Genomic DNA, 72,089 nt, shown 5'->3' with positions numbered 1-72,089 from the left:
TGCACATTCACGAATAAATGACATAATAAGTGCAGACTATTAATTTTCAGCTAGCTGAACCTGCGCTCTCTACATAGGGCATCATTCACATATGAGCATGAATCTCCTTGTCATTCCTTATATCTGTACATGTCACTGCACAGAAACAAGTGAAGGACGCCTCCACAAAAATCGGCAAGGGATTTCATAAACGGGAATTTTTTTCGATTATTTTTTTTTTTCAATATATCACACCGTTTGCAAGATTTGAGCCCACTTGTAGTTGGAATTTCTAATTCATATATGACCAATGTTTCCTTTCCTTTTGCATGCATTATGTAATAAGTAAATAAATTGGGTTAAATTCCAAAGTTGGGCGTCCGTTTCCATGAAAATTTTTAAAATTTACAGGAAAGATATGGATAATTTAATCGTTTGTGTGCTTGAAAATATATAAGAGTCTCGAAAAATCTGTTTATTTGCTATATATAAGCGGTTATAAACATGGGACTATACGGCGTGCGGAGGGAACTACTTGGCGCAAGGTAACCGAACAGTTGCATTGTGGGAAAGAAACGAGCATTTATGTTAGCAACATGGCGAATGTACAAGGGCAATAAACTAACAGTTTTAACATTTGCGAAGCAATACGTTGATAACGAGCAAAATCTTTTAAAAGTTTGTGAAGAGCACGGATTAATAAACCTAATAACAAATTGCAGAAAGTGTGCAAAGGAGATAACAACGAAAAAACGTGGCGAAACGGACGCCCAACTTCGGAATAAATGCCAATAAATTACACATACAATTAATTATGTCAGTTATATACAGAGTTCATTAAAAAAAACTATCCAAACAATGAAGATTCATCTTAGACTGGAGAAAATCTTCGTTTTCTTATAATTTGGCCATGAAACAAACGTCTGAGAGATATACAATCCCTATATACAACTATGCGATGTTGGAATATATAACTCATAGGGTATGATGGTTTACTTTTTTCAAAAAAAAAAGTCAGTACTTCCACTGTACCCCTAAAAATGTAATAAAGAACTAATGGTTATGTTTTTTTTAATATTCAATTAGAACTTGACAATTTACACAAAATTTGGAATCGACCAATGAAAACTTATCGTTTCTAGCACTTGTGGGTTCAAGATCTCATTGTCGAAAGAACTGGAGACAAACATATACGCGTAAATCTAGTATTTTAATATATAGATAATGACTGTAATAGTTTTATTGTCGAGTGCTATTTTTTAATATTGGCAATATTGAAACATTTGAACTTATATTTTTCACGCGTTTGAAGAAAAAAGATATGATTACTAGTAAAATTAACCTAATACAAATATTTTTATTTTTTCAATTTTTCCAATTTTTCAAGAAAGAAATCGAAAAAAAAACGGTTTTTTACCAACATATTCAAAATTTCGGGAAATTTTACACTAGTTCAGACATACTTGTACTTTGCCCAGCATTAAACTCTGATGTTGGTTCCGACGCAGTTCGCTGCCTGTCCTGTTTTACCAGTCTGCCCAGCCTACGACGTCGGACAAATGTAATGAGGTGGGGTCGCCCAACCACTCGACATTTGGACGTCGTTTCCCCTTAGTTTCACCACTTGTTGAAGACACTCACCACAACACTCCTCGAACACCTTACAAGTCCTGCAGTTTCCGAAATTCTCATGCCGAGTGTTTCTGAATGAGTACTTTATTCAAAATAATATTAAAAGTTATAGAAAGATTTTCGAGACATTCGAGTCGAGTCGAGATTTTTAGGAGCTGTTTCGACTCGTCTCGAATTCTACAAAGTGTGTCTCGACTCGAATTCGAGTCGAGATTCGAGACATGTCTTGACTCGAGCGCATCCCTATGCACAGGCTCCACCTAAAGAGAAAGCAATGTTTAAAGTTTATATTTCATAAATTTAAAGCATTTTAAAACTTGTGCGTATGGAATGCGTAAGGGTATCTATTAATTAGTATTCGTGTTACATGTGACGAACAAAATAAGTCTTGAATACAATGTCCTGTAGTTGGCAACAATTACACATTTCTAGATCGGTTACAAATTATCGATTACTGTACATTTGAAGGGGATCTTCTCTATATGTCTTTGGATTATTTGTTTCGGTAATGGAACATCCCTTGATGGTAGGGGACTAAACATTTAACTTTATAAACATATGTAAAAGGAAATAGTCACGAGCGAAAATATCCAGGGATCGAGCCTGCCAAGACAAGTTACCATATTTTGAGATGATGTGATTGGAAACACTTCTGACACCGTCTGTGAATATTTAACCTCGTTTTGTTGAAACCAAATTTCTCCGCTAATTTTAGAGAAAAATACCTACTGTGACTTCAAGAATGTATTTAACATCGCTGTATAGTTTTCGTTGTTATCTTCAAAGACGAACAGACAATAGTTCCTAAGTAAGAAATAGGTAGAACATTACACTCTTACTTTTTCACTATATAAGGGTCCTTGATAATCTTGCACCAGTACCGAATATTTTGCTTATTCACGTATATCAATAAGTGAAAACGGCCTCTTGTTATGAATAGGATCTGTTCCTCCCCAACATTTGAAGTAATATTTGGCAAAATTTGACTCTGTTTACATAATTCTTGGTTAATGCATGCACCTGCATTCCATCCTTACACTTTATAGGGATGGGATTCCGTAATTACGAATGCGTCTTTCACTTGCGGCGGATATTTCAATGTATGTAGCTTGACGAGTTTGGGAGCATTGCAGACTGTGCTGATTGGCTTATCTCATTGCAATAATGTTCTTAGGTATCCTGAGGTTTTCCCAATGGTGCGAGCTCTATTTCTTTGATATCCGTTGTATGATCTGCAGAAACTGGATTGTCGTGGTGAAATGGGAACTATTGAGCTTGAGTTGAATTATCATTCCTGTGATATATATTAAAAACGAAAGCACGTAGTTTGCCTATCCCTTTCCGCATTCCGACTTCATGTTTTTGGATTATAATGTAATGCCAGTGGTGTAATCTTCCAACATACACACTTGTACAATACCTAACTACGATTGTGCCAATTTAGAAATCTCGACTGAACAACTCCAGAAATTATAAATAGATATTTTGAAATCCTGATTGAGAGCTTCTTTACGAATTGAGTTTCTTTTTGTACGATATATATGGTGAATATTGATAACAAATTTAAAGTAATTTTGCATGGATATGGTTAGTTAGTGGTGACATGGTAACTTAATGGTAGATACTCATCTCTGACGCTAGGAGTCCCTGGTTCATTCTAAGACCATAGGAGTTTGCGGTGGAAACCACTGTTCGTGGGTTTTCTGGCGATCCTTCTGTTTCTTCCAATATCCTCGTTTCACCAATTCTTTCATAATCATCCATTTTCATTGATCGTCTGTCTTCCTTAGCCTATAGAGCGTAACGCTGGACGTAAGACTAAAATCATACTTATTGTACTCACTTTTTATTTATAATGTAGTTAAATGATACTTAAAATTTATTTTACAAAATCCATAAAATTTAGTAAATAAGACGGTAATATTACACCTTATTTTATCATCTTACTAAACTTATAAAGGTAGCAAATATTCTTTAGCAATATGGTTAGAATTCCTTATGAGAACGAACTAAACGCAAGTATAATATAAGGTGTACATAAATGACTAGTTTTACTTCAACTGTACTAGTTCAGTTACCATACGGTACTGCTGCTGATTTCAGTACTAGCTACTATCACCTTCTTCTGAGCTAAGTACCTAGAAGTAGTGGAAGTTTTTTTTAGATATATTAGAAATATAAAGGATTTTCTATTAAAATGTATACATATACTCTTACTTTTATTCAAGCTATAGAATCTTGATGTCAGTTTATTGTGAATGCGCGTCCATGTGGACATTGAAGAAATTTAGAAATGTCATGTATTTTTCTTTGCTCCTTCCGGTACCAAATAATCACTGGTTAAGCGTAATACGTTGTGTGTAAAAACTCATAACTATGTTTAATACGTCAATTACTGGCTTTGTAAATTATAAAGAATTTAATTTCTTAGTTGAGATGATAAAAATAACGCTAATCACTTTTTTACATAGCACATGAAACATTTTGTTCCAAAAAGTGTAAAAGTGTTTATTTTTATTATTCCCAATGAATATATCAGATAGACTAGAAGTATGTTGTTAATTAACATTAAATAATTATTAGTGTAGTCACTCACGAATAAATGTACAAATTTTGTTTTACGCATTTCTTTTGATTATTTGTATATTTTGTCCCAATTTGTTGTGGAATTGTAAGTAGTATAGTATAGTGCAATTTGAATGAATTTGAAGACGTATAGCATACTTTTACTACTTTCCTTTATTTGACTGATAGCGTTCAAATTTGTGGTTGTAAACAGTAGACTAAATCAGTAAATAGCTTAACGCTCAACCAACTAATGCTTTAATGTGTAAATGCTTAGAAAAACAGCAGTGATTTATGATAATTTGTTGATTTATACGGAATATATATGTAATTCAAATCGACTCTTATGTCGAAGTGATGTAAATGTCAATTGTGGTTTTCACTGCTATCAGGCACGTAGCCAGGGGGGGTCCGGGCTTCCGGACCCCCCCCCTTCGAGGCCAGAAATGAAAAAATAAGGAAAGATGAAAAATGAAATGAGAAAAAGAAAGATCACTTTTAAAAAAGTTAAAAAATCAGGAAGCTTTTGGTTACTCTTTCTTATGAGGAGATTTGTATTGCTTGAAATATATAGTGGCAAGGTGAGCGAGATACCCTGGAAGAGTCAGAGAATTTGAAATTTCTATAAAAGTTACCGAATTCTCAGAATTTCTAGAAGAGTTACAGACTTCTCAGAATTTCTGTTACTAGTCAGGGGGAGTTCAAGGGAAATTTCAAACTTCCGAAAGTATAGTACCGTTGTGTAATAACGTGGATATTTTTTATCATAAATTTTCGTCATCACATCCTTGCAGTATCAAACATGTCATTTCAAAAAAAAAAAATCTACTGCTCCTTTAACCTGTCATTGGAACAGACAATAATTGACAGAATAATAAAAACAAAAATTTATATGGAACGAAAGTTCTGTTAACATTTGATTCAAAATAGAAAGAAAGATATTGTAAATTATTATACAAGATATTATTGAGTATGTACTTTTTATAATAGTTGGGGTCATAATGAAAGTAAAATTGTTATATTTGAATGAATAGAGGAAGGATGTAATTATTATAAAACCTTTTTCAGCACGTTTATTATTATTATTATTATTATTATACTCGAGATTTCTAATAGTTTATTAAAATACTTACCAACATATAATAATTTTATTGTCCTAACAACCCAAAATATGTTGATAGTAAACAGGGGTGCCCACAAGGGGGGCTATGACGCAAGCTGCGTCATTGAAATGTTTGGGGGTTAAAAATCTACAAATACATACGTTTGAGGGGTGTAAAATTAATTGAAAATATTTTTTTTCATGGAAGAACACCTACGGATAGACAGTTTAGGGGGGTGCGTCATGGACATGAGGGTGGGTGGGCACCACTGTAGTAAAGTAGTTTATATTGATAGAGCTCCTGGGCATTCAGAATTTCATGTCTCCCTCCCCCCTTCAGTTACGAAATTCTGGCTGAACGAACCAGTATATGTTCCAGTAAAATAGTTTAGAATGATCGAGGCACTGTTGTGATGACCACAATATTTCATGTCACGGATCCCCCCTTCACGAAATCCTGGCTATGTGCCTGCTGCTATTCCACAACGTAACAAGTATACGAATTTTCTTTTGTTATCATTTTTCATCATTTAATTCAATACTTTTCAGTAAATGATGTATTGTTGATAGAATGAATATTAACTATGAGTATTGCTAATTATGGATATAATAATAGGGAAGTCTGATATTAAAGTTTGTTAGGTTTCTGAATTTGTCCAGAAACTTCGCGTTAAAACAAAATTCCGAGATTGTTCCTTCATTCAGATTTTTCTATTCATTCAGTAGACCCTACAGTAGACTTCCGATAATCCGGCATGTTCGAGACCTGGTCAACATGCCGCGGTCACTACACACTAAATCCTAGACTGAAAACAGCTAGCTATTACATGATATTTGGCACCAAATATTGTTACCAGGTAAGATAGGATAATAATTTCAACTCAAATAACCAAAACCTAATTTTAATTCTACATTTTAAAAGACAGCGGACTGATACAGAATTACTGTAGGCCAGTAACTTGTATACTAACAAGATTTTCATTTAAAAGATTCTCTAGTGCCCTTCTTTTTACAATCAATTTCTATTTTTTTTTAGAAAACATATTCCTTATAATATAAAAATAAATGAGTTCGGCATAATTATTGATTATTCTGCAAACTGATTACTGTACCGTACTGATTCACAATAAATAACTAAGCATTCTAACGGTACGCGCCGAACATTTCTAATTAGTCTGGAATCACGTTGAACGCGAGAGTTTGAAGACGTGGTCGTTTGATGTGACTCGTGTACATGCATTTACATCTAAAGGTAAAAGCGAAAATCTCAATCATGCCGGTCGCGCACCATCGGGCATTCCGGACTAACGAAAGTCTATTGTAGTTAGTATTTATAGTATAAGTTAAAACTGAGTCCGGATTCCAAGCGAAAAAAAAATTGCAAGGCGAAACTACCAAGTTTGATTTTTCGTGTGCCTATGCAGTAGGGAATTGCGGATAACGGGGACTGAGGCCAATCTTAGGTTTTCTTTTGTTCTTATTACTTCATTCTTATCATGCCAGAACAGCGATTCTCAATCTTTAAATTACAAGTGATCAGTGAATCAAAAGCTCTCGTATCAATATGTACTCTTAGCTTTAACTTTTTGGATGACAGTAGCATCTGAACATGACATTTCAGATATAGCATTAGGTATTTAATTGTAATCTTTATATCCATGTTGTGTGTAAATACGCTTGGCATCAAACAAAAGCTATGTGCTTGTTCAATGTTAAAATGGATAGTGTTCTAGAGGTGAGTATGGAAAACCCAGATTCTGCTCCTAGGAGTACAAATTATTCTGACTTAATATATAAGCTATAGGTCCATGTCGTATGTTTCCTTGCTTGTCAATTAACACTCAAATTTTAAAAAGTGGATAATACTGATTTTGTTTTTGAAGTAACACCTACGCCTTTGTTTGTTTGTTTATTTCTAGTTCCTAAATCCGTGAAGTGTTAACATTCCTTGGTACCTTCCAGATAATATTGAAAAACATTGTACTATAATATTGGGTACATGCATTACTGTATTAAACTGTTGAGTAAAATGTTTAGAACTGTTCTTTCTGTCAAGTAAAGCTGTAATAATTTGCTTTATTTCTGTGGATTCTCTCTAATAAACTATTCTAACATTTTCTTTTTCTTTTGTGTTTATGTCCCTTTTCTATCTTCTCGCATAAAACATAAATATACACTTAAATTGTTGACATTCTGAATAAACATACAAGTTGACTCAAAAGTCCCGTAACATAGGGTAACTCTGTTATTATCAGACTTAAACAAGATGTAAGAGGGAAAACAGTCTCCAAATATGATGTTTTTAATCTAAAGCCAGCTCCCGCCAAGTGAACATTGTGGTGGACAAACACCGTGTGCATGGGTTTCCCCGGGGTTCTCCCGTTTCCTCCCTCTTTCTTTATTCCACCATTTCATTCATTTCTCATTATTACCGTCTCCTTTAGCCTAGCCGGCATAACCGTGGGAAGTAAAACTGAAAGATTGTTTTTTCAATCTACAGCCAAGGAAGTTTTTAAATCGGACCAGCCGCTTGTGCTGTACACTCTTTATGTGCCCAATGTTAAATGAAAACGCAACGTTGCAATTTACTTGGACTCACTACATATGTGAATGAAGTAACCATCTCATGTTAACGTAAAAGACTGTAACTAAATTCACTTCTGTTTTGGGTCCAGGTGAATAGCAACGTTGCATTTTCATTTAACATTGATCGCATAAAGGGTGTACATCCCAAACGGCTAGTCCAATTAAAAAAAATCCTTTACTTTAGATTGAAAACGTCATAGTTGGAGCCGATTTTCCCTCTTACATTTTATTGTACGAGTTACTCTATGTTCGGGGACTTTGGGACACCCTGTATATACTTATATGTGGATACACAAATTATCACAGTTGTTTATTTCTTTGGAATGATAATAATCAATGAGATCCAGCACTAGCAAATATGATTTTTCATTCTGTCTCTTTCAGCAACAAGCTTAACACAGAACAGCACAAAATAATATCATCATCCATGTTCACCGAAGAGTAAGTCAAAGCCCCAATTGTACATTAGTTTGGTCTTTATTGCAATTCCTACAATCACTTGTGTAGTAGTAGGCCCCGACGTATATTGAGCAGAGTCAGCAAAAAATTTTTGTGACGTCATAGGACAAAGGTCAATGCCCTTGGCCAGGAGTCAATGACCTAGGGGTACATAGGACCACCCTCTAAATTTTGGCAGGGGTACCATGGCCCACCCCCTAAATTTTGATAGGGGTACCTAGGACCCCCCTTAAATTTTGGAAATTGCCAAATCAAAAATTTGATATGGTAGCATAGGACCATAGTATGTACCTCTATCAGTATAGGGGGTCTATGTCGTTCCCTTTCATGGGTAAAGAATTGCCAAAAATTCAAATTTCGGAGGTTTTTGACCTAATTTATGCCCTTTGATGAGGTGTTATTGCCCTATATGGTTATATGGGCGTATACAGGGCTCCATTACCTTTCATAAGATATGGGTATGTCGGTGCACCCCTTTAAAAATTTGGGAGGGGTACCTTGGCCCACCCCTTCAATTTTGGAAATTGCCCAATTAAAACATTTGGTATTATAGTACTGGATCCTAATATGTATTATGATAAATCTGGGTGGTCCACCTCATTCCCTTTTAGGGGTACAAAATTGCCAAAAATATAAACGTAAGCAATACGTTGTACCACGTGTTTGGTTTTTGACCTAATTTATCTCCTTGGATGAGGTCCTATTACCTTATATAGTTATATGCTCATGTATAGGGATCCATTCCCTATCATAAGACATACGTAGATTTGTACACCCCTTTAAAATTTTGGGAGGAGTACCTTGGCCCACCCCTTAAATTTTGAAAATTGCCCAATTTAAACATTTGGTATAGGGATGGCCAAAATTTTCCGGAATCCGGATTCCGGAAATTTTGTTTTCCGGAATCGGAAAATTTACTTTCCGGAATTCGGAAAAATTCCGGATTTGGGAAAAATTCCGGATTTCGGAAAAATTCCGGAATTCAGAAAAATTCCGGAATTCGGAAAAATTCCGGAATTCAGAAAAATTCCGGATTTCGGAAAAAATCCGGATTTCGGAAAAATTCCGGAATTCAGAAAAATTCCGGAATTCAGAAAAAATCCGGAATTCAGAAAAATTCCGGATTTCGGAAAAATTCCGGAATTCGGAAAAATTCCGGATTTCGGAAAAATTCCGACATTCGGAAAAAATCCGGAATTTAGAAAAAATCGGAATTTTTCCGAGATCCGGAATTTTTCCGATTTTACTTTCCGGATTCCGGAAAGTAAAAATTCTGGAATTGGCCATCCTTAGCTAGTAGCTGTTAAAAGAGAAACACAATAATGAATAGGCTATATATACTGTATTAATTTCTTGTAGTTGGATATGTCTTTATCATTTACGTAGACAATTGCTACTGCAGTTATTTACTACTTTATGAGAAAGGTCTTATTTTCACACACAAAAAAGTCGCCGGTATGTCTCAAACATTATCGCGTTCCCACCTGCAGCTGCTCCAAAGCACTGCAAACTACTTTTTAATCAGGCGAAAGGCAATGAAGGAAAATAAATCTCAACAAATATTCTAATAACATTCGCTTATTGTCAACATACCTACAGTGAGCGCAGAAAGTGTTCGTACACCGTGCATACTTTATATTGAAAACAGCTAGCATGAGAACGGAGGTGGAAAATATATATATAACCAGAATTAAGACTACACATTCATACATTTTATTTCTATATACAAGAGAAAGGCCAAACAAACACAATCACTGTTTTGTTCAGAAGAAAAGAGAGAATTCCTTTTTTGTAAACGCAAAAAGTCACCGTACACTTATGATTGAATTAATGCTTATAAAGTATATTACGTTATTTAATATTTTGTGGGATTACCCTGTGCGTTAATGATTGTCTGTAATCTTCGTGGCATTGATTTCACCTGTAGTAGTTCGTAGTTCTGTAGCTTCGGGACTGATTATGTCCCATTCTTCTTGAATAGCTTTTCTTAGGCCTTCTTTAGTAGACAAGCTGTGCCTTCTGATTATTGTCTCCAGAACAGATCATAGATGTTCTATGGGGTTCATGTCTGGGGATTGGGGAGGTGTGCGAAGCTGTTTCAAGGTATTATAGAGTCAGGGGCGGATCCAGAGGGGGGCGATCGGGGCGATCGCCCCCCCCCCACAAGAGGAAACTTTCTTATTTTATATATAAATAAACCCATCCATAACAAGTTTGGAGCTCTTAAAAGTAGCAGTATTACCGCCCCCCCCAGAAGTCCGTCCTGGATCCGCCCCTGGCAAATCTTGCAGACAGGCCTCGTTCAACAGTAAAAACAATAATTGCGATGTATAATGTTTCTATCACTGTGCGAAACCATAAAAAAATAATAAAAATAATAATAATAATAAAAAAAAGAACTGGAAGACCAAGAGTGTTGAGTGAACAAGTTATACGTTACATTATTAGGGAAAGAAAAAAGGTTCCAAAAAGTAGTGCTGTGCAATTGGCAACGGATCTGGAAACACGCGGTGTTCAAGTATCAGCCAGTACAGTGCGGAATATTTGCAGGGTATCATGGTTGGATAGCCAGGAAAATGTTCTGGGTGAACAAGACAAATCGTATAAAGAGACTAAAGTTTGAAAAAGAGTATAAAGATAAGGGATCAGGCTTCTTTCTGGAATAGGGTCATATTTTCGGACGAAAGTAAATTTAATTTTATCGAGTCCAATGGGAGGCGTATGGTATGGCGCAAGGTGAATACAGAGATGAATCCTCAAAATCTCGTCCCTAAAGTAAGACACGGAGGAGGGTCCGTGCTCGTCTGGGGTTGTATGAGTGCCTCAGGAGTGGGTCGTCTCCACCTTATCGATGGAGTGATGATCCACAAAGTGTATATTAACATATTAAAGGAATATCTCCATACTAGTGCGCAGAAGATGGTTCTTGAAAACAATTTATTGTTCAGCAAGACGACTCCAAACATACAGCGGAAAATACTCGATTGTGGCTACTCTATACAGGGGCGGATCCAGGACGGACTTCTGGGGAAGGGGCGGTCGGCAGTAATACTGCTACTTTTAAGAGCTCCAAACTTGTTATGGATGGGTTTATTTATATATAAAATAAGAAAGTTTCCTCTTGTGGGGGGGGGGCGATGGCCCCGATCGCCTCCCTCTGGATCTGCCCCTGAGGTTTGCTATCTTTCTCAAAGACTTACCCTTCTTATGCACTTTAATAATTACTTTTCTTGTCTCCTCATTTGTTTCTGTTCGGTTGCTTCCCATTTCGACAGCCCATCGTGCAGTTTTTTCACTCCTATTCACAACTAAACTCATTCTGTTACTCGTCATGCTATACAGAGGTGTATACTCAGGTGAATACTAGTGAACCCCAGTTGTGGTATCTTTGTTTCGTATTCGTACGTCAGGTGTACGATCACTTTTTGCGTCTACTCTATACACTTTCTACGGAATTTATTTACTTTCTGACCATTAAACTTGTCTTTGTGGTTCTTTATTGATATATTCATAAAGCTTAGTTTTCATTATTCATATTGTGTGTGTTATTACACTTCTTAAATGTTCTGTTTCTTTTTCGCAGGCATTCTCGTTTCAATAGCATAGGTGTACGAACACTTTCTGCGCTCACTGTATGTACAGTAAATACAAATTTATAATTTTTGACTTTACGAAGTATACAATGTAATTGTTCAATAATTAACATAAGCAGGCATTCATTAATTTATATTAATATAATAGTTAACAAAACTAATAAGCGGGTGATTGATGACTCAGTGGTAGAGTTTTCATCTATGGTATTCTAACCCAGGACATGTGGGTTTTCGATGGCTAATTTTGTGTTCGAAAATTTTCCCGGTGGTACTCTTGGTTCCCTTTCTTATATTTGTTCCATCATCACTCATTAACGAATTTAGTTTATCAAAACTCTATAGCCATATATTCATTCTGTCCGTCAGTGAAACAAACAGTCTCAAGAACTATCTGATGGATTACCAATCAATTTTGGCCATGATGTACAGAGTCAATAGTTAAGAATCGAGTTCTCTGATGAATGTAATATTCAAACCGGAAGCGGTACAAATCAACCATTTCCGGTTTTAACGTTAATCATTATATAGTAAATATGGTAATAGATAGCGAGAAGCGGTTTCCAGTAATCGACATATATAACATTCATGTAGATAGAATGTTACCCAGTTTGTGCATCTGCTGAAAATAATGAGCTTAGGTATTTAGAGAGCATTTTCCGCTTTAGAAAATGTGTGCTTGGTAAAGAATGTAGAGAATTAGCTGAGTCAGGCACGTAGCTAGAATATGGTAATAGGAAGGGGGGGGTCTGTCACGAAATACTGTGGTTATTTACCAGGGGCTCAATCATTCTAAACTATTTTATTGGCAACATATATTGGTTCGTTTAGCCAAGATTTCTAATGGGGGCATGATATGAAATACTGTGGTTACACACCAGAGGCTCGATCAATCTAAATATTTTACTGACAACATACCCATATTGATTGGTTAGGACAATGAAATGAGGATATATTAGTAAGTATTTTAATAAGAAGCTATGAAGAAATCTCGAGTAAAAGAATATAAAAAAAATATTGAAAAAGATATCGTCTTCTGAGGTCATTCGAACGGTGTCGAGAATTTTGCGTCTGGGAAATTTGCGCCCTACCTCAAGAACAGGGAAAATTGCGCCTGCGATATACCTCCACCGGGAAGTTTGAGCCCTGCGAAATAAAAGAACCTATTGGAGCTTACGCATTTCCTCGGAGGGGCTGACATTACAGCATAAACAATCCTCCCCCCACAACCATGCCATTTGTGATTTATTTTCATTGTGGCTATATAAGGGGAGAATAAACTTCAATATAAGCCAAAAGAACACAACGGATCAACGCAATCACTGCTTCTTCCAGAGATGATTTTGGGGGAACACTGGCCTCCCCAGAGCTCTCAGAGTGCCCCCTCGGAGGAAACCAAAATAATACGTCTATAATATAATAATAAATAGAATAGTACCAGCAGTGACCACCCTCCGGAATACTAAATGTGCCCCCCGGAACATTTTTCCTGAAAGAACGACTGAACGCAATTGTGTGTTTGAAGTGTAATTCCAGCAAGTAAACACACTGTACATAGTTTTCTTGATAATATTACTGAACTGATTTTAAATTCACTTTACATTTTCTTTTCTATATTTTGTGTCCTGAAAAGCCAAACAACTCGCAAGGATTGTGAACAGAGATATCTGGGTAGAGCCAAACAGCCTTTTGTAGATTAAATTATACTCTTTGATTATATTAATAAATAATTATATATCAGTCATTTATACGTTTATTGTAAATTTTGTAGTATAATGAAAAATTGTATTTGTATGGATTGCCCTTTAGTGAACTAAAATTGTATTTTTTTCATTTGTTCGGAATATTATAACGGATGGAGTAACTCACTGAGACGATGAGAGGCAAGCTTAGTTCAAGTGCGAGTGGAAGTTACTTTACACAATACAAAAATAGGTTGAATTGTAGGGCGCTAACATCCCAGTGCAAATATATAGCCGGCGCATTTTCCCCTCTTTTTGGGGTAGGGCGCAAACATCCCAGTGCAAATATATTGCGAGCGCATTTTTTCCTATTTTTGTGGTAGGGCGCAAAATTCTCGCATTCAAGGAAAATATTATGTCCGTGAAGTTGACAAGCCACTTATGTCAGACTCCAATTTCGACTTTAAACGTCGCTAGTGCTACGTTAGTGTTCGATAGTGACGCAAATCGTTTGTACTCCAACTGCATGCCAACACGCCCACTTCTAAGAATCATCTCAAAAATGAGGTTAACCGTTAGAGCAAGTAAGTGCTCATTAGTGCCATTAACATTAACGTTAAAGCCTCCATCGTACGGCCCTTTGAGTAATAATAACACCACGTTTTTTGCTAGTCTCAATGCGTCCCTATATTCTTGCGAACATTCTGACGTGCCCAAGTTAGTTACTTTTTTTTTTAAGACTATTGTTTATCTGTTATTGTTTATTGTTTATTGCTAGTCTGCAGAGTAGTCCTTACTTTAATATGCCATTGTCCTTGATAATCATTGCGTATTTACAAGCAATTTATTATTACTGTTAGAAGATATCAAAAAACAACAGATAAAATCTACTACTTAACGATTCATATTTTCTTTTACAGTACATAAACGATTAATAATAATAATAATAATAATAATAATAATAATAATAATAATAATAATAATAAGACTATTCCAGCATAAAAGTTATCAATTGCATCACACTGGCAACAAGCGACGCATATTTTAACTTCATAAAAAATCGTTTCTCACGATTTTCTGGAAAACTACGTATGATAACATCTTCATTATGTCAAGTTGTTTATCTCAGTGTGATATATGTCTTACCTCTGGACAATATCACAGTAAAACAAAAATTAAATATTAGGAGTACATCGTACTTTTGGACTACATCTCATTAACCATGGGAAGATTGAGTTGTGTATACTTTAGGATGTAAGTTTCAGCTTAACTTGCATCATACATTCTTAGGATTACAAAAAGGAAATTTGTTCGTTTGCATTTGAACAAAATTCTTAGGATTACAAAAAGAAAAAATAATTTTTCGAATTCCGGATTTTTTCCGAAATCCGGAATTTTTCCGATTTCCGGATTTTTTCCGAATTCCGGATTTTTTTCCGAAATCCGGAATTTTTCCGAATTCCGGATTTTTTCTGAATTCCGGATTTTTTCCGAAATCCGGAATTTTTCCGAATTCCGGAATTTTTCTGAATTCCGGATTTTTTCCGAATTCCGGAATTTTTCTGAATTCCGGATTTTTTCCGAAATCCGGAATTTTTCTGAATTCCGGATTTTTCCGAAATCCGGAATTTTTCCGAAATCCGGAATTTTTCCGAATTCCGGAATTTTTCTGAATTCCGGAATTTTTCCGAAATCCGGAATTTTTCCGAATTCCGGAATTTTCCGATTTTACTTTCCGGATTCCGGAAAGTAAAAATTCCGGAATTGGCCATCCCTAATTTGGTATTATAATACTGGACCGTAATATATATTATGATAAAAATGGGTGGTCCACCTTGTTCCCTTTTAGGGGTACAAAATTGCCAAAATATAAACGTAAGGAATACGTTGTACCACGTGTTTGGTTTTTGACCTAATTTATCTCCTTGGATGAAGTCCTATTACCGTATATAGTTATATGGTCGGGTATAGGGGTCCATTACCTATCATAAGTCATAGGTACATTTGTACACCCCCTAAATTTTTGGTAGGGGTACATTGGCCCACCCCTTCAATTTTGGAAATTGCTCAATTTAAACATTTGGTATCATAGTATAGGACCCTAATATGTATCATGATAAATTTGGGTGGTCTATCTCGTTCCCTTTAAGGGGTACAAATTTGCCAAATTTTAATATAACCACATGTTTGGTTTTTGGCCCGAATTTTTCCCCTTTGATGAGATCCTATTAATTTATATGGTTATATGGTCAATTTCCTATCATAAGACATGGGTATATTGATGCACCCCGGGAGGGGTACCTTGACCCACCTCTTCAAATTTGGAAATTTTTCAATTTAAGCATTCGGTATCATAGTACAGGGCCTCAACATATATCCGGATAAATTTGGGTGATCCACCCAGTTCCATTTCATGGGTAAAAAGTTGCCAAAATATGTTGTACCATGTGTTTGGCTTTAGGCACAATTCATCCCCTTTAATGAGGGCCTATTACCTTATATAGTTATATAGTCATGTATAGGGGATTAATTTCATATCATAAAACATGGGTACATTGATACACCCCTTTAAAAATTTGGGAGCGGGTATCTTGACACATCCACTCAATTTTAGAAATTGTTTAATATAAGCATTTGGTATCATATTACAGGACTTCAATATGTACCACTATAAATTTGGATGGTCCACCTCGTTCCCTTTCACTGGTAAAGAACTACCAAAAAATCAAATTTCGGAGGTTATTGACCCATTTTATTTCATTTGATGAGGTCTTATACCTTCTATGATTATATGAGCATGTATAGGGGTCTATTTTGTTTCTTAAGATATAGATACATTGGTGCATTCGTTGAAAAATTGGAAGTAGTACATTGGCCTCTACCTTAAATTTTGGAAATTGCCAAATTTAAACATTTAATATAGTACTATAGGACCCTAATATGTATTAGTATAAATTTGGGTGGTCCATTTTGTTCCCTTTTATGGATTAAAAAATGTTAAAAATTCAAATTTTGGAGGTTATTGACCCCTTTGATGCGGTTTTATTATCTTACATGAATATATGAACGTGTTCAGGGGTCTATTTTATTTCTTAAGATATAGGTTCATCGATGCTTCCATCTTAAAATTTGGCAGAGGTACATGAGCTCACCCTCAAAGTTGGAAATTGCCAAATTTGGTATAATAATATAGGTTCTTATAAGTTTTTGTTTCCTTTCATGGGTAAAAAATTGTCCAAAATGTAAATTTCGGAATTGATTATTCCCTTTGATAAGGATGAATGTGTACAGAGGTTTATTACCTTTATATTTTTGTTCCCTTTTAAATTTTGTTGGGGTACATAGAACCATTCCTTAAATTTGGGAATTATCAAATAACAAGTTGGTGTCCCTCTTATGGCCAACTATTCAAATTTTAAAGGTTATTGACCTATTTTATCTTTTTTGATACGGCTTTATCATTGAATGAGTACAGGATTTATTACTTTTTTCATAAGACACAGGTGTATTTATGTACCAATCTTAAATTTTGGGAGGGGTACGCTTCTTATTGTCAAATTAATTGGGTGGTATCTCATTCTTTGGGTAAATCATTGTCAAATATTAGTATGATCACGTGATTTGTTATTGACCTATAATGAGATTAGGAGTCCAGGACGTTGGTACATTGAAACTTTGTAGGATAATTTGAGAATTGTCAAAATGAAATTACGTCATTGATTTTGATTATTCCCACCAAATATAAACGTAAGCAACATGATGTATCATGTGATTGACCTTGATGAGGTAGTGTACAGGGGTTCATTTCCTTTTCAAAATTCGTGGAAGTTATCAAATAACACGTTTCTAGACAACAGTTGGTTCTGCTAAGATAAACAATTGAACTAATTGAGACCTAACTATAACATTTAATTATATGATATTAGACTTAGGCATATATAGAGAGGTATTCTTTAAATTTGGGAATTGTGATAAACAAAACTTTAGTATGAGGTGCGAAATTTGAAACAATACTTTGAACTTTAGATAAGCTCATAGTCTAAGATCATTGGTGGTGGATGAATTAACCTTGAATTTTCCGAAATCTGATAGGTAACCTTATTGAATTTTATGACTCATAGACGAAAGAAATACATGTTACAACACTTTGAAATCTAATCACAAGGTGATGTAATCTGACACTGGCAAAGTTATTGTTGATGCAATTTGATTGGTTGATCACTATCTTTCGTGCAATTTGATTGGCTGATGATTTTCAAATTTTTCCTGCATTCAGTTTTAAGTTTTGTTTAACATTTAAAAATCATGGTTTTGTTCAACGTTTTGTACTCACTGATAAATATGATCAAAACCGTTTATTTGTTAATCGAATAGTTAAAATCTGATAAAGTTTGACGGTTAACCGTGAAACGTAAATTTTGTAGTTTGAAAATTTTTTGTTTGAATTTTATACGAAAATTTTTTTCGTTTCACTTTTTTTGTGTTAAATTTTTTCGTTTCAAAATTTTGTTTGAAAATTTTTTGTTTAAATTTTTTTTTGAAATTTTTGTTCGGAATTGTCTCGTTTCAAATTTTTTTTCGTAATTTTTTGTTTGAAATTTTTCGTTTTCAAATTTTTTGTTTAAAGTTTTTTGATTTTTTTGTTTCAAGATTTTTATTTGAAAGTTTTTGTTTCAAAATTTTGTTTGAAGAATGTTTTCGTTTCAAAATTTTGTTTGATTTTTTCGTTTCCAATTTCGTTTCGATTTTTTTTCAAAATTTTGTTTCAAAGTTTTTTGTTCGAAATTTTTGTTTGTAAACTTTTTGTTTGAAACTTTTGTTTGGAAAATTTTGGTTTGACATTTTTTAAGTTTGTGCACTGATTACTAAAGAACCGGAACTGTTTAGAACCAAAACATTTGGCAACACTCTTTATCATGATTCAATAGTATACGTCAGAACAGGGGGTTCTATTTGAAATGAAAAAACACAAATCATTGAAATGGATCATTTTATTACACTGCACTTATTAATCACATACATCCATACCAGATAAAGGATCTGGATATTATCGATACAATGTATTTTGAACTTCTTGCACTAGTTTGTCTTTAGCGTATAATTTTAGTTCTAGTTGAAGTCTTTTAAGGTCTATTGTAATATCAATTGGTGGAAACTCAATGTCCATTTGATCACAAATAAACTGTTTATCAATACAGGTATGCACCCACGAACGATGTTGACAACCATCACAATATCTAGATACATGTTGTACAGTATGCATGATACATTTTTTAAAATAGTACTTTTTTAGGAATATACTTGTTTTGTTGCACACTTCCACTGCATGTTGAACACGCTGGAATACGTTGATGAATTTGTTCCATTCCGTTTGCGTTAGATACACCATGTGGCGAGGGACATGCAATGTACTCTTTTTCGTAACAGAACCATCTTTTCTTCGAGGGCTGTACGCAGCACTTCATGATTTGAGCCTAATGATTTGACTATGGTCACATTTAGCTCATCATGAAAATAATTATTCATTTGGTCGATTCGTGAACCTAATATTTGCCATTCTTCAAAGTTCAGTTGTACACCAAATTGTTCTGCTTTGCCCAATCGAATCACAGGTTCAAATGTTCTAGCACTGATACCAATCATCACATGTTTTGTTTGAAATACGTTTATTGGATAATAGCTTGCGAAGAGGAATTCTTTATCGTTAGAAGTACACATCTTTCCTGTTGAAACGCACTTGCTCAAATGATTTCATGGGCTGACACTGTATTTGCTGATTTATAGAACTACGGCTGACGTCATTGGAAAGGAATGTGCTGACGTTTGAATTCATGATTTCATCACAATTGCTGATGTCATACTGACCAACCAAATTCATAGATCGCATTCTGCATACAGCTATGTCTGACGTCAAAGGAATGTGCTGACGTTTAAATTCATGATTTCATCACAATTGCTGACGAAACCGACTGTGTACTAAATTCAAATTGATGACTCCGACCCAAGAATCCTTTGTAACATAAAGATACAGATCCAGTATTTAAGAAACGCAGCAGTTCTTGTTTTGATGCTTCCATGAGTAAATATCTTACTGGTAAAGTTATATTCTTATCATTTTCAAGCTTCATTGCGTTTCTTAATCCAAACTTTGTAGGGATTATTTGGCTAGCTAAAATTCTATAAGGTAAATTCTGTTGTAAATCAGTAATCTTGGTAAATGATTTCATCACATCACGTGTGTTTAGAAACTGCAGACAAGTAGCCATGATGACGTTATCATGAATACTAACTCGAACGATACTTATATATGATGCAAAACTGATGACGTTGCATTATCATGTTCTTACGTGTACTATTGCACCATGATAAACAATGTTGCCAGAGGTTTTTCTTCTAAACAGTTCCGGTTCTTTACTAATGAGTGCACAAACTTTTAAAAATGTCAAACCAAACTTTGGAAAAAAAAATTCAAACAAAAATTTCGAAACAAAAATTTTCAAACAAAAAAATTCAAACGAAAAAAATTCAAACCAAATTTTCTTCTAATCAGTTCCGGTTCTTCACTAATGAGTGCACAAACTTAAAAACTTGAAACCAAAATTTTCTAAACAAAAATTTCGAAAAAAATGTTCAAACAAAAAAAATTAAACAGAAAAAATAGAACACTTTTTAAACTAAAATTTCAAACAAAAAATTTTTTGTTTTGAAACGAAAAAAATTAAAATTTCAAACGAAAAAGGATTTCAAGCAAAATTTTGAAACAAAAATTTCAAAACAAAAAATATTACAAACAAAAAATTTCAAACAAAAAATGTTGAAACAAAAATTTTTCAAACAAAACTTTCGAAACAAATTTTGAAACTAAAAATTTCAAACGAAAAAATTTCAAACCAAAGTTTCAAACAAAAAATTTTGAAACAAAAATTTCAAAAGAAAATTTTCAAAAAAATATCGAAACAAAAATTTTCAAACAAAAAATATCAAACGAAAAAATGTCAAACCAAAGTTTCAAACAAAAATTTTAAATGTTAAACAAAACAAAACTGAATGCAGCAAAGATTTGAAAATCATCAACCAATCAGATTGCACGAAAGATAGTGATCAGCCAATCAGATTGCACGAAAGATAGTGATCAGCCAATCAAATTGCACCAACAATAACTTTGCCACTGTCAGATTACATCACCTAGTGACTAAATTTCAGTGTTGTAGCATGTATTCCCTTAAGACTATTAGTCACAAATTCAATAAGGTTAGCTATCAGATTTCTAAAGCTCAAGGTCAAATCAATCAAAACCTATGATCTTAGACTATGAACTGTGACTAAAGTTCAATGTATTGTTTCAAATTTCACGCCTTATGTTTAAATTCTGTTTATCACCATTCCCAAATTTAAAGAATACTTTTCTTGATATACCTAAGTCTTAGAATTAATCATATCATTATATGTTCAATAAGGTCAATAATGTCCGTCAATTGTTTACCTGAGTAGAACCAACTGTTTTCTACAAGTGTGTACTCAAACTTAAGAAGTACCAGAGCAAAGAAAATGAATCTCTGTACACTACCTCATCAAGGTCAATCACGTGAATTATCGTATTGGTTACGTTTATATTTGGTCCATAGGCTGGAATAATCAAAACCAATGACGCAATTTCATTTGACAATTCTCAAATTATCCTACAAAGTTTCAATGTACCAATGTTCTGGACTCCTAATCCCATCATAGGTCAATAACTGATCACGTGATCATACTAACATTTGACAATGATTTACCCAATGAATGAGATACTATCCAATTTTAAGAACCATTACCAATTATTGATATGGCAATAAGAAATGTACCCCACCCAAAATTTAAGATTGGTACACAAATACACCTGTGTTTTATGAAAAAGTAATAAATCCTGTACTCATTCAATAATAAAGCCGTATCAAAAAAATAGGTCAATAACCTTTAAATTTTGAATATTTGGCCATAAGGGGAACACCAACATCTACAATGGGTCCTAGAAAACGTTTACCGAATTTTATTTGATAATTCCCAAATTTAAAATGGAACATAAACATATAAAGGTAATAAACCTCTGTAGATACCCATATAACGTGTTTATCAAAGGGGTCAATAACCTCCGAAATTTGATTTTTTGTAGTTCTTTACCCAGGAAAGGGAATGATATGAACTATCCAAATTTATAGTGGTACATATTGAAGACCTGTACTATGATACCAAATGTTTATATTAAACAATTTCTAAAACTGAGTGGATGAGCCAAAATACCTCCTCCCAATTTTTAAAGGGTGCATCAATGTACCCACGTCTTATGATAGGAAATTAACCTATATACATGACCATATAACAATATACGGTAATAAGACCGGGTCAAAGGGAATAAAATAGGCCAAAAACCTAACACATAGTACAACATATTGCTTATGTTTATATTTTAGCAATTTTTTACCCATGAAAGAGAACAAGGTAGACCACCCAAATTTATCATGATACATGTCGAGGTCATGTACTATGATAGCGAATGCTTAAATTGGGAAATTACTAAAATTTAAGGGGTTGGCCATGGTACCCCTCCCGGGGTGCATCAATGTACCTATGGTTTATGATATGGTATGGAACCCTATACATGGTCATATAACCATATAAGGTAATATGACCTCATCCAAGGGGATAAATTAAGCCAAAACGAAACACGTGGTTGTACTAAAATTTGGCAATTTTTACCTATGAAAGGGAACGATGTGGACCATTCAAATTTATCATGAAACATATTGAGGTCCTGTACTATAATACCGAATGCTTAAATCGAAAAAAAAATTCAAAATTTAAGGGGTGGGCGTGGTACCCCTCTCAAAAATTTAAAGGGGTGCATCAATGTACCTATGGTTTATGATATGGAATGGACCAATATACATGACCATATAACCATATAAGGTAATAGGACCTCCTCCAAGTTGATAAATTGAGACCAAAAACCAAACATGTGGTATAACGTATTTCTTACGTTTATATTTTGGCAATTTTGTACCCCTAAATGGGAACGAGTTGGACCATCGAAATTTATCATGATACATATTAGGGTCCTATACTATAATACCACATCTTGAAATTGAGCAATTTCCAAAATTTAGGGGTGGGCTAAGGTACCCCTCCCAAAAATTTAAATGGGTGCATCAATATACCCATGTCTTATGGTAGGTAATGGACCCCTATACCAGACCATATAACAATATAGGGTAATAGGACCTCATCAAAGGGGATAAAATCGACCAAAAACCAAACACGTGGTATGACGTATTGCTTACGTTTATAATTTGGCAATTTTGTACCCCTAAAAGGGAACGATGTGGACCATCCAAATTTATCATAATACATATTAGGGTCGTATACTATAATACCACATGTTGAAATTTAACATTTTCCAAAATTTAAGGGGTGGGCCAAGGTACCCCTCCCAAAATTTTCAAGGAGTGCATTAATATACCCATGTCTTATGAAAGGTAATGGACTCCTGCATACGCCCATATAACTATATAGGGTAATAACACCTCATCAAAGGCGATTAATTAGGTCAAAAACCTCCGAAATTTGACTTTTTGGCAATTTTTTACCCTTGAAAGGGAACGACATAGACCCCAATACTGATAGAGGTACATACCCTGGTCCTAAGCTACCACACCCAATTCTTAGATTTGGCAATTTCCAAAAGGGGGTGGTCCTATGTACCCCTGCCAAAATTTAGGGGGTGGGCCATGGTACCCCTGCTAAATTTTAGAGGGGGTGGTCTTATGTACCCCTAGGTCATTTACCCCGGGCCAAGGGCATTGACCTTTGAGAGGTGAGTCATTCGGGCCAACGGGGGGGCGTACTACTTGTGTTACTTGTATGGAAAATGAAATGATAACTAAATAATTGTACACATTAAATAAATGTAGTCTTGTTCAAAGTCCTGTGAATTACCGATTCTTCTTTGGAAAGCCCTGTACTTTAATCCAAGTTAGGATTTAGATTTCAGGGCTTTCGGCATCTAAGGCCATTTAGCCCTTCACGATTTGAGGGGATGACGTCCCTCGACGAGCACACAATCCAGGGAAAGGGAAGGAAGGAAACGACCTGGGACCTATAAGTTAGGTACCACCCCGGCATTTGTCTGGTATGAATGAGAAAAATCTCATTTAGGGTAGCTGGCCTGAAAAAGCGTTTTACACTTTTTCGACCGAGTGCCCTAACGGGAATAGAACCCAGGACTACTCTAATCCAGTGATTTCCAAGCAGTAGGTTAGGCAGTCCCACAAAGCACGTCGCGAAGTTTTAGAAGTGATTAATCAAGAAAGAACGAAAGTACCATTTTCTAAAATTGTAAAGAGATATGCTTTTCGTTACTGGTCGAATCCGAGAGGGCTATGTTCTTTTAGGTATCATTGATTAACATTTTAAATCCTATCTGATGGAGAAGCGCTGCATAGAAGTAACGGTGCTCAGACAGGATTCTCAGCGACCTGAAACCAGGAAAGTTGAATTAGCTTTCTCGTAAAAAGTCCTGGATAAGTCAAGGAATTTCATGACAAGCTTAAAAATCTAGAATTTTCAGGGAAATAATCTTTCTCAGAACTCATTTCTCTTTTTGCCTTGCCCGGCTATTTGGTATATTAGTATGGGATATTTTATAAAACAAATTAGTTTGTTCTGAAAAAACTTCTCTACCTATACACGCAGTATAGCTCTGGAAAACTGTAAATCGTGACCTTGAAAAGTCAGGAAATTAGTGCTCGCCAAGCAAGTGGGAACTCTCTCATTAAGAACACAAGATGCAATAGAATTTATGTACGAGGTGTGGGAGAAGAGATTTCCTGCTGTTGGCCTAGCTTTGAAGAAACTATTGAATACTCACAATGGAAGCAGTTGATGGTTCCCGCAGGCAGAGTCTAATGGTGGGAGGTAAAGTAGTAGTAGCCGTCCGTAACGCAATTATTGAAAATGATTTTAGCTAGTTAACTTTTTAGCTTTTTTATCAACTTTGTTTTCCAATAGGCTAACACGCAAAAGATCAATGTTTCGTCGCAGTAAAATTGAGTTTTGTCCCACGTACTTTCCCATCCTTGATGTAATGTTTCATCAAGTTTTTTTTTAGTCTTACTTGTTGATTGATTGATTAAGGTTTAGGGGGGATGTAGCATTGTGGCTAGTTGTCCCCGTTCCAATCAGCTCGATTCCTCCAAACACGGACTGCCGCAAAATAGAAAATAGAAAACAATAAATAGAAGAAAATAACAATAAAGGAGAAAATATAACAACAAATGGACAATGCGGAACAATAATAACAAACAGGGTAAAAGAGGAACAAAAAATAAATATTCAGAAATAACAACAAAAACAACAGAACAGTAACAAGAAATACGATCAATATAGAGAATAAAGTATAACATTGAAAAGCAAGAAGGCAGAACAAAATAATAATATTTTACTGTCATTTACTTTTGTTGCACTTTTATTGTTATATTGTGGACGGCGGCATCGACGCCACCGGTCCCCGTCACGACAAACAGCTACACGAACACGAACGGCCATAAACAAAACGTACCCAGAAAACAATACCCACAACCCATCTGATTATAACATGTATATCCTGGTGTCACCAGTCGCCAGAGCCTCATTAGTCTGCATTACAATGAATGTAGTTTCAGGGTGCACTACCAGAAAGTGAGGTTGGCATTTGGGCACCCACAATGGAGCGCTCCTTACACCCCGAGTCTTACTCGTATTGATGTGTAGGTGAGGCAGTCACTTTTACACAAAAATTTTCATATTTGTTTGGAAAAACAAACTACTTTTTTAAAACATTATTATTATTATCATTAATATTCGTTCATGTTTGGAATAATAAAAGCTATGCAAACACTGTTTTCATAACGTTTTACCTCTTTCGCAGAATTCTACCGGCAGTAAAACACAACGTAGACAAGTCATGACCGAAAAATTTCAATTATACTCCAATGATTTGTTCCATGCAAAAATGGATAATGTTACGATATTTTTAAATACAGTATACATTAAAGTGATTCTTTTCTTCCCTTATATCAGATCTAATTTTATTGGTGACTGTTACATTATTATTTTAAATTAATATTATTATCTCTTATATTACTTCGCTTCTCAATGTTAAATTTTGAACAGTTATATAAACATTTACATCTACTGAAGGCAAAAACAAGTTGGAATGTCCTTTGTCTTATTGCAATTTCTAAATTGTATACAGAAGCAGCGGCGACTCAGTCGTAGAACGCCTATTTCAGGCACCTGAGTGCCTGGTTTCATCCCAGCTTCTGTCAAGTGAATTTTGTGGTGTCCAAATATCATATGAGTGAGTTTTCTCGAAGTTTTCCCATTTCCATTTACTACCACTCGTCATTTTTCCATTACCATCCATCTCATTATTACCATCATCTTAGTCTCGATGTTTAATTGTGGATATTAAGCCAAAACAAACATGTGTATGAAGTCAGCAATATCATTTTGAAAATATGAAATAAAAGTTATATATTAAAACAAAGACCTTTTTGTTTTATATAAACAAGTATCCTATAGGCTTAAAGTTTGTATGTCTTATCAAGAGTGCATATGCAAATATTATATGTGATGTATAGACGAAACAACCAACTTTAGATAACCGTCTTCTGTAGGTGAAAATGTAATTATATACAAGGAGCGAAAAATTGGACAGGGAAAATTTCCATGTTCTCTGACCTCAAGTAAAGGAATGTATAGATATTCAGGTAGCATAGCGGTTAACTCAAGAGCATGGGAAGTCGGAGACCGTGGTTCGATTCTGTTCAGTCGTTCATTGCTTTACTTTCTACTTAATTTAATTTTCACCTATATGGGTAAGATATTATTGATTGTTTCGTCAATTTACGACACGTAATATGATCTCAACCGTCAGAGGTCTTCAAAATGTGGAAACAGGATTGTCAAAGAGGTACAATCCAGGTTGAGCACAAACTTCAAACATGACGCAATGTGTAGTCCTTCAAGAAGCAGATTGGATAGCATAGTTGTTAAAGTACGGTAAAGCGGAGACCTAGATTTGGCTCTCGGTTTAGTCATGTCATGTAGGCTTGTAATTATTTCGTAAGTCACAAGAAAAGACTACACCATTCCACACAGTAAGCTTTTTGTTGTTTTACACTTCCACAGATTTAGGGTTTTCACGCTGAGACCCTTTCTTTCTCTTTTGTGTGTCCTTATCCATTTTTATAATCGTTTACATTTTTCTCGGTACACCGAACGAGTTTCTGAAAAAGGGTATAATCTCGTTTAAAATGGGGCGTTTGCACACCCTATTGTAAGTGCGCTTTTTTTGTTTGTTTGTTTGTTTGAGAAATTCAACCCTTAGTCTCATCCATAACACAAAATACAGATATGTTCAATATTGTGAATTATCAATTTTGAGTTCACGGATGAAAACTCACATATATGAGCAGTTCTCCTTTCTGTTTATGGGTCTTCCTACATTTCTTCAAGAACATTATCTAACTTTCAGATGAAGTGTCCCATCCATAATACATTATGCTTGTCTACTCATGCCTGTTTGGCGCAGGGGACTATTACCTATTAGATTAGACGTTCCACTCCCCTAGTCTTCACTTATTTCACTTTCTGGATGTTCGATAAACAGAAAATATGAAGCATAACTTATCACATGTTTACTACGCAACTTAAGTTTTTCAGTAACCTTGCGCCAAGTAGTTTCCTCCGCTCGACAATAATTCTATGCTCATAACCGCTTAGACAAAATATAAGTACAACTTAAGCCCTTCTTACATATTATCAAGCACACAAACGAGCAAATTGTCCATTTCCCGGTAAGTTTTCAAAATTTTGATAGAAACGAACGATTAATTTGGAATTTAACCAAAAATAATAATAATCTTTATCATAAATATCTGATATCGTATAAAAGGCAAGATTCTGTGCTGAACTTGTAGAATCATCATCTGTAGTCTCGACAAGTGTCATCCCTTTGCCATGGCAAGCATCGTTAGACAATAATGAAAGTCTAGGACCAGTAGTAAGAGACAGCAGCAATAACGTATGCAAAACCCTTGGTACATACTCCAATATTAACGTAGTGTGTGGTAGTGTAGGAGTAGATCGTATTGATAGATTAGCTTAATACAAAGGCCAAGTAGTTCAATCTATAAGGCAGAAGACTGTAATAGCATAACTGAGAATGCTCAAAAGATAGAACGACGGAAGAGAATGCGTAAGATGTTATCCAATGATTTTTTATGGTAGGAAATACTGACTCTTTACACCTTCTTTTTCATAATGTGCAAGGCTTAGGGAACAAAATTGATCTTCTGGAGGTATTGTTGGAAAGCGACTTCTCAAATATACAGCTTTTTTGTATATGTGAGCACTGGTTAGATGTAAATCTCGTTAATATGGTTAGTTTAAACGGTTTTAGCATTATTACTCACTACTCTCGTACAGTCAAAAGTCGAGGTGGTGTCGCAATTTTTGCTCGCTCTTATATACATGCAACTGAGATTGACGTTCGGAATTTTTGCGTGGAAATGCATTGTGAGGTAGTCGCATCAAAACTTCAAGAGTTAAATATTTGTGGTTTGTGTATCTATAGGACCCCTTCTGGTGATTTAGGAATTTTCTTTAAAAATTTTGAGAAACTTCTAGCGAACTTACGTAGAAAATTTAGTAGTGTAGTTATCTGTGGGGATATAAACATAGATTGGTTAAAGAATTCAAATGATAAATCTAAGTTTTAAGATGTGTTAAATTTATATGAACTACAAATTATTATTAACGTACCTACTCGTCAAGGAAAGACAGCTATCGACCAAATTATTATTCCAAAAAGTAATCTTAAATGTTTGTTTGAAGTTATTGAACTTGGATTTTCTGATCATGAAGCCATTTATTGTAGAATACATACCGAGAAACTGGTGAAGGAAAGTCCGAAACCGATAACGAGAACAACCAGATTATTTTCAACGGAAAATATAAATTATTTTTGTTTTCTATTATCTCGTGAATCTTGGAACTCCTTGTACGACTTACCTAGTGCTAATGACAAATTCAATTATTTTGTTGATGTTTTCTTACATAATTTTAACATAGCATTTCCATTACAGTTACGGAAAGGTCTTAATAAAATTAAAAAGTGGGTAACGCAAGGAATAAATTTTCAAAGCAAAACCTTATATATTATAATAAACTTAAGAAAACCTGTGTTAATTTACCAGCTAAAGTTATTTCCCATATAAAAACATATAAAAGAATATATCAGAATGCTATTCGAACAGCCAATAGAATCCACAATGACACTATAATACGCGGATACAAAAACAAAATGAAAGGTGCGTGGAACGTTATAAACAATTCATCAAAGACTGTCCCAATGCGCGAAATATCACAAGTTAATTATAGAAATAATTATTTCGCTGATCCTGCTGCCATTACTGAAGTCTTTAATCAGTATTTTCTTAATACGAATTTACCACCTGGAAAGTCGGATCTCGCTGTAGAGTGAAATATTCCATGCAACAAGCATAGTATGTATGTAACTCCGGTAACTGAAGAAGAATTGTTGGACTGTATCAAAAGGCTTTCTAGTACACGTTCTGCAGGTATAGATGAAGTCCCATCCCTAGTTATAAAAAAAGTGCGCTTTTAATAGTGAAACAACTATGCTTTCTTGTAAATGTATCATTTGAATCAGGTGTTTTCCCCGACAGATTGAAGACTGCAAAAGTTATACCTTTGCACAAAAAAGGAAATACTTATGATGTTGAAAACTATAGGCCTGTTTCTATGTTGTCTGTTTTCTCGAAGATTTTTGAATCACTGATGTTATCGCGCTTGAGAAATTTTATATCTTGCCATAACCTAATCTCGTCTTCTCAACATGGATTCCAAAAAACAAATCAATTGATACAGCGTTGTTTAACTTTATTAAAGACGTTTCTAGAGAACGTGATAAGGGAAAATATGCAGTAGGTTTATTTGTTGATTTCTCCAAGGCATTCGACAGTGTTCAACATTCTCTTCTACTGGCAAAACAAAGAAATATGGTATTAGGGGTGTAGTACATGAATGGTTTCGCTCGTACCTGACAAACAGAAAACAAGTAGTAAAAATACAAAAAATAATTAACAATAAGCAAGTCACATTTTCATCCAAAACTGCGACTATCTCTGCTGGTGTCCCTCAAGGCTCAATTCTTGGGCCAATTGTCATTTTATTTTACATAAATGATCTTGTTCAATACATGTATCCCCAACATATTGTACTATATGCTGATGATGTAAATGTCCTTTTAACAGCGGACAATACAATTGAGCTAGAAAGTAAATTAAAACAAACTGTGGAGCGTTTGATAAAATGGACATCTCAGAATCAACTGCTGATAAATGCAAAGAAAACAAAAGCACTAAATTTTCATTACTCATGTACATTTCGAACAGTACCTCCCATTGAGATAAATTCAACTGATGTAGACTATTCAAAATTCACTAAATTTTTAGGTGTAACAATGAGCAATAGGCTTACATGGGATGCGCATATTACTGAGCTAAACAGCAAATTAAGCCGTATCTGTTTTGTCATTTATAGACTACGTGGTTCAGTATCAAAAGAAACTTTGCTGTTATTGTACTATGGTAAGTTTCAATCCTTGTTAAATTACGGAATAATTTTCTGGGGACCCTCCTATTTCAGTGCTACTACTTTTCGACTACAGAAAAAGGCAATAAGATCTATTTTTAATCTGTCACCAAGGTCCTCATGCAAAAGGGTCTTTCAGTCAAATAAAATTTTAACTGTGCCTTGTCTATACATATACAAAAGTATCATATATGTAAAGAGAAATGAAAGTAGTTTTATTCATGTTGACGATGCACATTCATACAACACACGACAAAAGAATAACATATTCACAGCATACCAAAACTATGAGTGCACCAAAAGAAGTGTACTTCCTATGTCCGCTAAGTTGTTTAATAAACTCCCAAGTTATTTAAAGGATATGAAAAACATACGGAATTTCAAAAATGAATTATTTAATTTTTTGTGTAACAAAATGTATTATAATATTAATGAATACTTGGGTGATAGTGTGTAAAATAATGTAATATCAATTGTATTGAAATGTGTTCTTATTATTTGACAAGTCCTATGTACTGGTCTCTGACCAATAATGTACGACATGGACTAATAAAAGAATGAATGAATAAATGAATTATAGTTTCCTGCCCGGTATATTTACGAAGGTGGAATGAGTATTTTATAGTAATTCCGAGCATTTCATTATCACGTATTTTACTACGTGATAAAGACTAAGCTCATAACTTACACAAGGCATTTATTTCGCTAAGCTCTGCCAACTAATGAACATGATAATAATTACTGATGAATAGGTTAATTTAGATTAGGCATCATTTGATTCCTTCACTTACTTGTTTGGGCTAGCGGACCTTATTAGAACTTAACCCTTATAAAAGATTGCACTTAAAATTGAGCGTCTGAATATCATTTTTCAATTGAAATAAATGTCTGACATTACTGTAATTACTGGAAAACTATTAAGTTACATTATGAAAATAGAGGAAATTAACGGTCCTTGTGTACTTTTGGCGCACCACATTTTGGAAGATTTACAGGTAAAATTAGATGAAAGTACACGAAAAGACATGTTCAGAACTAACATATTTCTGCGCGAGAGAATTAAATACAAAGGGGTTAAGTTCCAAAATTGGTCGTCAGTGTCTAGCAAAATTTTAAAAATTTATAGGGATAAAATGCATAATTTGCTCGTTTGTGTCCTTGTTAATATACAAAGAGACCGAAGGTTGTATTTATATATAAAAGTGGTTCTAAACATGGAACTATTTGGAAATCGAAGTGTTTGGCGCAAGGTTACCGCATGGTTGGATTGTAAGTAATACGGATTTGTCTTATACACATGGCTGCAGATGTACAGACACGTTCATCTGTATGTCAATTTAGAGTTTCTGAAACAATGCAGTGATAGCCAGAAAAAGCTATTAACAGTATGCTGAAGTAATCGCTTTATATACCTAAGAATAAATTGCAGAGTGTAAGATAACCAAATAACTGCTAAGAAACGAGAAGAAAGTTATGTATTTTAATGTAACGGTAAGTGATATAACCAACATGGCTACTAACCCGCCTTCACTCGCTGTCGCTTACTCGGTATTATTATGTTGATTGGCAATTAAGCTTCGGTCAAGTAAACTGACGATTTTTAAATTTCTGTAACCTTTATTACCCTTTCGGCCAAAAGCTGGAGAGACGACCAACTTCGGAATAAATGCAATACAAAATAGGTGTATTTAAGGTTTACAAGTATAGGGTTATTAGTGTAAAAATCATTAAAAGTGCTTTACGACGGATAACTAAGTTCATAGGAAAGACGACTCTATTAGATTGTATCTTCCATCGGTGGTATATTTCTGTATATTATCTTTACAAGTGGAGCGTTACTAGATGAAACCATGACAAGTGCTATTGAAACTCGTATCACTGCGAAAAACCTCTTATTTTGAATATACTCGTTTAGGAGCATACGCATCATCACTAACGCGCCTGTTCCCTTCGGACGCACCTCTGCTCGAGTGCACAAGCTCCACCCCTGCTCTGCCTCAGTTAGCAAGAAATCGTGTTTTATGGGAAACTTAGCACAAATTAGTTTGTCTTTCTTTGCACTGAATTCTTATGCTACACATTCGGAAGCCAATTTATACGCAAATCTTAGAACAATTATTCCTACTGGTGCGCCAGAAATAAACCAGTAAACAATTAATTACCAGTCTTACTTTCTTTCATACCTTCCACTTTATCTGATAAATTTAACTATGCTTTAACTACTAAACCGACTCCTTTCCAATAGCAAATATTGTCCATAACAGTGACTTCTACATATTTCCTCCATAATTTTATCCATCTCCCAAATATTTAGAAACAACCGTAAACCGACTAGAGGCACAGCGTGCTTCACATTTACCAATGTAAAAACGGAATATTTAACCAGTAATGTATGTCAATTTGCTTTCTCAGATCATGATGCCCTGCTAGTCAATCTAAGTACAACAAAAGTAGAATCCTGCAATTTTAGTTTTCCCACCACCAAACTTATACCAACTAGGCCCATCACAGAAACTAATTTCCAAAGTTTCAATCAACTATTATCGTGTATAAACTGGGAAGTAAACATTAAGTATGATAATTTAAATGCCAGCGATACATTTGACCTTTTTTTAACTAAGTTTCTAAATATTATTGAAATGTGTGTGCCTAAAAGGATTGTCCGTCATAATTAATCAAAGAAAACTAACTTAGGTAAAAGAACGTGGTATACCCCAGAACTCTCTGCTATGAAAGCTAAAGTAATGCAGTATTATAATATATATATGAATAAAATGACTAGTGAATCCAGTGATATGTATAAGTCTACAAGAAGTAAATATAAATCTGCAATAAAGGTAGCGAAACCAACTTACAATGAAAATTGCATTGAATTATCATCAAATAAATGCAAAACTGCATGGAAAAATTTCAACGAGGTAAGCAATAGTAATAATAATAACAATAATGTTACGCTGTCGCCTGATACTCTTAACACGTATTTTGTTACTTCCGTAGAGAAAATCAAGAAAACAATGCAGATACCAATGTAAATATGTACCAGTATTTAAGTCAACATAGTCCAGTTAATAGCTCTTTTGTTATTATCCATGTTAGCACTAATGATGTCATAAAAGTAGTAAAAAAAAAATGAAAACTTCTGACAGTAAGGATATATTTGACATATCGAAAAACCTTATAAAACCTATCATTAATCACGTTGCGAAACCCCTTGGAATATGTTTCAATAAATGTTTCTCTCAAGGCATTTTTCCTAAATCCGTTAAAATAGCAAAAGTTATTCCTGTAAACAAAACAGCAGATCGATCGTGTTCGTCTAATTACCGTCCAATATCTCTTATTCAAGTTTTCTCTGAAATTATGGAAACTATTGTTAAAAATCAGCTATATAAATATATGACTGAGCAAAACATAATTCTAGAAGCTCAATTTGGATTCAGATCTGGAAATACACAATTGATGCAGTCGAATCACTAACGATAAAAATATATGAAGTTTTTGAAAATAAGGGTTTTGCTCAAGCTACATTCTGCGATTTAAGTAAAGCATTTGATTGTGTAATCATAAAATTCTATGTGATAAGTTAGGGTATTACGGATTCCATACTAGCAGTTTAAACTTTGTAAAATACTATTTAAATGAACGTAAATAGTGTTAGCAAAATGCATTCAAACATCTTAGTAGTGAAATATGGTGTACCGCAGGGTTCTGTTCTGGGTCCGGTACTATTTTTAATAATGATAAATGACTTGCTTGTAAATACTATTACGAAATAAATTTTATACGCAGATGACACTTCCCTTCTTCACATAAATACAAGCTTTGAAGTAGTACATATAGAAGCTCAAGCTGCATTAAGAGAGGTAGCGACCTGGTTTAAAAGAAATGGTTTTGTGCTAAATCAAGATAAAACAAAAAAGTAACCTCAGTCTCAATAACTGCAATGATAGACAAAACTATGATGTATCTGAGGTTAAATTTCTTGGTATACGTATAGAGAGCCAACTAACCTGGGAACATGTCAAATATGTATGTATAAAGCTCTTCCGAGTGCTCTTTCTGTTTAGATAATTGAAAGATACAGTTCCCTATGAGTATCTGAGAAAATTAATATTTTGCATTTTTTCAAAGCATAATTGGGTATGGGATTTTGCTTTGGGGTAACAGTAGCTAAGCACATGATGCTCTAGTTTTGCAAAAGAAAGCTATTAGGATTATTGTTGGAACACATGATAAAGAACACTGTAAACTACTATTTATCAGGCTTAAGATAATGACAGTAGTTAATGTATATATTTATAAAGTGCTACTTTACACTAAGCAAAACCTCGCAAATATGACACTCAGGGAAGAAGTACATACATACAATACGAGATTGTGTAAGAAAATTGATACACCGTTTACTAGATTAACGAAAATCAAAAATAGTTATTTAGTTATAGGACCAAAGCTGTTTAATAAACTAACATCCTCCATACAACAGTTGCCATTTAATGCCTATAAGAAAAGGTTATATGATTGGTTAGTAACGAATCCATTTTACTCGATTCAAGAGTTTAGTGAATGTCAAGACATTGTGTCCTAATTTGCAGTATGTATTAACATGTGACTACCTAAATAGGAATGTCGACTAAATCCCTTCCCACACTCTTGGCATTTGTGAGGCTTTTCACCTGTATGTATTAACATGTGACTACCTAAATGGGAACGTTGACTAAATCCCTTCCCACACTCTTGGCATTTGTGAGGCTTCTCACCTGTATGTATTAACATATGTCTAGCTAAATCGGAACGACCAGTAAATCCCTTGCCACACTCTTGGCATTTGTGAGGCTTTTCACCCGTATGTATTAACATGTGTGTGGCTAAATTGGACCTTTGACTACAAGTCTTTCCGCATACTTCACAAGTGTGGAGTTTTTCACCTGTATGTATTAAGACGTGTTTAGCTAAATTGGAACGTTGGCTAAATTTTTTGCCGCACATTTCACATGTGTAATAATTTACACCTGTATGTATTAACATATGTGTACCTAAACTGGAACGTTGACTGAATCCCTTTCCGCACTTTTGGCATTTGTGAGGCTTTCCACCTGAATGTATTAACATGTGGCTACCTAAATGGGAACGTCGACTAAATCCCTTCCCACACTCTTGGCATTTGTGAGGCTTTTCACCTGTATGTATTAACATGTGAGTACCTAAATAGGAACGTCGACTAAATCCCTTCCCGCACTCTTCGCATTTGTGAGGCTTTTCACCTGTATGTATTAACATATGTCCAGCTAAATCGGAACGACCAGTAAATCCCTTGCCACACTCTTGGCATTTGTGAGGCTTTTCACCTGTATGTATTAACATGTGTCTACCTAAATGTGACCGTTGACTAAATCCCTTCCCACACTCTTGGCATTTCTGAGACTTTACACCTGTATGAATTAACATGTGTCTAGATAGATTCGAACGTCGACCAAGTATCTTCCCACACACTTGGCATGTCCGTTTTCTTTTATCTGAAGGCATCATCATATGTGTCGCCAAATTTGTGCGTTTCTTAAATCCCTTAGCACGCTCTTGGCAAGTGAGAGATTCATCAACAGTATGGTTTACCATGTGACTAGTCGAAGTTGAATATCCGCAAACTACCTTTTTACTATTTAGGTAAGTACAATATTGAGCACTTTCATGTGCTAACGTATGTCTTCCTAAATGGGATTGAGTAAATCCTTTGCTAAACTCCTTGAAAGCCTGAGATTCCTCATCTGAATGAGGAATTGTTTTCTTTTGTCTAATAAATATACACGGTTCAGTGCAGAGAATATGTTCATGAACCATGAAAAAAAAATTGAGTAAAGAAGAAAGTGAATATCCAGTTACATATACCAAACACCAAAGAAATACAGAAGCATGCTTGAAAAATACAATAAAAAAATATTGATAAACTGACTTTTCATATTAGTGTTATATTACATGAGATCTAGTAAATATAAGGAAATATGAACTACTGAGATGTTTTAGTACCATTTCTATTCTCCACATACGAGGATGTCCTTTCCTTTACTATCTCAAATTGTATCTACATTTATATATCAGCTACCAGATTTAATTCAAATACATACCAAGGAACATATGTTACACTATGGAATAAAGATATGATTATTATAGGTGAAAATCGTGGCAGGCAGTCACTGTAAGTTCCTATGTTCTATATCATTAATTTAGTGGTACAAAATTTAGTAATTGCGAGGGACTTTTGTAATTATACTAACCAAACACTTTTCCAATTACATATAACGAAGAAATAATGAAAAACATTACTTACGTTTTAGTTGAAAAGGTGAGATGCATGTGAACATTTTTCGGCATTACTTGCTTTCTTGGTTCGATTATCTGTAGTACTGTGACACTACAATTTTATCTACATTGTTGCATATTTTTCGGCATTAAAGAAACGCAAAGGTGGACCATTTATAGATACAAAAATGAGCTTGCTAAATGTTACAATCTGCATACTAGTCCCCAGATTATTTAATGTTTGATTCATAGCGCTAAACCCACGTTCACATTCTGCAGTTGAAATCGGTATTACTTCTACAGCTTTATTAAGTTCTTGAACAGCTGGAGACATATATGAAGGATTGTTCTTGTACAAACGAAATTCTTTCACTACGAAGGAAACACCCTTCATTGACTGTTTCAACAATTTGGATAATCGAGGGATTGCATCATCTCCGAAGAACAAGTTCATTTTGATCAGCAGGTCAAGAAGCAGGATTTAACACTCAAGCATCAACGAAAAACAACTTACTTGGAAAACGGATGTTGTCTAAACGGGATTCAAGAAATTTCAATCGGAAAGTGTCAAATTCTGTTTTATTACTAGCAGTAGGCTTAGTGATGGACACTCCTTTGAATGTCTATTTGTTTGCTCTAATTCACTAAGAGCATTTCTTGATCTCGGGATCAACAGTCATTAACGCACAAATTGATTGATATACCAAATCGTTTTCCCATTTGGCTTCAACTGCAGAGGCACTTTTGTTCTGCACGACCTCTCAAAACTTAAAGAATATCAAAGATTAATATAACTTCCCTTATAAATAATCAGCTGGTTAGCTTTTTTATTAACCCTCGAATTTCGATCTCTCACGCATCGGATGGGATGTATCTCTACTACATTTAACCATAAGACTGCTCAATGCAATGTAACTTTCACACAGCGACGGCACAGAATTGAATGAAGATGCATTTCAGCGTACTCCAAACACGCGACCTAATTTCTGAATATTTGTTGACAGTTCTTCTAACGTTTTCCGTTATGCCATGGTTAGATAAAATCTCTAACAAGCTTTCTAATATAGCTTCTGCTGTATTGTTGTCAAGCTCGAAAATTTGAAAAAAATAGCAACAGGCAACACCTTTAAAAACTATACGAAAATTAATTATCATACAAGATTTATTAGATGTTGTCGTGCTATCATCAATTAAAATACTAAATTTTTCTCCTGGTTCCACAATAAACTTAGCAAGCTTTTTTTTTTTACCCCCTCAGCAATAAACATTATCATGTTTCTGCACGCATGAACGGAGTATAACATATTTCCCACGGAAACCCCATTTAATCTCTGAAGTTCAACGAAAGAAGAATGTGTGAAGAAAGATAAATTATCTTTAGCAATCATATATGGAATACGCATGAGTGCTGCTGCTGTTGTAATTTTTTCTTCACTTTGAAGGTTCCATGCACTCGTGCTTTTTTTTGGGGGTTCCTCAATGTGTTGTTTCTTCCGATTATCCATTATTTTCATGCACTTGAGGTGGGACTTGCATCTTCCAAGATCGCCAAATTTGTCATAAAGTTTCTTGGTAATATTTGCAGATTCATCGTCTATAAACGCATTGTCGATACGTACGCGGTCCATACTATCTACATTAAGAGATCGAATTTCACTGCACACGGAACAAATAATTAATTTCATTTTGTTTATTGCCAAATAAAGTCTGCACTTCCAGTTATTAAAACGAGATAACTTAACACAATCACCAACATTTGCACTTCTCCCGTTTCCCGACTCTGTGAAAACAATACTATTAGCGTCACATTTAGCACGTTTTTCTTCTGAACTCGTATATCGGTATTCACATCATCAGAAAGATTTACCTTACCCGATAAAGTGCCTTCATTTGCAGTTATATTTGGCGGTCTCTGTTCCTGTTGTTTCGTAATGGAAGCATAAAATGACAATATAATTAGTTGTTTCTCCATTATGACGGCTGCACGTAAATGGTACTACAGACACGCACTTTAATGTTTAAGATTAGATACACGAACAAAAATGTTCATAAATTATAAACACTCATAGATCTATGATTCCACATAAGAAACTACCAGAATATTGATCGATATAAGTAGATATTCGGTTTGCACCGGTGTAAACTGCAGTCCGCGTAAGAACGAACGTAAACCTACTTTAATACCATTTAAGATCGCAGAGCTTGGTTTATGCAGTGAAAAAATAGCAGTGGATGAAGTTTAATATATTTAATGTAATATATGCTATAAAGAAATCTCTACAAAATCTTACATGGAACACAAGAAGCATTAAAAGCAACACAAACAATGTCTATCTTGTAACTCCGCAATTTGTCCTCTGTGAACTAGTGTTACCAGACCAACCATCAATTTATTATTTTCAGTTCAACACCTATCATCAACTGTACAAGAGAGAACACTAACAGGCTCATCCACACCTAACCTGCTGTGAACAACTCTTAAGTCCTTGCCCTGTCTATTTTTTCTTTTCCTTTAAAGCCAAATGGAACCTATGTAACTCTTCGATTGTTTGAAAATCTAAATTAACCAAAGTGGTTTATTGCTGTCAATTTAACGCCGGCCCCTATGTGGCTATGGCCGATAGAGGAGCATCTATGTTTTCCTACGCCCAATGAGCCATAAAACTTGATGTCCTAAACGGATCTGAACGGCGACAGCCGCAGAAGAAATACATATATGACATTGACCCCGCAAGAACGAATGTATACTAACTTGAATTTCCTCTATATTTTCCCCGTTGCCTTTATTCCTTCTCAACAACCATTCTATTCTAGTGATAGTGTAGGTTTCTAGTGTTTTCCTGAGAACAAATTTCCCAGTTCTAGTTCTTTATTAGCCATTTTAAAAAAGGCTACTGCAGATGAAAGCACATACTTGTATTCATTCTTGCCTTTGGTTGGGGAGGCTGTAGGATCCAAAACTTCAAACTCATGTTGACCACAAGAGCAATAAGTATTTCTTCCTTCTGTAATGTGATGCATGGGAAAGAGGGAAAACTCCGGCCCACTTGTGCTTTTGCGCGTACCTCAATTGTTTCTTTTCTTGTCGGCGGAAGAAGAACGCATTATTGGTATATATATATATCCGGTGCTCCGAGTTTCAGTGGTAAGCTTAAAAATAAAATCTTCCCCTTCATTTTTACTGGCAAAAAGGAAGAGGGCGTTCCAAATATACTACAGACTTTGAAACAACACGCATGTCTGGTTTTGTTTTCTTGCAAGATTAGCTTAAAACTCCTCAAAACGGTATTTTTATCCGAGTAGCTATCACAAACACAGTTTCATGTACGAGAAAGAAGAAAAGGGAAGTGAGACAGAAGAAGCACCATCCGAAGAAGCGATATATATATATATATATATATATATATATATATATATATATTTTAAGTAAGAGAGAAAGAGACCACTTCCATATACAAAAGCATTGAGGATTATTAAAGTCCAATCCTTTGGATATAAGTTCTATTCAGCATTCTTTCTAAACTATAAATAAGTCTCTTAGACATGACTTGGCGTTCGTAGATTTCCTGTTTACATGGTTTTAGGGTTCGTTAGTTTTGTCTGGAACCAAGATTCGAGTTTGTATAATTTCTGTTTATACCGGTATATTCCCTTTACCTTTCAAATAAGATATTTTCTTAATTTGTATTTACATTCATGTATAGAATACCAACGTACTGTCAACACCTATTTCATATGTTATATTTTAAACATAATAATTACTATATTCTGTAATGATTATATGTTATATATATAACTGATGTATTTTAATCAAATTATTTTATATAATTGTTCATGCATTGTGGGAACCAGAATTTCATAAGAAAAGCATTGACCACATGGGGATCGAACTCACAACCTTACGATTTGAAATCTAACGGTTTACCACAGAGCTGGCAGAAGCACTCTTCGTAACATGCTTTAAGCGACGTATAACAAGCTCTCAAGGCAATGACATTCTTATACGCTGCAAGTGTTGCTTTGTTCTACTTTAACTTTTATTTTAGTATTCAGGCAAGAATAATGTTCTATGTTTTAACACGTATGGAAAGCTAAATGACAAATAAGCCGGTTCTGACATTAATACAAGCTTTCCAAATATTGTATCATTAAGTATTTCAATCAATGTTGTTTTAATCTACACTTGGTAACAAATCTCATTATATTTAAATGAAGCAAAACACATCTGCAAAATTTTTCCCGATTGCAAAGGTTGGTTTGGAGGTTCGAAACTTGTTTACTTTTCTCCGGATATACCTGAAGTTGGACTTAGATTTTTTTCCTCAGGGCGGCCAAGCTTTATGAGACAAGGTCTATATATGTTGCGAGGAATACCAGGAGATTCATGTTCATATGTGAACACTGCGCTGTGTAGAGACCGCACGTTCATATCATAATAATAATAACAATAATAATACAAAATTTCATTTATTTCCAGCTACAAGCTACCTTCATATTAAATCTAATTTTAAAAAATGATCATTTTCAGGGTTAAAAGTGGATCTGAAAAGGTGGAGGAACACATGACGTCACACCGTACCTCGTGCCCATCTTTTTGCGCCTTGTATTTTTTTCGGGGGAAGAGAGGATCGCTATAGATGTTCCTGCAAGTCTCCTTACCTTTCCACCCGATTATCCCTCATTATGATATGTTAAAATCATGTATTAAGACACTTAAGTTAACATTTTTGTAAAAGTTCATGTTGAAAGCTCAATGAGTAACGTTCATGTTGAAACTTAAGATGTTCAGTATGGAATCTGCCACGTAAATTTCTAATTCATTTCTAGTTATCTAGGTATTCAACTTGGAAAATGAACGATCATTCCTATCTTCAGTAATCATCGCTGGAGAAAAAAATCAGGTGCACCAAATCAATTTTAACGTTATTTCCATCAACGTGAGAAAGCCGCAACTAATAAAACGAGGTTCAATCCTAAGTTCTGCTCAACATTTTCTTTAACGTTTTGAAAACGACATTTAACTAAACTACATTAAATTCTTAATGTAATTTTAAGTTCTTAATGTAACCTTCTTTGTAGCATTTTTGTAAAAAAAAAAATCATACAATGCTTTATTATAATATTAGGGCGACGTCAATTTTGAGCTGTCCATGTGGAGCCCTGGGATTTGATTTGTTATCTCTAAAACTAAAAATAAACCGTTTGATGACTAAACAGAATCACACGAAACATATATTTCTACATCGAAGTTTTAATTTCCTCCGGTAGATGTCAACCGCTGCAGGATGTTTGCTGAAATCTAGTTGCAAGATATAGATCTTTTACGACCTTTGTTTCAATAATAGAAAATTCGATATGGATAGCCATCTTTAAAGTCATCATTACCCGTGATTATGGAAACGAATTGTGTTAATTAACGATTTCGGTTAAGATAATTGAAGAAAGAAAAACTATATATCCTTTCGTTATGCGTAACCAACATTTCTTTGCTACTACAGGTTGCATACACGCTAAAGAGTTATAGGTGTTAAACTGGATATGAATAGCCACCATTAAACTTAATGTTACCCGTGAAGATGTTAGCGGATTATCTTCAGTAAAAATCCAGTCAAGATAATTGCAGTAAGAAAAGCTATATATCAATTTATTATAAGCAACCAACATTTCTTGGCTACCGTCCAGGTTGCATAGACGCTAAGGAACGTTATAGTTTTTAAACGTGATATGACTACCCACATTTAAAGTCACCGTTACCGCTGAACATGTTAACGAGGGGTCGCGGTTGCTCAGTGGTAGAGCGTTCACCTCTGGTGCTAGGGGTCCCAGGTTCGATCCCAGCCCCCGGCAAGTGAACTTCGTGGTGGACATATACCGTGTGCGTGGGTTTTCTCGGGGTTCTCCCGTTTCCTCCCACATTCTTCGTTCCAACATTCCATTCATTACTCATCATCACCGTCTCCTTTAGCCTAACCGACATAACCGTGGGACGTAAAACTCAAAGATTTCATTTCATTTTGAACATGTTAACGGATTGTATTCATTAGCAAACTCTTTCGAGATAACTTAGCTCTAGTTGTCTACCACAAGAAACGGAATTCAAAAATTCGCATTCGTACAAGAGTTGTCGTTTAGCGTGTTTCTAATATAAGAGTATATTAGTATATTAGGTCTCCGGTAGCCATCATGTTAACCATTCTCTTAAAATGGACCTAATAATTATTATTAGTAGTAGTATTACATATATATTTTTCTGTGTACTTGTTATCTTCTTATAAATGTAAGACGCATCAGTCTGTTAGCCATGTTTCTTATAGTTCATAGTCATTATAATAGTCCGAATCAGACTAATAGACCAAGTCAGGCTGATAGACCAATTCAGACTAATAAACCAAGTTAAGCTAATATCCAGTCAGGCGAATAGTGCAAAGTCAAGCTAAGTCCAAATCAGACTAGTAGTTCGCAGACAAACTAATAGTCCAAGTTACACTAATAGTTCACAGACAAGCTAATAGTCCAGGGAAGGCTAACAGTACAAGCTAAGTCAATGGTTCAAGTCTGGCTAATAATTCAAGTCAGCCCACAGTGGTTCAGGACGGGCAAAAACCTGGCCAAAACCTATAATTGGTTATAACAATGTGCAAAATGCTTCTAAAGTCCCAAGTATGAAAAAGTTGTATATTTATAGTACTAAGAATTAACGAACACGTTTATCGTTCGGTTGCACCAACCTTATCTGAAAGAGAGAGTTACTAGAAAATGTTTGTAGGCACTGATAGAGTACTGTGTATTGGTATGTATTACGTCAGTACACTCAACACAAATAAATCTGCGCCACATTCACACTAAAAATTTTCATTACACTCACACACACAAACGAAAAAAGAGAATTGATTTTGTCAACCACATCTGTACGTCAATCATCACTGTCACTGTCAATATCGCTGAATGCTGATGGGATGCCTTCTTATTTCGGCTGCTGGACTCCGCGTTGGCTTCTTCCTATCCACGCTGCGATGTCTTCAACACCAGTCGTCCTTCGTGTGACAAGCATAGTTTTTTCTTCCCCTTAGCCACGTACCTAATACTCAAAAGAAACGAATGAGAAGTAATAAGGAACATATACAGCATATCCTGATTTGTAATAGTGCGAGAGAATTTGGGCAAATGATCTTCCCTAAATATTCGTAAGTCTTTAAGCCGTGTCTCTTCAGAAAGCTTAAAATAGCATTCTATATCACAGCCGATACATGAACAAGAATTTTATGGACACTAGCAGACATATAGAAACAAATTTTAAAGATGAACGAAGAATTTGTCTCCAGTGCATAACTGTGAAAAGCGTTGGGATCAACATCAAGCCCAGAGTTGATTACAGATAGTATCACCGAAAAACGTGTAATCAGTTGTTCAGAAAACTCCGTTATTTGTAAAGATTGGTGCGAGTCCGCAAAACATCTAGCAATGTTCCTAACCCTGCTTGTTCCACTACGTCCTGCTTTGGGTCTATCAACACGAAGGCCTATTTTTTCTCTAAACTTGCTTCCGAATCTCATGTTTTCGTGATTCCAATAGTTCCTTGTGCTTCTTTCGAACTTGCCATGTCTTGAAATTAAGTCTATATGCAATATAGAGGAGACATTCAAAACATCGATTGTAACACTGACAATCCAAAGCGAAATGTGGATGTGTCTCCGTCTTTCATAAAAACTCTCTAAATCGTTCATTTCTTTGGGAGATGTTTTGCAAATATATCACTTTGGAGGAGATTTGTTGTTCATGAGTGCATTACACACTTTTCCATCGACTATAGTGAGAATGAGCTCGTGATGCACAGTAAATTGGGTTCCATTGACGTTCACAGTTGATGGGTGGAGATCTTGAATCTGCTGTTCGATGCACCTGACTTCATATGTTGTCACGTTTTTCCTTGCAAAACCGAAACCTTATAGGGCAGTAGTATCTCGTTGATGACGTTAGAGGATTCTGCTACATTACAATTTCCTCTCCTACAACTGGCCGAATTGGCACAACAGACGTAAACAGCAGGTCTTCCTCAAACATAATGTCATGTCCTTCTGAAAGTTCTACTTGTATACGCTGTGACCTGTACTTCTATCACAATCTCAAAAAGGCAAGCGTCTCTTTGGTGTAGGTTTGGGTGGAAGGCTCTGGTCCTTTGCGCTCATAAACGCTTGTCTCACAAACTCTAGTCGGAGCTATTTCTGTCATCTCACGAAGTTCTTTTGCTCCATCTTGTTGTCCTGATGCCCGAAACCTCATTTTGCCAGCAAAGGCCAGTTTCGATGTACTTGCAGATGTGCGTAGGTCTTCCGTTTTGCTCCGTTTGGTTCTGTCAATAGATTCTCTGGAATCCTTCGATGGACGACCACCAGGATTTGATCGACGTTCCATGGGTCTCTGGAATTTAAACGTCAGTTCTCCATCAAGCAATTATGTATGTGTCTTCAAAAGATGTCATGATTGTTGCCACTCTTATACAGCTTTGGTACACTTGGCTGCAAAACCTGGAAACAGTTCGTCGAATGTTTTCACTAACGTAGGGTGGGTGATCACCAGGTCCAATAGCGTCAAAACCCATGTCTGGACATGCCATGTTTGCTCCCAGAATTATTAACTTTGGTGTCTTGTCACCACACACAATCACAAAGAAACTTGTATTTCACGAATTCGCACATATTCGCACCTAAACTTTCTGAAAAACAATTCATAAAGGGTTATTCTTTCAGGCCATTTCAATGACTCTGCTGGGGAACGCTGGGCACTGTACTAAATTTCTGCAGTTTTGTGGACCTTCTGCTAAAACCATTTAGGTTTTGCGACATTAACATATTTTGTTCGAGGAAACGTACATATGGAAGATACTGCATACCCACTTTAGACAGTTGCAGTATTTGAGAGGTAAGTTGGTGCCATATACAACAAATATTCCTTGTAACCACATATTCTCAGATACAAGGCCATGAACTTGAATGACAAATACTCTCTTTGGCAATTATTTCACAGACATGTTCACAATGGTTAACTTCCATCACTTCTAACTCGCACATTACATGTTACTCGTGTTAATTGTTTGTATATTGGAAACTATGGACATTTGGTAACCCATACACTAAACCAGTGTCCTTCTAACGCATTTTTCAAAAATTGGGTTTTGGCCAGCTTTTTGCTCGTCCTGAACCACTGTCAGCCCAATAATCCAAGTCAAGCTAATACTTGTCACTAACTGTACTGCCTCGTCTCTAACCTCAAGATAATATGCTAGTGTGTAGGCAACTCTAGGCGAGCATATAATTTGTGGGATAGCAAATAGTTCTACTAAACTGTTTCATTGTTTCCTTTTATGCTTTAAGCGATATGATAAAGTAATGAACTATCAATTATGATTCTTTTCAAGAACGTCTTTTTTACCAGCTCTTCCATATCTGGCGATGTGCAACGGCGGCCCCCATTGATTAATAAAACTCACACCATACACAGCAAATAATGTTATGGTATAACACAGGAAATAACAAAGTCACGTGATTACAAGAACAAAAGACTTTTACACAGAAGCAATAACTTACACTGAAAGCACTGCGATCATCGTGCCCTCCTCACATTACTGAATAAGTCCAATATCTCTTTCAGGTCTGTTGTGGAAACATGCTCTGCAACGTGCATCCATGCTGCTCACAAAGTTGGTAATGAGTTGTTGTAGTACTGAGCTACAATATTCCATCAGCGTTTTTAACAACTGCTGAAAGGTCCTTAGTGCATCTAAATGTGCTGTCAAACAAGCATCCTAAACGGGCTGAACGTGATTCTAGTCGGGGAAATAGCAGACTTGTCCATTACTGAATACATTTTCGTTTCGAGCTCTCCGCCACCTGATTCGACGCAGTCGCGCATAATCACCAATAAGGAAGAAGTTGTGTCCGACTTAACCTCTCAAAAATCTACGTGAAGGAGTACAGCGTCTCAATAACATTGACCACAGGTATTGGATCCCTTAAAAGTAATGAAAATATCCTAGACTTCCCTTGAGTTTAGTGAGATGTGCCTGTTACAATAGAAACTTTAACGATAATGGGAACACACACGGAATTTCGCTAGGATTTGAATGGGATGGACGTGTTATTGTATAAACTTTAAGCGTACTGGAAATATCGACGGCATTTCCCTTGAGTTATATGAGATGTGCCTGCAACAGTAGAAATTTTAGAGATAATGGAAATGTGTAAGACATTACCTTGAATTTTAATTAATATATGCCAACGACAATACAATATTTCGATATCCAAACGCATTCCTGTGATTTTGTCGCAAAGACCTGAGGAATGTCCCATAGGAATCCCGCAGAAGGTTTACTCGTGTGAAAGGTCGAAGAAAATGCAATTTATAATATGATATTAAAGGTTTTTCCAAACACAGGAAAAATTGAAAACTTGGGAAAATTTTAAAAATATCTTAGTATTTAACATCTTTATCAGTTCCTTGTTACACAATAGTTGCAAAATTAAATTTGAGTAGGAAATGTTATACAATATCATATTCCTGTCATGCACAGTTGTGTATCCACACTTATTGCTGTGTATCCACCCTTATTGCCACACTCTGAGACCCCATATCCTTTCGAACATCGTATACATAATCAAACATACACGAACAAACATAGAAAAAAAATTATTTCCTTGGAAGCAAAATATATTTTCATTAACTGAAGCCTTCGCTATTTAAAGTTAAAACCTAATTATTTCCTCTTGAAACTGACATTATTGGGTTAACTCAATGACCTAAGTCACATTCACAAACGGCCTTAATTGGCTTCCTCTGTCCTTATGCAATTGGATCCAATTTCTACATAGTATTCATATTTCTGCGAGATTCCTCTCAATATGGATTTTCCATCTTCGTATAGGATTCCCTAAGGGTCTTTCCCGACATCAGCATAATTTGAAATTTTGTTTGGGGGTGGGAGGTCAATATTTTCCATCGATGTAGGAATTTTCAAATTTTTTATTAGTACATTAGTATATAACTAATTAAAATATTTGTATCACTCAAATTCAAGTAGGAACAACTGCTCCTGCCCCACTTCAAATCACTCGTGATTGAATTTCTAAAGAAAATTTTGAAAGCGTTCCTATGTTCTTCCGTTCTGATTGCGTAACCTCTTAACCCGCACTCGTAGATGGTAGGCAAATGGTACGTAAACGGTATAAATTATGTAGTTCCTCGTAATGAATTGTTTAGTTAGTATAACTTTAAGTTATTTTCTTCTTCTAATGCAGTGCTAAAGCATTTATCTACCATTTGGAATGTATTACCAGAATTGTTATACTGCCAATTCCTTCTAAGACTTATATGAAATCTACCACGACCTGCACCTTTGTTTCGATTTTAATTCCCTCTTCTTCCAAAATTACCTCTTATTCCATACTTTTCTGTGTAATTACTATCACTATAGTTCCCTCTATAACTTGATTCGTATAATTCCTTCCTCGAAATTGTTTCTGTCTATCGTTCCTATAATTTCCATTCTGATGTTGTTGTGACTCCTCATTAGCTATGTTTTGACTTTCATTTTTCCTAGCTAACGAAACTCGCAGACCATCTAACTTCTTTTCTAATTTAGCTGTCTAGGACATGCTTACGGGTTATTCTTTAATTTCTTTCTCTTCTTTGTACTTACTAATTTTCTTAGACAACAATTTCCCTAATTCTAATTCATTACCTTCACTGTCTTGATCCGTCAATTTCTTCATTAAATCTCTAAGTGTAATTTTCTTTTCGCCTCCCCTTTTTTTTCTTCTTTTAATTTGGAACTTGTTTTCCTCTATCTTCTGCAAATCTTGTAGAAATTAATCTAACCTCGCATACGTATTTGTCCCTATTTTTTCTCTGGTAACAAGCCTGATGCAATTAAACCGATTTTCTTCTTATCTGACATCTTGTCATCTACCAGCTAGGGAAATGTTCAGCTAGGGTTAAAATATAATATACAAAGTTATTTTATCGGTTCGTCCTCTTTCTGACCTAATATGTCCCTAATTCTATTTTCTGAATTTAAATTAAAATTGGAACTTAAGAATTAGTCAATTAATTACTTCTGTAAATCCTTATGACTAATGTTGTCTAAATCTTTCCTTTTAATAACAATTTAACCCATCGTCTACTTGTGCCTTTCAACACTGATGTTAATAATGCTTTTCGTTTTCCCAGATCGTAGACTGAAACTCCGCATGCATCATTAAACTCAGCAAGAAATTAAACCATGTCATTGTTATTTTTTATCTCAACACACGGAGGCCTACCAATATCTCTAAACACACTTACAGCAACTTTCCTTTCAGATTCCGCCATGTTTACATCTTTTGTTTTGTGTTTTGTGTATTATCTAACTGATTATTATTAATTTTAAGAAAATCTACCATTACCGGTGGGACTTCTTCAGAACTACCTAATTTAAACTGTGATTTTTCTAAATCCTCTCTATATTCTGTTCTAAACAATTACTAATTGCTTTTATTTGATTATTCGGCCTTTCTTGTTTCTTATGTTTCCTTACTATCGGAGGTTCAGTGATTTTAAAAATGTGATCTATTCCTATATCAATTCTCTCAAATGTTTTCTGTGCACGAGTTAATACGATCTTCTCTGTCATGACATTGAATACATAAAACCTTAAATATTTAACCCAAAATTTACTTAACACTAATTTACTGTTACATATAACTTTATATCATAATTGTATCAAATCGTATTACTCAACCTAATCAGGGAGGGAGGCCGAGTGGGAATTACTTGACAATTGAATAACATGAAATCTACAAATTTTTGATTTTTTTAATTAAGCTGTATTATAGGCCTAAGCCATATTTAGCATTTCAAACATGTCATTCGACACTAGTAAAATATTTGGAGATTTTGGGATCGTAACAAACGCGTAAGCCTCGCAGCATCCCCGCTGTCAACCTTGGTTGGTACTATTTTAAAATTGTGTCTGGAATGTAGCATTGTATCTGATAGAGCACTAGAGTCAACCAAGATTGTTGGCATTAGATCAAGGTACCTCCTAAATTACCTATCTTACTAATGTTATAAAGATTGCACCTATGAGATGCTTATGAGGTACTTTTAAGGATTCTCCACCACTGTTTTGAGTCAGCAAAGTGAAAATATTAAAACAAAAGTTTCTAGGCCCGAAGGTCGTCTATGTTGAAAATTGGATCAAGATCGGTCAGATCGGATCAAGATCGGTGGTTCAAGATTTGTTACGTTTTATTCTTTTTTATAGATATCTCTTCTCCCCTCCTCCTTCCCTACGTTCTACCATCAAAGGGATATGATAAAAACCACCCCAGGTCCGAACCTCATCTATGTTGATAATTTGATTAAGATCAGTTCGGTGGTTTAAGCGTGATGAAGTCACCAAGACAGCATTTTTATTTTTATTTTTTTACATAGTCCCCCCTTCCCCTCCCCTACATTGTGCCGTCAAGGCAAATAATAAATACATCCCAGGTCCGAACCTTATCTATATTGAATATTTGATTGATTGGGATCAGTCGGATTGTTCGAGTTATTAAGTTTTATTCATTTTCATATAATTACCCTCCCCTCCTCTTCCGCAAGTTTTAATATCAAAATGAAATAACAAAAACCTTCCCAGGTTCGAATTTCTTCTATGTTCAAAATGTGATTAAGAACGATCGGGTAGTTCAAGAGTTATTCACCACCGAACATTGTCACTTTTATTTTTATATTTATAGCTGTTATGTATCTTCCCCCTCCTCTGCATCCTCTACGTTATCCGTCAAAGTGAAATGGTAAAATCCATCCCTCGCGTTAATCGAGACGGGGACATATAGCCTCATTGCTGACGTCCCCATTAATGCCACTACTCATACCCTTTAGTGTGTTTAACTTAGTTTTTTTTTAGTCTTCAGTTGCAAATTTCTAAGTAATTTTTCTTTGTTCGAAAATTCTCGCATTTCTTGTATGATAATACAAGTTAATAATCTTTGACTTGTTTTATATTAATAATCTGAGTTGTTCTTAAACCTTTGGTTTCCAATTTTGTTTTGTCTCTACACAAAACTACAGTTATGACAAATTTAATTTTCATTCTTTACACTTGATTTCAAAGCGGTCGCCATGAACTGCTTAAAAGCACTATTTCCGTCACGAAACACCCAGCAGAGAGCGTACGATATCGTCTACAGCAAAGTGAGGAAACTCCACCTTGTTACGTGACGTCACATGAAGCACGTTCCGTTCAAACACCTAAGCAAAACTATCATTTTGCTTCTGGTGTGAAAATGGCTGACTACGAAGCTTCTGTTAAAAGCAGCGTGATTGCTTTAATTGAGCATGCGGGCATGAATTATAGCGAGGTAGGCGCGAGATATGGCGTTAACCGTGCTACAGCACGGAGGTGGTGGAGGAGATATGAGGAAACAGGAGATGTAAGACGTAAAAGAGGAAGTGGGCGACAAAGAGTTTCCTCTGCCGAAGAAGACCAGAGTGTAATTGCCGAATGCCGTGAGCACCCTTTCATGTCTGCCCGACAGTTATGAGAGGAAACCAATTTTACAGGCGATGTTACGACTGCCCGTCGTAGACTCAAATCCTTTGGTTTGAGATCATACAGGGCAGCTGTTAAGGAGCGACTAACAGAAGACCACATGGTTGACCGTGTGGCGTTTGCACAGTTAAATATTGCACGTGTGTGGGACGAGGTCGTTTTCACAGACGAAAAAATATATTCCAGTGCAAACTTCGGGCCGAAGCGTGTTTACCGCCCCCCTGGAAAAAGGTATGCCTCTGAATACGTTTCCCGTTCTGGTCGAATGGGACATGTAACTGTCCACTGTTCGGCATGGATATGCAAGGCTGCAAATTTCGGAGGAATCTACAGGATTCCTGGTCGCCTAAACGACCACAAGTATGTGGAACATCTGGATGAAACGCTTCCGGAAATAAAAGCTCATGTAGGTGACGGCATATTACATTTGCAACAGGACAATAGCTCAATACATAATTCAAATGTAGTTCAGACATGGTTGCAGAGGCAACCTGATGTCGAAATAGTTGACCGGGTTCCTCATGGAGCAGATCTGAACCCTATTGAAAATATGTGGGCCTCTGTTGCAAGAACATTGCGGGAAACCTGGTCGAACAATCCTCCACGAACATCTAATGATCTTTGGGAGCATATTGAAGATGCGTGGTCGATCTGTTGCACCCAATGCTATATCTCTCGCCTGGTGGATTCAATGCCACGGCGTATGGCAGCTGTAATCGAGTCCCAAGGAGACTATACACATTATTAATAAATGCTCGCCTACAACACCATCAGCCCTTTCGAGGGCTACCTAATTCGACCCACTTATTAACAAAATTTTATGAAATACATTACGCGACACCAGTGAATGTAAGTGTCTTAGTATGTTCTGCATTAATAACGCGGCTAACGTGCGAGACTTGGTGGCCGAGTGGTATTATGCATGCTATGTAAACCAAAACCGCCTGTAACAGTGGTTCGAATCTAGTGAAGAAGACCCCTACTTTTTATCACCAGGGATATTTGCAATACGCCTTCTGCTATGTCCGCCTTCGTACGGTCTATTATATGACACATAATGTGGACCGCCATAAGCTTTTACTTAGTAAACAATTTATAAATATATGAACAAATACCTAGGTATATTAAAGTAACAATGGAATATAGTACTTTCGTCCGACTAATGTCGCTCTGCAAATGTTCATTCTATTACACCGGAAGATGAATTAAATAAAGACTGGAAATTTTGATATAAAAATTGATACGTAATAAGGTAAAGACAAAATATGTAATTATAATCTCATATTTGAAACTAATTTCGACTACAATTATATCTCTACCTGCTTTCATAAATGATCCAAACCAAACTTCGAGGTTTGGAATGCACAAACTAAGTGTAGCTAAGAGAAAAAAGTAACAAGAAGAGCAGAGATTCCAACCCACGACCACCAGCGTAAGAATTCCTTTTACTAACCCTTCATCTATCAAACCATGAGGTGAACATGACTTTTGTAAGTTATAAATTTGTATCCAAGAAACATCATTAAGCGTAACATGTTCAGGACGATTCGTTTCGTTTTCCATTAGAGTTTCGAAAGAGATTATTTGTGTTTGAGTGTAGGATCTTTAGTTTCCTTTAACCGTCACTTCTAGCAAATACAACTTAATTCACACAGCAATTAAAAAAAAACTCGTACTGCCTTAGAAAGTATTCCGAAAAGCAGAAGCTGCATAATGCATCTTGAACAGTGACGTAACTAACGGCAGTGCGTTGATGGAGCCCAGAGTAAAACGGGGCCCATTGAAAATTCGTAATTCCACTATTTTTCCTCGATGTCTAAAATGAGACTACTTTAGCCTTACATGAAAAAGAAGCTTTGGAGGGGACTGCGAAGTCTACTGAAAAGATTTATCACGTCCTTGCAGCAACAACTTTAAGTTTTCGAACAGTAATGAAGAACAAGATTGATTGAAATTTTAACTTAGAATAAAATAAATAAAAATCTAATCTTATATAACTCTCGTTGATAGTAGTGTTCCGTATTTGTTTAAACGCCTATTCTTTTATAACTTTACCTATGGTGCATGGGGTCCTTGGTTCGATCCCAGCTCAGGCCGAATGAACTTTACTATGGACAAACATCGTGTGCATGAGTCTCCTCGGGTTTCTCCCGTTTCCTCCCACTTTTTTCATTAAACAATTTCATTTATTTCTCATCATTACTCTCTCCATTAGCATAGTCGGCATAATCGTGGGACGTAAAAATTAGATATTTCATTTCGTTTTTCTTTTATAACTGTATATCACTTTTTCTGTCACGAGAGCAACATCTAAGCGAGTATTCAGTAAATTAAACCACTAAAACCTATATTCATTGCACAATTGTGCAGATGAAGTTTAGCCCTTTGGCAATCTTCAGCATGGACAGCAAAAAAAGCCAATACATTGATATTGAAACAGTAGTTAACGAATTCCTCTGCGAAAAAGATCACCCGTACTGTTGTGCTTCAGATGATAATTTATAATTATACTTAGTTGGTTGAAATTTCTCCATAGTTGTGGGGGCGAGATACTGAAAAAATCCCTACCAAGAGGTGAAGGTGACATGCAAAAATTGTAGTCAAATACGAACGAAATTAGTGTCGAATTCATATGCAAAGATGAAAAATGACACTGTGGATGCTGCGTAAGTCCAAAATAAGCCTTGGTTGGCTTCGAGTTGACAATGGGAGGGTGACAGGAATAAAGAATCGAAAATATCCTATATTTGTGTCGAATGGATAGTTTTCGGGATCACTGACATAAAAGGTGATATTTCAGATGCGTATATGCCCAAGGTTGGCCATATTGAAATGGGGTCATAGGGAGAACCAGTAAATACTTCAGAACAGTTCCTTTTTGGTGCGTTTCAAGACACTGAGAGTGAAAAGTGATAATGCACAAATCACATTCTGAATTATCGGAGATATGACTTCTGGGGAAGTGTCGTTGCTCCAGGGAGGCATTACTAACTGATTACTCCCTAAAATCGTCACTGTTTTGCAGGGCCTTAGACAGAAATTTATTTCAGCGATCGAAAGCTTGACAGGAATTTATTTCAGTGATTGAGGGCATATTTTACTAAAATGTCTATCATCCAGGGGCGGATCCAGGATGATTGTTTGGGAGGGGCGGTCGTTCGAAGTCAAATCAAGGTAAGAGCGGATTGCAAAAAAAGACAAGAAAAAAGAAAGAAAGAAAGAAAAGAAAAGAAAAGAAAGAAAAGAAAAAATAGAAAATTAGAAAGAGCTCTTCTGTAGAATTAACTTTGTTAAGAAAGTAAGGCCTATCTCCTTTAGGTTTTAATTTAGGTTTATAATAAAAAGAGGAAAAATACTTCGGATATGTTTTATTTTTAAAATAAAAAGTATAAAAAGTTCCCTATTCTCGGGGATGCGATCACCCCAAACACACTCCCCTGGATCCGCTCCTGCTATCACCATCTATAAAATTAGATATATATACAAACAAATAGTACTGATTTCATGGGGGCAAAAGCTCTGGATTGCCAAGGCCTGCATCTTGAGTATGTCCCTGCTGCTCTGAATTGTAAAAAGCTCCTCTTCAAAGGTAAGACATAAAATGTAAATAATAAACGTGTAACATAGAATACAATATAAATAGAAAATATGTTATAATTAAGAAATAGAAAATAATTATAAAATAAATTTGAAGGACAATTTAAAAAAAAATCAATAATACTTGAAAGTAAAATATACTTTTAAACCAATTTTGCATTTATGCAGGGTTACAAACAAGTGAGGAGTGCCATGTAAATTTAGTAACAAATATAATATTGGAAAATTATTTTGAATTAAACTAGCTGTGAATACATTACTTCAAACTTGAACTTGTGGAATATACAGTATGAGCGTAGCTCAAATAAAATAATCAATAAGAATGGTCTTGATTGGAAGCTTGGACCATCCACGTAAAAGTAACTTACATTAACCATTCACCTAACAGACAATGACGCACAGGGCTTGGCACTACTTTATCAGATGGTTCTATCAAATGTAACTTAATTAAAGCAATAGTAACATTTTAAAGCTTTAAAATGTGTCCTGAAGGAGAGGAAGTTCATTTTGCACATTGTAACTAAGTTACAAGAGGTTTACGTCCTAACTGAACGGCGCATCTACCGAGTCAACTTTTGGAATATCCCCTTAAGGTAGCTTTCAACGCAGCTAAGGGAAACGTATGTGAACCAGTAATAGAATCCTCCGTAGAAGAATGGATAAAGTCATGGTTCGATGACCACAAGGTTCGTGGTTCGAAACCCCTCGCCGAAACCAGATTTTTTAAAATCTTAATTCCTCAGTTCTGAAGATCTTTCTCTCCTTTCGTAATCATCTGATGCTCTAAAAAGAGTTCTCCACATTAATTCGACAACTGGCTAATGTGATCCTCGCACTTCGAAAACTTCCCTTCTTATCTTTCACAAAATCTGAATTTTCGTCATAATACGAATGCTGTCCGATCATTTTTTCCCCAATTCTAAATCTGTGTATACAAATCATCCCTCTCTGTCTCCATACTTGTATCCCTCTCTCTATCTCTCTCTCTCAATGTCACCCAGGAAGTCATATGGCTTGAGATCGAACTTTCGACTCTTGAAACCAAATGTAAGCTCTTTAGCAATGTGCTATCGTAACTCTATAGGTTTGTTGTTAAAACCAGTGTCTTTTAGATTTATTCGGGAGGGGGGGAGGAAGAGATTCTCCGGCGACATAAGATTTTCACTTTTTATTAGTGTATTACTATACATTTGATCAAAAAATACGTATTTATGAAGCTCAAGAGAGGAGGAATTACACCCTCCTTTCCTGCCCAAATGACGGCCCTGAAACATTTCCTTGCACTTACTGAAAAGAAATTAAATGAATCATTGAATAAAACTCGTTTCTGTCCGTAGATATTTTACAGCTCTTGGCAATTTCCATAGATTTCTTAGGGAGCATCTTACTAGCTTGCACTCTTTAAAGAAAGAAAAGAATGACACTAAAGATATTTATGAAGCTCTGGGAAGATTGTGTGACTTTCCTTTAATTTAGGCTCTTAAAAATATTTCAGAACAAACGAATGGAAAAGACTGATTTAAAGCTATAACGTTGTAAACTTGATTCCTGTTTCTTTTTCAGCTGAATGGAAAGAGTGTACTACGTCACACACACTGCTTTAGACAAGGAGAGGTGGAAGACGGGAAGGAGTTGGAATAAATACTAGAAGCAACTAATCGATTGATACATGTATTGCGGGAATGCATAAGAAAACTGGGCAAGAGTTTGTTATTAATTTGGACTTAGAATATTTGTAACAAATTTTATGCCGCGGACTGTACCATTCACTTGTCCCCGTTATGTATCTAAGGCGGGAAAATCCCGTGAGAGGGATTTTTGGTAAAAAAAATTCCCTTTTTCAACGTTTAGCCCCTCTGTACCCCCCTGTTTTAACGCAGAAATCTGAAAAAAGTTGGTAAATACTACTCGGTGGACTGAATATTTGTGCACAATTTCAATCTTCTAGGTGCAAAAATAAGCCAGCACAAAAATAGTACCGAAAATGCCCAAAATTCCCCTATACAGAAGTAGACTATATTTTGATAAAAATTCCGACACTTCTGTAATTACCCTAGGGCCATGTGTCGCACTTCATTCTCTTCAGAATAGAACTGCCTTTCAGGCGGTACCATTCACTTGCCTCCATCATGTATCTAAGGTGGGAAAATGAGGAAAAACGGGATTTTTGGGTAAAAATATCCCTTTTTTCAACTTTTGGACCCTCTGGATCTCCCCCTGTTTTAACGCAAAAATCTGAAGAGAAAATCTGGTAAATACCACTCGGTGGACTGCATGTTTGTGCAAAATTTTAATCTTCTACGTGCAAAAATAAGCCCGCCAAAAATACTTTACATAAACCCCCCCAAAAATATTACACGAAAATATAAATTTCAGATTTATGATGTCATCACCTCCTATGTCTCGACACAGGAAGGTGTGAAACCATCGGTAATGTCTTCTGCAATTCCTCTGTACTTGAAAAAAAAAAAAAAAACCGGACGAAGAAGCTCAAATAGGAGAGTTATAACGCAATGTACCATGAAACACCCCGTATGGTACAAATTGTTAATGTAATAGAATTAATCTAATCCCCAAAGAGTTAATCTAATAATAAGTTTATGAAAATTAAGAGACGGTTTTATGAAAAATACAGTATGCAATGTAGTGGCTCTCATTGCTCAACTATACGGAAGGAATTATTTGTTCATAATCAATTCACAAACGGTAGCGTAATGAGATTATTTGAATTAAAAGGAAGGCAAATATTTACTTTGGTCATTTCATTCAAGGAATCGTTCAGTGAACCGATTCCTAACCAAGACTGAAAAGAATGTGCATTGCGAGCCTCTAACTTGCCTTCACTCGCTGACGCTCGGCATTACTATGTGAATTAAATATTAAACTTCGTTATAGAAAGGAACCAAGCTAGTTACTAACTTATATATATATATGAGCTAACAGGCGAGTTTTCAAAACCGAAACCGAAAGGTCAAATCGCTGAATCGAAGAATTAAAAAAAAGAATGAAAAAAAGAAATGAAATGGCCAAAGCAAAGACTTCCCAAGAAGAATTTGTGAAATCTTTGATAAACGTGTGGAAAGACATTTTTGATCTGTATTTCACTTTTGGGCAGTTGTCAAAAATGCTAAATGTATGGTAATTAGTAAACTACAGTCTCTCAAGTGCAAGAAAATATGGTAGCTTTGAAAGAAATTTGTTAAAATCCAAAATAGAAAATTAAGCCTATCTACCTACGAATTAACATTTGCAGCTTCACCTGTAGCTGTAGCTATAGAGAAATGAATGATCTAGGTATTCATTATTCTATGCTAGAGCTTAACATTTTAATTCATACAAAATTAAAATTTGTCATTTACGTGCAAATAGCTCCATAACCGATAGTGTAATTATTTCAATTAAGCTACATAAACCATGTAATATTTAAACACAATTGCCTTTATAGCATTATTAAAGAAACTACTTGGTTGCTTTCACTATGCTATTTCAAATTCCATTGCATACTCAAAGAACACAACGTAAACACGTTTGTTATTTGCGTAACATTTTTATATTCCACTTGTAAAATCACTAATTTGTATATTTATCAAGTAAATTATTATTAGATCAGCAGACAAGTATATTCGCCTCAAAAAAATATTAAAAATATTTCTTTTAAAATTTTATTAAGTTACTTTGACATTATTGTTGTTTCTACTGCGAAGAACTCCCATCTTAAGTACACAAATGTGCTAACGTATTGTACATCCTCGCACACTACGTACTATGCACTCGCAGACTTCTGAACTTGAATCTTTGACGCACACTACGTGACGTCAATTCCGGAAATAAGCGTACTTCGAATGCACACTTGTATCTTTTGGACACGCCTAAGTTAACAAATGAAAATCGTTACGAAGTGGGAAACTAAGACTTCCAAAGGAAGCGAATTCAATATTCGAACTGGGGATAATACATCTGTTAATACTAGCTGAATTAGAGAATAAGGCCCTAGATACAAGTTCTTCCTTGGACTCTGGATCCATTTCAATAAGCCGTTACAAGCTACACTTAACACTTTTAATTCAATGTAGATAAATGTTGAAAACAATCGTAAAATTCAAGCATTTCCAATTCGAATAGAGGTTTAACGGATGAAATAGAAGCTACACTTGGGACGCTGAGTAGGTCAGAATAAAACATTTCTCTATATCTTTTACAGTTTTTCTCCATGAAAATCTAATGCCAGAAATATTAATAAATTGAACGACATCCGGTTTCGATACGGTACTGCAAGTTGTGGCGATATATATTCGAAAGAGAAGGTGTATCCATTTCAAATATTACTTGTCGATATCTATTACCATTTGTGTTCTATAGTGATAACTTTTGAAGCCAGAAATAAACAATTTGGACCTCTTTCGGTTTGAAATTAGGACTAACGTAAAATATAAAACCGTTTCTTGGCAACCTATATGAATTGAGAAAACTCATAGATATTTTTTTAATCGTTTTTGTTCTATAGAAATAGGTATTAAAACTGGTAATATTAGTAAGCTTGTACCACTTTCTGTTTTGGTAGATTCTTGTTGGTAGTTATGCCAACTTGTCTTGAGACGCTGAAAATGGCTGGTCTTTGCAAATAAAATAATTCCACGCTATTTGTAAAAATTTTCGTTTTAAGTCGATAAAAGTTGAAACAGGAAACTGATAATTTTAACCACCTCTTATTTGAATAGAGGTTCAACGAGGAAGACGGAACGTTTTCTTGGCAAGATAACTCGACTACAAAATAAAATCCATATCTATTACCATTTTCACTCTACGGAAATAAAGTTCAAATCTTAATGGTAAATCTAAGACTTCCGGTCATCATATAATACTGTAGTCATATTTCCAAATGAGGAATCATTTAAAAAACAACACTTCTCGCTATCTATTAACCTGTTTGCTCTGTGGAGATAAATGTTGAAACTACATACGGTTAATTTTAATCACTTCCAGTTTGAATTGAATTTCAACGGAGAAAATGAACATATACTTTCAGTGTCGAATCGATTGCAACAAACCACAAATTAACATCTTTTAGCGTTTTTGCACTAGGAATATCAGTTCTGAAATTGGACGTAATCGTAAATATGAACGATTTCCAATTTTGAAATTCATTAATTTTTCCGTCCCATGCATACGCCGGCTATCCTAAAGGAGACGGTGATGATGAGAAATGAAAGAACTGGTGGATTGAAGAACGTGGAAAAAAGGGGGAAACCTTAGAAAACCTACACACATGGTGTTTGTCCACCACAAAGCTCACTTGGCGCGTATTGGAATCGAACCACGGACCTCATGCACCAGAGGGGAATATGCCGGCTAGGTTTATTGTTTCTTTACGTCCCAGAAATAAGCCGTCTAGGCTTGTTGTTTCTTTAAGGTAGAATGTAATGTTGTCCCATTGGTCAGTTCAAATAGATTTCCACGCTTCTGATTGGTTGTTTGAACGGGCCAATGAGAGAGCAGATAGGGAGATGAATTGCGTATATATTCTAGAGTAGTTTTTCTATCATTCAGTGTAAGTCTGATGAGGATCTTGGCTAGAAGATGGAAAGGTCACGAGTAAATGTGTTTTTATAATAAATAAGTGCAGTCTTCTTCAGCAGTGAGTTTATTTTGAAGAAACTAGATACTATTATATTTCAAGCACTTGCTAGCGTGCTGTGGGTTCTCGTATGTCCTCTTTGGACCCTGAACTGAATATAAAAAACATTTGTAGCTATCTGTTACGGTCTCCATTCTATGGTGACAAATATTTAAACCTTAATACCTAGTCCTCTGTTTCAGTTGCTCCGGTTGCAATAGAAGTAGACAGAAAATGTTAAACCGAAGGTAACAGTGATTTTTAACAACAGCCGGTTTTAACAGAGTTATATATAGTCATGATACGTATGTTATTTATAGATACTGGATCGTTTGCAAACAATCGCTTCCCGTTATGTGTTACACTTTCCTTCTAAGGCAATAAATCTTGAAATTAAAATGACTAACCTGAATAATATTTGGTTCGAAAACAGGGTTATGGGACGAAATGGAACCTATTCATGAGATACTGAAATACTTATAAGGAACTTCATCTTGAAAACGTTCACTGTTTATCTTGTACCGAAATTTTGAAACAGGACGTAATAGTAAATTTCAACTACCTTCGGTTTCGGTAGAATACTCTGGATAGCCGTGAATGTTGTGCTAAATTGCTGAATCGTTAACAAGTGTCCACTTCTCGCTATATTAAAATTTTCGAGCTGTGGCAATAAACGTTGCAATTAGAAATGAAAAATTTGAACCACTTCAGATTTGAATAGAATAAACAGAGATGAAACCTGTTCTTCGAACGCCTAACCGCTGGCAAAAATCCGTTTCTCGATTTTTTTTTTTTAATTTTGTTGATAGCTGTTTGCAGACGGACGAACAAACAAACTATTGTAAAGGATTTCTGTCACTTATGCACACAATAAGTTAAGTCTAAAACGCTGTATTTGGTTAATTGCACATTATGAACAAAAATTTACCAAAAAAGACTTCTGTATGTAGTTAAAAACATTATCCGTGATATTATCCCAGATTCGAAACCAGTTGTGATATATCCGCTTTAATATTAAATGTACCCTAAACAATTTCTTGGGTGTTCAGATAAAACCAGTACAAATTTTAACACATATACTTTCCATTTTTTGTCGGGATAATAATGCAGTGTAACACAGCTACTGACACACTACGAGTGGCTGAAAATAGTAACTTCCAGTGCGAAAGAAAATACAACCAACTGCTGTTTAAAGAAAATGTCCAGCGGTTTTATATTTCTGCGAACGTAACTTTACCGAGCGTTAACCCATGCCCAGTAAACATGAAAGATGCAACTTATTATAAATAAATATAAACAGACAGAATGTATTTTGAAAGAAAGAAACGACAAACGTGACTTTACGTAATCTACTCTAACCCATCGTAGCATAATCTAATACAATGTACAAAAAATGCAAGAAAGCGAATAATAATAATAATAATAATAATATATATGAACATATAGAAATATATTTTGCAAGTGGAAAAGTAACAACTGCCGTGACTCGACCGTCTCTTCATTCCAGATACCAACGCTACAATCATCACGCCAGCGACACGACCTTACAAATATTAGTCTGTCCATTGTATTTAGAGAACAACGAGGCGAAATTGGAGCAAGATGGTGTCAAAGCCAGTCAATTAGTTCGTGAAAGATCCTGAGTGTTATACACATCATAACATTAAAAGCCACATCCCGGTAAGAGTGTACGTCTGATGAGGATCTTGGCTAGAAGATCGAAACGTCACGTGTAAATGTGTTTTTATATTAAATAAGTGCAGTCTTGTTCAGCAGTGTGTTTATTTTTCTGATTTTATTCGCAAGACGTTGACTATGAGTGTGTGTCAAGAATAATCTACACTGTCGAAAGAAAGAAAAGTGTAACAATACATCGCGACACCTAACCTCCACTACCCCATGGTCACTAATTTAACATAAACTACTAACGGAATATCTATCAAATGGTTCTCTAAATAATACTGATCAATTCATTCTTTTTTGCTTCAAATGGACGAATATCCAGGCATGTCATGTTTTAGAGCATGTCTGTACCGTGATGTTGGATCTCCAGCTATGAGGCGTATACTGAAGTAATTTTACTGATGGACAAAGCTACTTTTTCTTGGAACTCCAACCCCCAGAAATTTCATTCGTTAGTTGTACTTGAACCAGTAATTGAAACTTCGATTAAAATAAAGAATTTACAAAACAAAGAAATAATTGCAAAAATTTTGATTAGCAAACTGAAGCTGGACGCAGTCATCACAGGAAAGTGAAAAATAAGTTGCGAAAATTCAACGAAAGAAGAGAAATTGAAATAATATATCGGTCAATTAAAATAAAGATACAAGAGAATTAAACAAAGAAACAATGCAAGTTGTTACTGTTCATGGTCGCTTTAAACCAAATATTAAAGGATTAAATATGGAATATAGTCAAATATATTACTGCTGTCTGGATTACACGAAGGAAGAAATGAAAACAGTAAGGATATTAGAAACAAGCTAAAACGTAAGAAAAAGCAAACATCATAAGAGAGAAAGTAAGATCTAATAAATTTCGGATCTTACCTAAACAGATACTGCAGAATATGTCGAGAGAAAGAATACAGAAAGTCGAGAAGAAAGTCATATATTACTTTAACACGGACTAGGACAAAGCTTTATAGATGAAGACGGAAGTATGTTACAAACAAAATAAACTTTCCTGAAATAGACTGGAACAATTAAACCTCAGTTTTTTGTATTAATGTTCGTTATAATATATATATGTGTGATTGAAGATGTTTGTCTTTAGTGTGGCAACAAATGAAATGGAAAAAAGAAAAAAAATAACTAAATGGTGTTTGAAACGAAGAATACAGAACCAACAACAAACTTTTAGAAAATATCCTTGTTGATTGAAAGCATTATCCCCTTGTTTTAATTCCGATTTAGGTCACATTTTAAAATATTTATTTTAAGACGATACTAATTGGGAACTAATCACGAAGAATTCATCCAAATATTATTTTTAAAGAACATATAAAAAAGAAACAGTTTATCTATCTATATATATATATATATATATATATATATATATATATATATATATATATATATATATATATATGATAGATAGATATAGATATATCTTAGCTCCAAACTATTATATGTTTTCATGTTTGTAATAAATACATATTGCACTTTTTAAATTAAAAATAACGTAAAAGATAGGGAGAAAGGACATGAGTTAAAGTTTCAGATAAAAATAAAACTCTACAATGCCTCAACATGCTGAGTTATAACTAATCGTGTGAAAAAGGGAGACAAGGGAAATAAAGAAGCACAAGAGAAAACAAAAACGGCATGATACAATTTACCATAGATAAGAAAGAAATCGACCAAGACAAGAGAGACAAAAATACAAACTACAATCAAAAAAACGAAAATATAATTAAAAAATCATACACTTGATAATGGATTCTTTGCAACGGTGACTCATACGCTTTATAGTGGCACCCAAACCTGTACATTATGTCCTGTAATCTAGCTGCAAATGACAATCGGAGAAATGTCATGCATTCAATTCTTTGGTAGATTATGGTTATATTTGGAATTATTGTAATTACAAAAGTGGCTTAGAAATCAACCTGAAATTTCCAATTTTACACACTGACCACATTATTTCGAAAGTGAAATCTAATTTGTAAGGGTACATCTCCCAACTTTTTTTTTTTTTTTTTTTCACAAGGAATAGATCACTGCATTCAACTTCACGTCCACGAAGTACAGGCCTGATATATAAAATTGATATATAACTTGGAAAACTGATATATAAGTAAACTAAAAATAGTGCCTTTGAACCATAACCTAATTGTCTGTCTGAGTTGCTTTTACTCTCATCTTCATAAGATTGCCACTATACCATGCAATGAGTTCCTCCGTGCAAGAGCCATAATAAACGAGGATACCACCTTCCTAGAAAGTATTTTAGATCTAACTACTTTCATAAAACCTTCTATTTATAGCAATCATTGTGCTTTCCTAAAGTAAACCTGCACTCAAAAATCCAAAGATGGTTAGAAGGTGCAATTTTTTATGCTGTTATTTTATGATAAAATGTCAGTGGCCGACAATGAAAATTCAGACTAACTTCGCTATGAAATCAACTTATAATAATAATAATAACGAACAAGTCGCCCTAAAAGAAAAAATCTTTAAGTTTTACGTCCCACGGTTATGCCGGGTAGGCTAAAGGAGACGGTGATAATGAGAGATGAGTGAAAATGGTGGAATGAAGAAAGTGGGAGGAAACGGGAGAACCCCGAGAAAACCCACGAGCACGGTGTTTGTCCACCACAAAGTTCACTTGGCGGGGGCTGGGATCGAACCCGTGACCCCAAGCACCAGAGGTGAACGTTCTACCACTGAGCCACCGCGCCCCCCAAGTCGCCCTAAAAGATTCTCCACAGAGTAATGAAACGTTGCTCATTAGATTCAATTTTCAAATGTACTACAAACATATTTTCTAAAAAATTGTTATTGCCCTTAATAAAGACTGACACTAACGTAGCTTACAAATTGATTTACAGTCATAGTGATCATCTTTCATTAAAGAAATCCTTCACAGAAGAAGCCAATGTCGCGAATAAGGCACATTTAAAAAAGATATTAACAGTCTATTGTTTTCGAAAATATACTCTATACCAGCGTTCCCCAACTTGCGACACACTACCGGTGTTACTTGGATTCTTGCGGCACACTTATAGATATTATTTGTAAAACACTTTTTTTTTTTTTGTGTGTGTGTCATTATCGATCTCCTTCTCACAGCAAAGAAAGCTGGTACACTGTTTTTTCCCGTGGTAAATCATTATGCTTATTTCTCATTCTAATTTAAAAATAGAAAACAATTGCAATGAAATATTGGACTCAATTTTTAAAAATACGCTTTAAAAAAAAAACAGTATTCAACCTTTCACTAAGAAGGAAGATCACTACATAACGAACGAACAAACAAATTTCTTTTACTTTTGAAACACAAATGTAGGTATTTTTTTCGAAAGGATTGAATGATATTTTGAATTTTTAAGTTGCGAATTGTTTGCAACAATAAAAAAGCAATAACGGTCATCATAATGACAACAAATACTTTTTTCAACATTAGAAATATACAAAACAGTAACACGCTATGAAACATAAAACTGTAGATCCATAGTAGAGATTCACAGTAGTGTGAAATACAAATATACATTTTTCCCTACGTTTTACAATTTGATTGTTATAAAATTAATAATTTTGTTTCGATTCCTCGCGGCACACCGGTTGAAAACGCTGCTCTATACAGTTATTATGTATTGGAAATTATACTTTTAATCTCCTGTACATAACATTTAATATATAGTTGTAGATAAATATATGTAATATTTCATTAGCTAAAAGACATACAGATTACATCATATAGTTAATTAGTAGCTTAAAATACTCGCTACCTTTGTTATATAAGGGTGGCAGAAATACATATCCATGCAAAATCTTGCGTTTGTGATGTTACTGACGATATGTATCAAACCTGGCAGGCCGAAATTCTTAAGGGTTTCGGATCAGATTAGCTCACTACAAAGCAACAGATAATTTTTATCAAAAATAGCATTATAATACACTGCTACATGAAATGAAAACAAGTATCAGTCGAGTATTATAAAATACAAATGCATACAATATTTGAATATAATTATAATCTAAAGGACAGATATGAACTAAAAAATCCTTCATTTTACAAGCAGCTTTTCAATAAAGCACAGAAGAAATATTTCTGCAAAATGCAAAGTTTGATTTATTCACCCACCTGACCTGAGGTTATATTCTCTGCAGTTAGAAGCAAAAATATTCACAATAAAGTAGCTGGTTCAAGTTGGAAATATATTCTCACGGCTTGTACTTAGGGATATTTTTTTGTTGTTCTAAATTTTCAAAATATGATCTCAATTTATGTCACTTGTCGCAGAAATCACACGATCTGATATTGTAAAATCCGCACATAAAAGCAGAAACTAGCCGTTCAGATTACCAAGTTTAAAACAAGTTTAAATACAACGATCGAGAATTTTCTCATTGCTTGTCACTAGAGTTAGCACGACGCAAAATTCATACTTCCACGATAGGTTCCAGTGAGCCGCAAAAAAGAGATTCAAATTCGGAATAAGTTTGTAATAGAACAAATATAATTTTCTTCGTGGCTTATAGGTAGGGATATTCTCCCAATTCTCTAAATTTCGGGAACTAAGACTAGTAATTTCCTACACTTACCTAAGAAAAATGACGAGATCTCAAATTACATATTCCGAAATTTGAAGTAGAATGGGTGCAATTAAAAAGTACAAGTCCGGATCATGTTACGAATAAGTTACCAGTAATTCTATTTGAAATGTTGTGGAACTTAGAATTGCCGATTGTAGCTTTTCTTCTTCTCAACGCAAAGGATACAATTTGAAATTATCTTATCACGGTTAGGTGAGTGAAATAAATTGTTACTATTTTATGGAATGTAAAACATGTAAAAATGTCCGCAGATACCACCAACGAAAAATTATTAATACCTTTTATTTTTCACTTATTCTAAAACTTGTCCTCTTAAATACACCGCTCTGGGAAACTAACGCGGACGTATTTCGTTTGAAATTATGTTGTCGGCACTTGATGAATGAAATAAATTGAGTTATTATTTTCTGGAAACTGGAATAGTGTAGAAGCACCAGGCTTTGAAAAAAAATGTTGTTTTAAAAAAAAGGCATATATTGGTTTTCTCTAAGAATTTTTGGCCCTTAATTGGTGTTTTTAGGTTTTTTTTTTTTTTTTTGAGATATTTCAAAGTCTTCGGGGTAAAAAGTGTTAAAATGTAATTTCTATTTCAAGATTGTTATTGTCAAAACTTGCAACAATTTTCTATTCACTGGTGGTTTAAAAACAAATAACAGCCATTTTGAAATTTTACATTGGGTTGCCGAGAAAACCAAACAGCAAATTTGGAAAGCCTCGTGCTTCTAACTTCATAATTTCAAATTAAAAATTCGAAAATTCCGCTTTGTAGCGTGGATACTTGATATTTTTAAAGAAATTATTATTGTAATTCTGCACAAACTTGTATTTCATCATGTGACAGTTCAAACACCAGCACTTGTATGGAAAATAATATGGTTATGCACATTATTTTGAAATAAAATACTGAGGTTAAATAAGAGCAATGTTCCTGAGCTCTCTGTACCTACTCCAGTACAATTACGATTGATTTATATTAATCAATATTATTATAACTGAGCAAAATAAATATGAATGGGCAACTCCTAGGCAAAATGAGAATTGTTCTTGACTTAGCTTGGGCTTAGTGTTATTGAGTCTGCCATCAACTGAGTCACCTTTAAGACTACGGATTCGACACTAATAGTGTATCTTCTAGATAATTTTCACATCTCCCCTCTTTCGAAACCCTAGGAGTCTCCCACCTTAATAATGCCATTCTTCACATTTTAAATTAAATGTGTATGTCAACTTGCTTTTGGAAATCAGTTTACGAACTGATTTTTATCTCTCTAATGTGATTGATTTTATATATATATTTATATATATAAGAGAAAGGGAGTAAATTTTCACCCATGTTTTATATTTTGACGTTCCTTCCCTCCATTTAAAATAAACAAAAAATTTATATATCGATGCCTTAGTGTCATAGGCATGTATCTACAAAAGATTAGTTTTAATAATTGCGAAAACAAATTGTATTTTCATATTTGATTTTAGTGTTCGATAATCCACAATGGTTTTTATGTGATCGACTATTTTTTACAAGCAAGGTTTGACTTATAATCTTTTACACGGAGAAACATTCGAACTTTTATAATGTCTGATATATATCCGTATCTGAAACAAACAATTTTTGTAGATACATTTCTTTGACAGTAACCCGTCGATATATCATACGATTTCATCTAAACTATGCTCTCTTCGATAAACTACTTCGAAGTGTTCAAACTCTACGGCGTAAATTATTATACCAGAAGAAACAAAGACGCTAGCATTAACTGGTGCAGATTTACTGTATAATTTACATAACAAATCTCAAATAATATTTAATAGACTACTAGCAGATATTTCAAATATTTGTGTTCTTGCCCGTCAGATTCTTAAAACTGTAAAAACTAATTAATGAAGGTCAAACCTGTTATACACGGATTTCCCGACAAAGGAGCTAGTAACCATTGTATGTGAAAGGAAGTGAAGTATCTAAAGTAAATGTACAGCTACTACAGAAGTGTCCAGACTTAAGGGATCCACATACTTGCGAAATATACTTTAGTAACCGTGCTATTTCGATATACACACATATAAGCAAAGAAAATGTATTTGAATGTTACCTATAGCGTATTTACGAGTATACAAATACATAATTTAACACGAAAGAAAAGTAACTTTAAGCCAAATATTGTTTTGTGCTATATTCGTTTATATTTATATTGAAGTTTTCTGACACGCCTGTCCCCAAACGACGAATCAAACCCCTGCTCTATGTTGCGCTCCTGCTCTGATTTAAATAGTACTTAAGTCTCTAGTGATCACCACGCAAAAGTTTGTTAGTGCCTTGTGTATATCAATCCTTCTTGTGTATGTACACTGCAGCATTCCATAAAATGGAGCTGCATGGATTAATGCAAGTCCGTTCTCCAGAAACGTTTGTTGAAAACACAAAAGCTCGAGTTTCTGAAAAAGAATTACATATGGTAAGTATTTATGTATGGGTTCTTACAATAAATCGGCACCTATTTTTGCAAATCAACAGTTTGCAGATATAAGAATTATCTATTGTGTTACGGTTTGCTGTTTCTCGAAGACCTTCGGAAAAGTGTGGCTGGACATATTTGACATGAATTCTGTGCAAACTCACAAGAGTCGGATATTAATTTCTTTAAAAAAAAAAAAAATCCACTATAACAAATATTACGTTCGCATTTCGGATCCCCTTGAGTCATACCTTTCCTTTATCACAAATCTTTAGATATGAAACATTATCACAAGTCACCCATAGTTCAAATATTTACAAGAGTTCGTGAAAAATGTTTAATCAATAGTAATCACTACTTCATTGAGATACGAGCTACACGATATTTGTACCGGTATGGCTGTACTCACGTGTCTTTGCGTACAACTAGAATATGTCTGTTGTTACACTTCCAAACCGTAGATTATTAACTTAGGTTTGACGTAGGCCTATCTGCCATTCCTATTTCTCGCGAACCATTGCTTTTCACTATAAAATGTCCTAACCCATGTAACTGGATTATCAATCTGAACCAATTACTATATATAAAATTTAACATTACCTTTCTTGCCCAACTGAATTTGAACCATTTGCCGTTAATTGTTTATATTCACCAGAGTACGACGTAGAGGTCACTTCAACCTCTACGTTTCTTTGTGTTTTCATATTATTTTCAAATGCATTATCTCTTACTGCAAATTCTGATTTCAGCGCATCAATGTTTAATTTCACATCCGAAGAATACACAGCTACATCCTTCTCCATTGTTTGTTCTCCTTCAGTTGTAGATAATATTAATTCTTTGCTATCAGTCATCAGTTCGTATGTACACCCTTTTCCTTCGAGTGGATCTTCCTGAGGAAACCCATAATCATTTTCTTCTTTGCAAAAAAATTCCAACTTAGACGCCTCACTAGCCATTATGACTTTACATTTAATACGTAGAAATTTGCAACTGTACTTGATATTTTCATTTTATTTTATGCTGCCAATGTTAATGAAATGACTTAACAAGTTCACAGAAGCAGCTTTATACTTGCAATCAAACATACAGTCAGATTTTAATAAAACACATAATAATTGCTCTTTGAAAACAAAATGTTTGAACGCCTTCGTTGTTTTGTCTTGTCGTAGACCATTATCAGTAAAATAGGTAGTTGCATCGGCTCAATAGTCATATGTGCTACAAGTGCAAAAATGGTCAAATGTGTACTCAACAGAGGATTTAGGATTCAAAAGTAAAATAGAATAAAATACAGGACACAATTGGGAAAAGGACACAAGTCGGGAAAAGAGTCAAAATTAGGAAAAAGTCATAATCGGGAAGGAAGTTCAGACAGGGAAGGAGGGCGAAAAGCCAAAATGAACAGGGCAAAAATGTAGAGGAAAGTGGGAATTATAAAATGTAAATAGAAAGAGACTAAAAAAAAGAAGGGGATGTATGTACGTGTAAATGGAACAGAAAGTGTAAGTGTAGTGTAGGTGTATCACAGGGCCCACTTAACCTCATTCCTCACAAAGCACCACAAGCCACAAGGCAATCACTAGCACAGCCTCTGTCGAACTCCCCTTCGTTGTTGCTTCTACGAGCCTGATTCAGAGTTAGTAGATTTCCGTTAGAAAATTTCCCTCTGCTGTCATAAAAATTTCCCTAGCTTTTAGAAGTATGGAGATAAGTTTTTTTTTTTACTTGAACTTCCAATCAAAGTTGTTTCATTGATTTATTCTATCCTTGTAATTTTTACTTTTCCCTTCAATCTTGTTCTTACAAAAGTACATTACCCATCCAACACTGGATGCAAATTATGATACTGTTTCGTATTGTTTTGTCTTTATTTTCGTCCATTTTTCTTACATTCTGCACTGTATTACAATGCATTTTAAGTGGACACGTTATTTATATATTTACTTTTGTATTTACACAAGTAAAACAGACAAGAATAATAAAAATTACTAACACTAAGTCATTGTCATAGCTTACATTTTCCATGTTAGAATTATTAACAATAAAATTATAATAAGTAGAGCAATCCAAAAGCGTAAAAAGCAACAGGTCGGGCCTCCAATGCTTCTGAATGAGATGCCGAATTCGAATACGAACGTGAACTGCGAATTCATGTGCCTCTACTACTTCCGAAGCTTTGTGAGTGCGAATCAAGTCCAATGTATTTTTCGAAGCTTCAATGTGAAATATTTTTGCGTGAAAGTTAAAGTCTTGCTTTAAAGTCTTCAGAGCCTAATTAATAATAATATCCAATAATTTCTTTTTTGTGCAAAATAGAGTGAATATCGCTCCCGTTATTATTATGTTTCAGTGGTAAACGCTACTATTTTAACTTTAAAATAAATTAACTAAATTAAATTAGAGATTACAGAATCAAAATACTAAATTTTCTCCATGTGTAAAGAAACCCGTTATTGCTATTACAAACATATTTGTCAATAATTACATCATTACATGTATTTGTAAAATCATTCTTTACGGAACAAAAAGGAAATAAACATTGAATAAAAAGTTGTGGTTCCTGTATTAATTAAATCTTTACATTTTAAAGACAAAATAAAGAAAAATATACATATATCCCACTCCAACTTCCTTACTTACATCAGCCCATGTTTTGTTCACGACGTGTCGTTTGTGGTAATCTGCACGAGCTTGGTTCCAAACTGGAACTTTATCAAAAATAAAACAATGTATTAAAGCATAAACATTTATTTCCAACATTATTTTTATTTTATTTTAATATCCGCAACTCGTAACGCCGTCTAATTTCACACTAATCAAACTTTTTCTCTCACGTAGATCTAAATTCCTCTGCAGACGACTCTCCGTTCGCACGAATTCAGACGAACAATCCCAGCACGTTGGGGTAGTTCCCATCAGTGGCGTATTTACGATTTTGTTTCGGGAGGGGCTTTGCTAACTTTTGGG

At 34.9% G+C, this 72,089-nt stretch overlaps 1 protein-coding gene across 2 annotated transcripts; it reads right to left on the bottom strand.

Annotated features, from left to right (window-relative positions):
- Positions 1 to 33,427: 33,427 nt before the first annotated feature.
- LOC145680276 (uncharacterized) lies at positions 33,428 to 70,654 on the bottom strand. 2 transcript variants are annotated; one of them, XM_081750628.1, is made up of 2 exons: positions 69,720 to 70,654; positions 33,428 to 36,078 (listed from the first exon to the last, which is right to left on the bottom strand). In XM_081750628.1, exons 1-2 carry the CDS (start codon positions 70,076 to 70,078, stop codon positions 34,872 to 34,874), a joined length of 1,566 nt encoding a protein of 521 aa, XP_081606754.1. In that variant the 5' UTR covers positions 70,079 to 70,654; the 3' UTR covers positions 33,428 to 34,871. The 2 variants fall into 2 exon arrangements, with proteins under 2 accessions (XP_081606754.1, XP_081606755.1); XM_081750629.1 differs by having other exon boundaries at positions 33,428 to 48,565; positions 69,720 to 69,849.
- Between the last annotated feature and the right edge of the window lie 1,435 nt (positions 70,655 to 72,089).

Source organism: Thermobia domestica, chromosome 3, assembly GCF_964235325.1.
Source record: "Thermobia domestica chromosome 3, izTheDome1.hap1.1, whole genome shotgun sequence".
NCBI lineage: Eukaryota > Metazoa > Arthropoda > Insecta > Zygentoma > Lepismatidae > Thermobia > Thermobia domestica.
Note: the sequence above shows the minus strand (reverse complement) of the source record. Positions and strands in the feature narration are given on the sequence as shown.

Bases quoted from the DNA above. Each gene is read 5' to 3' on its own strand.
- LOC145680276 (XM_081750628.1), bottom strand. From the start codon at position 70,078: ATGGCTAGTGAGGCGTCTAAGTTGGAATTTTTTTGCAAAGAAGAAAAT. The intron at 36,079-69,719 runs GTAATGTTAAAT...TATATTTATTAG, and splicing joins AATTCAGTTGGGCAAGAAAG to ACAAAAGAAAACAATTCCTC.